Raw genomic sequence first — 72,089 nt, forward strand, 5'->3', positions numbered from 1 at the left:
CAGGAAAACCGGCCTATAATTTCCTGTCTCCTCCTTCCCTCCCTTCTTAGACAGCGGTGTTACATTAGCCACTTTCCAGTCCTCTTGTACCCTCACCTTCCTGAAAGATCGCCACCACTGCCTCCACAGCTATCTCTTTTGGAACTCTGGGATGTAGTCCATCCAGTCCAGGTGACTAATCCACTTTCAGAACTTTGTTTCCCCAGAACCTTCTCCTTAGTGATGGCCATTGCACTCTGCCCCGATTCTCCTGGAACTCTGGCATCTCACTGGTGTCTTCCACCAAGACTGATGCAAAGTAACTATTCAGTTCCTCTGCCACTTTTGTTTCCTATTACTTTTCCAGTGGTCCAATGTCTATTTTTGCCTCTCTTACCTTTTATATGTTGAAAAAAAAACCTCTTCCTCTTTTATATTACTAGCTAGCACTCATTTCATCTTCTCCCTCCCCCCCACTTCTTGCTTTTTTAAAAAAAGTTGTCCTCTGCTCACTTTTAAAGTCTTCCCACTAATCCTCAACACTTTGTCTGCATTTTCTTTTGCTTTTATGCCATCTTAGACTTCCCTAGCCAACCTCCTCCCCTTAGCAGGTTTCCTCTTCCTTGGGATGAATTTGTTGTGCCTCCCGAATAACCCCCCAAAACATCTGCCATTGCTGTTCCACCGTCTTCCCTGCTAGAGTCCCTTTCCAATTAACTCTGGCCAGCTCCACCCTCATGCCTTTGCACCGTTACATCTGACTGCAGCTTCTCCCTCTCAAACTGCAGGGTAAATTCTATCATATTGTAGTCACTGCTCCCCAAGGGTTCCTTCACCTTAAGTTCCCTAATAAAGTCTGCTTCATTACAATCACCAAATCCAGAGTTGCCTGTTCCCTAGTCGGCTGTCACAAGCTGCTCCCCCAAAAAAGCATCTCAGCCATTCCACAAATTCCTTTCCTTGGGATCCACTACCAATCTGATTTTCCCAGTCCACTTTCATATTGTAGTTCATGATTGCGATATTGCCTTTGTTACCTGCCTTTTATATCTCCCAATTTATTTTCTGCCCCACCTCCTTACTACTGCCTGTACATAACTTCCATCAGGGTCTTTCTACCTTTGGGATTCCTCACTTCTACCCACAGAGACTCTATGCCTTCTGATTGTATAATCGCTCCTTGCAATGGATTTAACTTCATTCCTTACTAAGAATGCAACCCCACCCCCTTTGCCCATCTGTTGGTCCTTTCGATAGGACACACATCCTTGTATGTTTAGCTCCCAGCCCTGATCCCCCTGCAGCCATGTCTCTGCGATGCCCACAACACCCAATTTCAATGTGCGCAACTAGCTCATTTACCTTGTTCCATATACTGCACGCATTTAGGTACAACAGCCTCAGTCCTGCATTGACCACCTCTGTTCTCACACTTGGCCTTTGCCCCCCTAATAACCAGTCGATAGATTGTTATGCTGGTGGTACTCAGAGCCCTCGAAGGCAGGGATATGGGTGAGCAACCTGACAGAAATCCTGCGGTTAGAGATCAAGTTCGCTCTGCGGGGGGTTGTAAAAAGGGTCCACTTGGAGGTGGAAACCATTCATTGATTTCTTAGAGGATTGAGGGATCAGCGAGGGGGGGGGTTTAAAAAAAAAAAAAGGGAAGGCGAGTCACAGTCAGAAGGGTTGTGATGCTCTTTAACATTGTATATTTATATTTGAATTATATATGTGATATAAAAAACTTTGAACAATTACAAGAAATCAGTGTTAATGCATTAAGACTGGTCGAAGTCAAACAGACTGCAAGTGCTGCACCAATGACCACTAGTTACAACTTTGTCAGAACATTGAGGGACGATGAGCATGCCAAGACACAAAGCCAATAGTAGTGGTTCAAAGCTATTTTGCCTATGGCAAGCTAGTCAAATGCAGCAGAGACCATGCCAGAATGTTGCTCTGCAGCCATACCAGGTAACATTTGGAGTTGATCACTGCAATGCAAACAATTGTTTAAAGAAGAGTGTCTCAAAACATTTACGAGATAGAAATTTCTTGAGCAGCCCATGCTCACGGAATGCCATAAAAAGCAAGATGTTGCGATGACCAAATGAGGCTTACTTCAGTCAAGGTTTTTTTGTTTCCTGTTGTGCACAACACAAGAATAATCATCCAGTCAAGAATCACTTACACCTCAAATTAAAAGGCAATCAGATAACTTTTGAAGACATTTATGCAACCTCACATCCTGCATGTTCCTGATCTTCCCCACCAATATTTTGTGCATTAATCAACCTTTGATTCTCAATGTGCAATCTACAAAAAAAATTTATTCAAGTTATCGAGCATCTCAAATTATAGAACAAGAATACACAAGGTGCTTTTCTCACTGTTCACAGGGTCCATTTCCAAGTGACTGCTTTCTGAATGCCACTACATATGTCAGTTTAACTATACTCCTTAACAAAATTGTACATCCTATTTCGATTGATGCTACTGAACATCAGTGCTGCATTTGTGGCAACACAGCCATGCTAACAAGCCATACTACGATTATGTTCTAACCATCTGGTAAATGGGGAAAACAGCAATACTCAATTTGCACATTCGCGCAACCTGAAATTTTCCAGTTCAACATAATGGGATGAACATGCCCACTGAGAACAGTGTAAAATTAAGAGGAAGTGCTGAAATAGTGTATTGGAAGAGAAAAACAGGTATAGTTATTTGGCCCATCTGGAGTGTGTGCACAACTCCTTACTGAGAAAATGGGAGACAAAACAAAATACAAGTGCAAAATGAAGCTATTCTGTACATATTTATTTACATCCAATTTCGCATAAATGCGGACTAGCATGATTATATGCATTACATAAATATAAATACTTCTGTACAAATCACATACCCAAGATTAAAAATTAAAAAGGCATACTGTAGTTTAACAAAAAATAAGCTCCTGTGTACTGTCGTTAAATATGCAAGAATGAGTTATTGCAAGAATGAACAGTAATCAAAATCACAGCTTAGATAAAATTGTAAGATTCTGATCACACTACATGTCTAAATTGTACTGGATTAAAAATGCAACTATTTCGTACATCACAAATCTTCCAATAACAGATTTAAAAAGTACAATAGCTTCAGTTAAGTATATTGTCATTGCTACAGTTCAACATTTTACACTGCTGGGGGTGTGCAGTCCATGCAATAAGCCAATGCTACACTCCTATCACTGTAGAATATATAGCCCAGTTATAATGCACTGTGGTAGAGGTGGGACTGGTGAAGACGATGGGAGACAGAAATATACCACCTACTCAAAATCCATGTAAGAGCAAGGTGGCACATGTTTGAGCCACCTCAGCTGCTTGAACACAGAGGACACGCCAGTTTAGTAGACCAATAAGTTCAAGGAAAATGACTGGGCATCACATGCAGTCATACGAGCCATGCAAGGCCATCTCTTCCAGGTTCTCCTTTGTTATTTTGGACATTTGGCGTTTTGTTACACATATGTGGCAAGTACCAACATGCAGTATAACTGGGACATTAAATTAGTTGCCTGGACACAGTTGAGTGATTTAATTTATTAACATTTTCTAACATCCTGTTAAAAAGCATGTGCAACTTTTGTAAACATAGCCTGCATTTATCATAGAGCTCCACAAAGTTAATGTACATAGGCTTTGATAAATGAAGGCAGACTTACTGTTCTATGAAATGTAAAAGAGGCTCAGATTCATTGGCCTCTACAACATTCTGCATTATTCAGACTGCCACAGTTAAATACTTTCTGAACACATTACAGGCTGACTGTGTTCCAGTAGAGGCAAGGAAAATTGCTTTCTAATGAAATATTGAACAGAGGTTAAACGACTACTTTGGAAGCCGTCCCTATTTGCACAAGTTTTCCCTGAATAACCCCGGCATTAAAGTCATTAACCTACAAAACTTGGTCGAAGTATGCCTAAGTGAAGGCAGCTCCCAAAATCTTCATGGAATCAGCTACCTACCTCGAAATCCTGCTTATTCAAAGATATGCTCGATTGTATCACAACATCCTTAGAATTCTATAGACTATGAGAAGTAGTCCAAGTCTGCTTAGGCACTAAAAACATATTCAGGTTGCCAAATAAGTTTTTGGTTGGTCATTTTACTCACTCAATTAAAAGCACTACAACATGTTGTCTCAAGCTAGCTTGGCAGATCACCCACCACTAGCAATCACCATTTAACCAGCTCATTCCATTCATTTTGTAGGTCAATGGTTTCACTTGTCGTGATTAATACTGTGTGCTTAATTGCATCTAGTAATGTCCAGCCACCTTACAATTAGAAGAAACTAGGGTTAAAGCACAATTGGAGAACAGACAAGGATTAAAAACAGCCCATGCATCTGCTCTATGAAGGATCCCAAAATAGATCAGGGAATAAAGAAATAAATGCAGTCTTTGATAGTTACGGTCCTCTTCAATTGCCTGTTTAAATCCTCTGAATTTTCTCAGCCACAATAATAGGGTTCTCTTTCCGGATCTTCATTGCTGCTTCTGCCTTGTAATCATAAGGGCAATTGTGTTTATCCGAGTAACGATGAAGTCCGCAAAACAAGTTCCCACATCGACAGTCAAAACCTGCTATAGAAAAGAAAATCCTTATTCGGCATGCAAAGTAGTACGATTGGAGTTAACAAAATATCATTAGTGCAGTTGCATCAAGCTCAACTTCATCCATTGTAGCCATGTCTAACTGAAGGCCAAAAGACTGGCCCATAGAATGACAAATTTAGCATTCCACTTGGAGCTTTCCCTTTCAAGTTATCTTTACATCTAAAAAGTCACATGAAAGGCAAGCTTAGTTCAGCTTGACCCAGTATCTATAAGGATAAATTATTAGAATTATAGCCAAATCCATTCCCACAGCCATAAGGAAGTGAAGATCTCCAGCCAGGCAATAGTAGGGGACCAAAATAGGACCCTCCCTAGTCTGAGAAAAATAACTCTTATAGCTATAAAAAGATATTCTAACACATTTAGCAGGGCTTTCTTGGGGGGGGGGGGGGGGGAAAGAGATAGTCCTGTTGGGGAGAAAGGGGGGCTTGATCAGGTGGTGACGAGAGCAGCAGTAGGTACGATGATTAAAGATTATGGGTATTCCTGCTGGCATAAAGTGATTGGAGGATCAGCAAATGAATCGTGCAGTTTTGCTGGTTTGAGACGCAAGAGAGCAAATACACAAAGGTGTTATGGGTCAGGGTTTTGAAAACACCGAAGTATATTATGGAGTTCACCTGACCTGCAACTGTTTATTGATTTTGGCTAGGAGGAGCAGAAAAACCTGCCTTTCAGGTGTTATTGAACAGACTTCTTAAGCTTGTTTTTTTTAATGAAAAGAGCCTATGAACCATTTTTATAAACACACAGTAAGAAGTATCAACTGCAAACATTAAGACCCCACACAGCTACAATATTCTATATATAACCCTTAAATGAATTCCCCCTCAACTGTTCCAATTCAATAACAAAATCCCATAAACCAAAAACCCCTTTTTACCAAAACAGTAGGTAACTATAATCATTGTGTTTCTTCCTTGGAATAACTAGAGACACACACTAAAATATTTCTGTCTGAGTTTACAGCAGCCAAAAGTGAAAACAAAAACTCAAAACCACAAACCAGCTCCACCCACACAATGAGATCACTGAAGCCACGTGATAAGACAAAAACATTTCTTAAAGGGACACTCCTATGACAAAGGCTACAAAAGAGTGGAAGGTGATGGTGTCAAAAACAGTTCAAGCAGCACAGGAAAATTGAGCTTTCAAGAACATGAAAGCTGAGAAGGGTCATATATGGTAAAGGAAAAGTTGAGGAAGCAGTCAGAATGTCAATAATGATCAAAAGTGTTGTGAAAAGATAATGCACGATTGGAACCTGATCATGGGTGCGAGGTGAAGGTGATAGAACATGCAATGGGCAGAGAAATAGGAAGAGACCTAGCAGAGTTAAATTTTAATTTGATAGTTAAAAAAAAGTTGCTGCAGAATGCTGACATCAAGGGAATAAATGTCTTTTGAACTCCCTACCAATTACCAAAGGACAAAGCCCCACAAAAACTGTAATTAAGTTTGACCAAATGAAAAGAGATTGCCCTCGGGTTTCAGATTACAATGGGAACAAAAATTAAAACCTTTATCTTTCTATAACCAATAAAAATTTAAGTAAAGAAAGTAATCAAGCAGAACACTTAGTTTGTTGGCAAATCTAAAAGCAACTAGCTGGAAAGAACATACCAACTGGTTTGCTGGAACTATTAAATTGAACCTCAAATTTAAGGCCAGTCCCCAATTTGGCCCTTTCAAGCACCAAATTTCCTACCTAACAAAGGATTACATTCTGTTCTTTTTATACTCATCAGTCTCACCTGTAAGACCAACTTTTTTCCGGCATTGAAAACATCTGTTCTTCTTTGGTCGGGGTACTTCGGGAGACTTCTCTTCACTCTCTGATGTACTTGCTGGTGTAGCTAATGCAGATGGTTGCGCTATAACTATCAACACAATTAGTAATTTAAGTTACATGAATTCTGCAGTGAGACATCTACAGCAAATAATTGCAATTCATGCTACGTTATTTGGATTCACAATTTTGCAAACACTTGATAAATATTCAGAAATTAATAACTTGTCTATCGTGCCGTATTCAGTACAGAATGCAATGAAGCACTGTAAAGATCAGAACGGTTGTGAGTCCCTCATGGTATTTATACTGCAGTCATGTTGGTTATGGAGCATTTCCCATTTCATAGTAATACTAGGTGCAGAATGTCAGCTATATAGCCCAACCAATAAAAAGTGCCATGAACAACTCCCTAGAGCAGACGGTTCTAAGCAGCTTGGGTTTGTTTTGTTGAATGCTACCCAACCTTAATCTACCACCACTACAGACTGCAGTGTTTTGCCACCTTCAAAAGCAATTAAGGATGGGCAATAAATGCTCGCCTTGCATCAAAAATAGACCAAATTGCATTTAAACAGCACCCCAAACAGAAAAAAAAAGAAAAAACACTTGCACGAGAAATAAGACCGAGTTGAGTCAAAGCAGGCGAGCAAAAACCCATTTGTGACCAGGTTTGTTAATGAAGGTATTAAGAGGAGAAAATGGTAGAATTCCATGACATGGGTGTTGGGGAGGCTGGGCAAGATCATGGAAGAATTTAACAAAATTAAATTTCAGATGTTAAGGATCCAGGAATCAAATTCAAGCCAGTAAAGACAGGACATAGGAGGAGGAGGAGGAGGAGATCAGTGAGCCTGATTCCTATTCAACATGGTCATGGATGATAGTTATCCTGAGCTCCACTTTCCCAGCTGCACAGTAGTCTATGGCCTCACCAAAGCCCTACACAATTGTAGCAAGAGACTTATTTGTGAACTCTCACATCCCGGAAATGAATTTAAACGTGTTCCTTGTACAAAAACAATATCTCACTTCTCCAAAAATTTGTAACTTTAAGAAAATTCTATTTTCCCAATCTGGTTACAAAAATGAATAACCTCATTCCCCACCTTTCAGCTTGTTGTCCACATATTTAACATGCCATCTCCACAGAATACATTCCTATTTAACTTTACATCGGCAGCAAACCTGGATACATGAAGAAGAGGTCAAAAATAGTTCCCAGTGCCGATTCGTGCAGCATTCCACCAGCCACGGCTGGTCATCTTGGAAATTTCCCATATATCCCTGCTACTTCCTGTTAACCAACCATCTTACCATCTCACTCCATGAGCACTTATCTTGCATGGTAACTAATAACCTGCACGGACACATGGGGTGGACTAGATTGTTTTCCCCGGTGGCTTGAGGAGTGTGAACCATGTTGCGCAAAAGGTCAGCCAGACAGAAACCAACTGATGGAGGGGGCCCGGTGAGGTTCAACTGGACCCCTTGCAAATAGTACGTCCTATTTTACTCGTCCGACCCTCCCTCCTCTCCTTTATTAAACTGGCGGGAAGGATAAACGAACTGTCAATGTACAACTCTGCCAACCATGCCACCTCTGTGACTTTGCTTCTCCCATGGACAAGAGTACGGAGTTTGTATTTCATTATGCCTCGTTTGGTCGATTGGGGATGCTTTATGACCCTATTGTTGAATACTGGAATGCCCAAGATGTTGTATTACCGAAACCGAGCACCAGACATTGATGGCCTGCAGAGCACACATCTTCAGCAGCACAGAATACGATAGCATTTCACTAGCTCATTGCATTGGTGGAAATAATTTCAACTCATTGATGAATGTGTGCAAAGGTACAGATTCAATTCGGTGGAAAGGGAGTCAGTTGCTGGGCATGTTTCTGAAAAATTTCAATATTATGATGAATATGGCACTCGCCGATTATGACAGCTGGTTTGCAGTATTAATAATCCCAACAACTCAAGGTGAAAGCTCCCCATGTGCAAAGGTACAGAATCAATGCGGTGGAAAGAAAGAGTCAGTTGCTGGGTATGTTTCCAAAAAATTTCAATATTATGAATATGGCACTTGGGCAATATGACAGCTGGTTTGCGGTATTAATAATCCCGACAATCCGAGGAGAAAGCATCCCAACATTCCGCAGGTGTTGCAAATTCCCCCCCCCCCCCCCACAGGAGTACGCTGCTAGCGGCATGCAGGAACTCCAGGGAATGGAGGTGAATGTTGTCTGGCACCACCTCTCCAGAGACTATAATGGACCGCTGAGATGTTGTAGGGGCTGGAGGCCCTGGACTGCAGTATATGCCCTCTCCAGATTCAGGAGAGGCAGACATCACCCCCGGCGAGGTGTGGATGGAGTAGCCGAGGCCGCCAGCAGCGTGATGGACATTGGCCTGACTGCCCAGGACACGATTATTGCCGAGAGTCCATTCAGAACTAGAGATCAACCAATCAAGATGGAGATAGAATTTCTTAGTTCTTAGTCCCAAAGAGTTTGCTCAGTTGTTGAGTATAGTCACGGTTCAGAGACTTTTGGATGCTAAGTGAATCAAACAATATGGGAGTACGACTGTATGTGTAGTTGTTGAGCACAATAGATCAGCCACAATGTTAGTTAAATGGCTGAGTTGCCCCAAGGTCTACTCCTATTGCCAAGTGACTTTTCTAGAGGCATCTTGGAAGTTTTTGTACATATATTCCCAATTTCAGATACAGCATGTTGAGATTATTTCTCCTATTGAGTTGCACAGGAGTATTTGAGCAGCACAGGAGTATTTGAGCAAAGTCCCAAGATTGTAGCACAAATAAACTTCCATGTCTGAAGGGCATACTACAATTCACCATCTATGCTTAAGAGGAATAGAGTTAGTTTTAGGCAACTATGTGGTCAAAGAATAAACAATTTGCTTCAACGGAAACAACTTGAAGTGGCCCCAAACCTGGCAGTGAACAAACTTCTGTTTAACCCATGCAAGTTAGTGTAACTGTTGAATGCAGATTGTTTAAATATTTAAGCATACCTGACTCTGCTCCCTCAGCTTCTGTCTCTTTTTCCTCTCGGGAAATACTCATTTCCGTCATCTGCTGCGTCACAGGCAAGGTTGATCCAGACATACATCTGCCAAGCACAAAAGTACATCTTCGATCAGAAAAATTAATTTAGTTCTCATTAAGGAAACAAGGAACAAATTCTCAAATCCTTAATTTTACACCAATACTTTCTTAAATTTTTAAAATGAGCATGAAGGAACTCCACATCAAAGACTTAGGAAAACTCAATTGCCCTCAAGCCAGCTCCAAATTATAAATAAGTTCAATAACAGGCAAATTAAAAAAATACATTAGTCTTTTGCACAAGTCTGAATGACATCAGAGCATCCAAAAAATGTTAACTCAACGTGGATTAGAGCCTCTGTAGGTGGTTCAAGGAAAAAGGCCAATAAAGTCTCAAGTCAATGGCAATGAATGTGGTTTTGACAACGAAACATTGTTTTGTTTTTGTATTGTTTTTGTAGAGTCCAAATTGACATATGCATCATGGACATTGCCAGATGGACTGTTTTAGGTTCATCCAAATGCAGTAGTATGTCTAAGCATTGCATCAAATGTATTTTAACTCAATAGACAAACAAACATTCAGAATTCAGTACCAAATTAATTACTGTAGGGTCGGTTGCTGGTCAGATCTGCTCCAGAAAGGACAGTTGCACCAAAGATTTTTTCAAAATTACTTCACATGGTCACTTGCACAACCATTAATTGAAATGCATCTTATATCCAATTCACCCAGGACAATTCATTCCTTTATAAGTCGAGAACAAATGTAACAAAAGATCTGCAATGCAGGGCAGCATGGTAACAGTGGTTAGCACTGTGGCTTCACAGCGGCAGGGTTACAGGTTTGATTCCCGGCTTGGGTCACTGTGCGGAGTCTGCATGTTCTCCTTGTGGCTGCGTGGGTTTCCTCCGTGCTCCGGTTTCCTCCCACAAGTCCCAAAAGACATGATGTTGGGTAATTTAGACATTCTGAATTCTCCCTCAAGTGTACCTGAACAAGCACCGGAATGTGGCGGAGGGGCTTTTCACAGTAACTTCATCGCAGTGTTAATGTAAGCCTACTTTTGACAAAAAAAGATTATATTTCTGATATCTAATATTTTGCAATATTAGTGAACATTTTTATTCATATGGCCACCCTCAAAGCACCTAGTTATCCAACGTGGGTGTCTAACAATCTCAAGTGTCCAAAACAAAATTGTAATTTGTCGAACTACAATCTCATCCCCATGAAGGCCCGCCTTCTCAACCTTGCCATGCTACTTGCCTGAGGTGGTGAGATCCTCAGGTTAAACCACCACCAGTCATCTCCCTCTCAAAGGGGAAAGTAGCCCATGGTCATCTGGGACTTCTTTTTTATAATAAATTTAGAGTAGCCAATTCATTTTTTCCAATTAAGGCGCAATTTAGTGTGGCCAATCCACATACCCTGCACATCTTTGGGTTGTGGGGGTGAAACCCACGCAAACACAGAGAATGTGCAAACTCCACACGGACAGTGACCCAGAGCCCGGATCGAACCTGGGATCTCGGCGCTGTGAGACAGTAGTGCCAACGGTCATCTGGGACTATGGTGACTTTACCTTACCGTACATATTTTCACCAATTTGTTTTCCAGACCACCCTACAGAATGCAATTTATAAGTCAACTAAAATGCTTTAAAAATCCTTGAGGGTCAATTTATATTCCAAGCATAAAATGCAAACTGCCAGTGTTGGTGCAGGAGGACCCATTTCAGTCAGTCAGTAGCCATGCCTCGTTTGCACTAGTTTGGTAAACAAAGGTAGTTTTACAGACTTTGTATTAGTAAGCATTATAAACAGATTTAAGTGTATTTATTATTCTGTCTGGAAGGGTAAAACTATGCTGGTCAAAGGTGTTTGTACGTGTGGGGGTTGGTCAAGTTGTAACTACTTCTATTGTGTTTAGAGGGGGCTTTGACTTAAGAATAAATAGTAGCAGGGGTGTTGCTCAGCAACTGGAGGCCACCTTCCTTGGTTCTTAATTTTAACTGGAAGCCAGAGTAGTTGGTTTAGAAGGTAGAGGGAACATCCCTCAGCTTTGCCAGAAGAAAAGCTGTACCATGGAGTAATGGTTAAGAAAATGTCCATGGAGTAATGGTTAAAAAAATGTCCAGAGATCTGAAGAGCATTTAATTAAGGAAATTAGAGAAATGAAGAGAAGCTTCCAAGAAACTGGACGTTGAAAGATTACTAGAACGGAGCACTGTTCAATAGAGAGACTGAGTGAGGAAAAGGTTGAGACGCCAGAAAAGTATATGTGAAGTTATTTGCAGGTTTGAGAGATTTTACTGCAGCCTGCGGAACAGGAATTAAAGAACTATGGAAAATTGGTGGCTGGATCGCAAGAGTTTGTAAAAACAATTAAGACAAAGGAAATCCTGATGGAGTTGGTGCAAAACAATAGACAGGATTGAGTGGAAGCTTTGTTTAGAAGTGTTATTTGTAAAAAACTGGATGCAAACTGCCAAGGGAAAGCATTGGTATGAATAATTTAAAGTGTGTTTTTGGGAGTGGAGTCCCATGTAACAATCATCTGGGGACTGAGCAGAACAAACAACTTGGGGTTCAGACGGAGTGTGTATTTGACGAGTCACCTTGTGCGCTTAAATGGGACTCGTTAACGAGACCCTTGTTGCTCAAGATGTATTGTGTGTCCAGGGGAGCAAAGTATTGTATAATAATCCAACTTTCATGTTTAATAAATGTTTTCTCTGGTTGATAAAACTAATTAGCAACCCCATGACTTTGTTCCTCCAAGTAGTTACGGCCTTTTGAACCAGGGTTTCATGGAGTCTTCCCGTCCATTTATATCAATTGGGGTAGTAACAACTCTTGCAAATCTGCTTGGCAATATGGCTAGTACTACATGATCTCAAGCAACAGCTTATAAAGAGAGTGTAACTCTTAACACATGTGCCCTATTTTTCAGCTCCCTCTAAAATGAGAGTAAAACCTTAAACATGAATTTATTTGTTGAAAAACATTTGGGGTGCGATGTTGTCTTGTATATTGCTATTTAGATCTAAAAATGTAGTCATCTTAGACACCATGACCTATGGTATCCATACAATCCCGACAGTGCAGAAGGAGGCCATTCGGCCCATAAAGTCTGCACCAAACCTGTGAAAAAGAGCAATAACATCACACATTGATCATGGCAAAACCTAACCTGCAAATCCTTGGGATGGTGGGGGAAACCAGAGCACTTGGAGGAAACCCATGCAGACACAGGGAGAATGTGCAAATTTCTGTCACCCAAGGCAGGAATTGGACCCGGGTCTCTGGCTGTGAGGAAGCAGTGGTAACCACTGTGCCACCATGCTGCTCAGATTCACACAAATTATACCCAAGTGCACACAGATAGACAATGTATCAATAAATATATACATATACTTACTTTGTTTTGACAGTTATGTTGATAGAAGCACCTTCAGATTTAAAGCTCTCTGTTCGTTGAATATGAGCAAAGTCTGAGCTGGAGCTGTTAGCTGCACCTAAAATTTGAAAATAAATATCAGTAACTGTTTGCATATTTTCACTGACACGAGGAAGGGTTATCCACAAATTGGTGGGGGTCATGTATGAATACATCTTGCATGTGTAGACATGACAGCTCACAGAATGAATCACAGCCATTAGTGGTAGAAACACATCCTTTTGGGTCACAGATACAGCTACCTGTGCAAAGATCATGTTTCACAACAAATGTGGAAGCCAATGCTCTCAGGCAGCAGAACAATAGGAATAAAGACAGTAATCAGGTCCAGGACATACTAAATTCTAAAACCAATTTATACCTCCTCTAGACGGCTGGTTTCTTCACTTGCCCCATTAACATTCCCTTTTTCCACCTTGCACCATTTCTAATCATTTAAATCACCCATAGCAAACTTTTCCCCAGTTCAAGTCATCAGCCGGAAATATTCCTTCCACAATCCAGAGTATTGCTGCCAGCATTTTTAAGTTATTATGCATTCTTTTCATTTTTCTTTTCATGTACTTAATGATCTGTCGAGCTGCTCGCAGAAAAATACTTTTCACTGTAACTCGGTACAGGTGACAATAAACAAAATCCAAGTCAAAGTTTATTTCAGATCTCCAATCTTTTATTTTTGTGGAACAGATGATTTTCACAAGGCAAAATTAAGTTTGAACAAAGAAAATTTGGAATATTAAGATTGATTTTTGCGGCCTTTGACAAAAGCACCAAAACTGCACTAACAAAATTCATAAGTGATATCCCACAGGTCAAGGGCTCGGAGAAAAAAAAAAAACGGTCTAGCCTGATTTTGTCGATGGCTGCTTTTCTCATTCAGGGGTTGTGCTATTAGACGATAGTCATATTGACAGGGCCTCAAGTATCAGTTTCAGGATGAACAAACAAGAAATTTGCTTCAGGTGTGCATCAATTAAAATTTGGAATTTAAGTATCAATTGCCAAAAGATATTGGTCATAGGTCATTTAAATTGCAATAACACTACAGAAGCAACTGAAATGTATATTTAAATTTCTTTTGGTAGATTTGTCTATTATCGATCAGGCAAGATTCAAATGTTCATTGGAAAAACAGTTTAACCCACAACCCACAAGGAAAATAATTACTGATAAAGGACAAGCAAATTAAATTCTCTTAATTTGAAGCTAAATTTGGTTATTAAAGCAGAATTCTATGGGTCATGTACAAGTAGTCACAAGTGTTGAAAAATGAGCTTTTAGGACTTCGGTAGCGTTCGTGAGCGGAGCGGTCGCAGCAAAAAGGCTCCCGCAGGTCTACGAAGTCGGGGCTTTTTCAGGGGGCCTCCGGATAAAAAAAACAAAATTAAAGTCCCGCGAAATCGGGAGCAGGGGAACTTGCAGCAGCAGAGCGCAGGGCAGGACAAGCAGTGACCAGGACCGAAGCGGCGGTGCAGACCAAAGCGGGGGCCAAACCTGCAGGGAAGGAAGGAACAGAGGAGCCCCCCCCCCCCACCCAGCAGGAGAGCGCCGGGTGTGACGAGCGGCAGGCCCGGACTGAGCAGCGGGGACCAACTGACCGGGGAGGCGACCTCCACGAGGCAAGAACAAAGAGGGACCACTGACCAGAAGCCACTCTCTCTCGACCTGGATGAGTGAGGGAAAAAAAAGAGAACTTTTGCAAAAACAAAACTGAAAAGGAGAAAAAAAAAAAACTTTAAAAGATTTTTAAAATGCTTTTTGCACTTCTCACCCAAAACAAATTCACCCGAGAAGAATTTTATAAATGAGGAAAAATAAAGTGGTAAAGGAGAGAAGAAAAAGGGAAGGGGGGTGGGGAGAAGAAAAAAGAAAATTAATAAATGGGGGGGGGGGGGGGGGGGGGGGGGGGGGAGAATGCCAGAAGGAAGCCAAAGCAGAGGGAGAAGGGGCACCAATCTAGCAGGCAGCCACCAGAGAAATTGCACAAATCAGGGATACCAGAGGCACGTTAGAAACAGAACCAGAAAAGAACAAAACCTTCAAGGCCTTCTACCAAGGGCTGTACACCCCAGAGCCCCCAATGGGGGAAGTCTGGGATGAAACGGTTCCTTGATGGACTGGACATTCCAGTCGTGGGGAGAGGGCAGAAAACGGGGCTTGGAAGCACCACTAGCACTGGGAGAGATCATGGACAGCATTAGCTCCATGCAGGCGGGGAAGGCACCGCGACCCGACGGGTTCCCGGCGGACTTCTACAAAAACCTTGCGACAGCACTGGCCCCGCACCTGCAGGAGATGTTCACAGATTCGCTCGCTAGGGGCATACTGCCGCCCAAGCCTCAATCTCGCTGATACCCAAGAAAGACAAAGACCCAATGGAATGTGGGTCATACAGACCCATCTCACTGCTGAATGCAGACTCCAAAATACTGACCAAAATCCTAGCCAAAAGGTTAGAAGACTGTGTACCCGAGGTGGTCGCAGAGCACCAGACGGGATGTGTCAAAGGTAGACAGCTTACCGCGAACATCAGACGCCTGCTGAATGTGATAACGACCCCCTCCGGGGAGAGAACACCAGAAGTGATAGTCTCTCTAGACGCAGAAAAGGCCTTCGACAGTCAAATGGAAATCTCTCATAGGAGGTACTAGAGCGGTTTGGGCTTGGAACAGGGTTCACCTCCCGGGTAAAGCTCCTATACAACACTCCCATGGAGAGCATACGGACTAACAATACCAACTCCCAATACTTCCAGCTGCACAGGGGCACCAGACAAGGATGCCCACTGTGCCCACTGCTGTTCGCTCTAGCAATCAAACCACTAGCAATCGCACTCTAGAGCAGCAAAAAGCTGGAGGGGATCTAAAGGGAGGCAGAGAGCAGAGTCTCACTCTATGCAGATGACCTGCTCCTCTACATTTCGGATCCAGAGCAGCATGGACGGAATCATCGCGCTCCTGAAAGAGTTTGGCACACTCGGGCTACAAACCCAACATGAGCAAAAGCGAGATCTTCCCGGTACACCCACAAGTAGGTGGGGCAACTCTAACAGGACTGCCGCTTAAACAAGCCCGACACAAATTCCGCTATCTGGGGATCCAAATAGCCAATGACTAGAAAGGGATCCACAAATGGAACCTCACCAGTCTGACAGAGGAAGTAAAAAAACACCTGCAAAGATGGAACACACACCCACTCTCCCTCGCGGGGAGAGTCCAGACGATCAAAATGAACATACTGCCCAGGTACCTCTTCCTATTCAGATCCATCCCGATCTACATCCTCAAGGCCTTTTTCAAAGCACTAGCGCTTCCATCCCCACCTAAAAAACACCCAGCAGCCCAGTGGTAATAGCCACCCTCAGTCCTGGAACCAACTATGGCAACAATTTGGCCTGACCAGAATGTCGGGTAAAGCTCCCATCTGCAACAACCATTAGATTCACGCCAGCAGACTGACTGATGCCACCTTCAAAAAGGTGGGGACAGGACAGAAGGACACTGACAATCAGTGACCTATACACGGAGGGCAGGATCGCAACACTGGGCGAACGGGCAGAGAAATTCCAGCTAGCCAGGGGGAACGAGCCAAGGCACCTGCAACTAAAAAGCTTCCTGTGAAAGGAGACAGGGACATACCCACAACCACCACGACAGACACTACTGGAAGAGTTACTGGACACAAGCATACTAGATAAAAGGAAACCGTAGTGACATGTATGACTGAGTGGTAGAAGGGGCCGACACCGTACTGGACGCAACAAGAATGAAGTGGGAGGAGAACCTGGGGATCGAAATAGGGTGGGGACTCTGGAGCGAAGCACTGCATAGGGTCAACTCCACCTCCACGAGCACAAGGCTCAGCCTGACGCAACTAAAAGTGGTACATAGAGCCCACTTAACAAGAACTCATACGAGTAGGTTCTTCCCGGAGGTGGAGGACAGATGTGAGCAGTGCCAAGTAGGCCCAGCCAACCACACCCACATGTCCTGGTCCTGCCCCAGACTTATGGAGTACTGGACAGCCTTCTTCGAGGCAATGTCCAAGGTGGTGGGGGTGAGGGAGGAGCCAAGCCCAAAAGTGGCTGTCTTCGGGGTTTCAGATCAGTCAGATCTATTCCTGGGGAGGAGGGCAGACATCCTTGCCTTTGCCTCCCTGATCGCTCGCCGTAGATTCCTGTTCGGCTGGTGGTCAGCAGCACCACCCAAAACTGCAGACTGGCTGTCCGAACTCCTGAATCTCTTCAAATGGAGAAAATCAAATTCACCATCAGAGGGGAAACAGTAACAAACTTGACATCCACAGGAACAGAGAAAACAGGGAAGACGGGCAGAAGCGGAAGTGCGCACGAGACGACAACGGCAGCAAACTCCGACTGGGAGAAGGGACGACAACACCGCGAACAGATGCCTAGTTGTGTGTGTAAATAATTTTGCCAAGTGTACAGAGCTGCTGCTGTTGAGCGGGGGCATACTGTCCGATGACCTCAGGGAAAATTAAAACTTCAGCAGCGGCAGTGACCCATAGGGTAGTGGGGGTGAGTGCTCCGTTGGGAGGGTGTGGGAAGACTGAGGTGCGTGGGGTTACGTCTAGTCAATTGCTATTGTATATTCTCTTTTGGCACTATGTTATTTTCACTCTATTTTGCTGTGTTAGGATGATTACTATTTATTATGAAAAACTTTAATTAAAAACATATTTCTAAAAAAAGCTTTTAGGAGCCATGAATTTGAAAGCATATGGTACGGAGCCCAACCAACACTAAATTCCCCAAGCAACCAACACTTTGAAGACATAATTTGTATAGTGTATAGTGTAGTACTATCACATGTACACGTTCAATAAACATACATCTTTACTGAAATGTTCATGAACCTTACTGAAATAATTACACTTGCAATAGCATTTGTATTTTAAAAGCAATGGTTATTCAAGTTCCACCTTAACGGTCACTTTTTAAAGCCCCCACCTTCCTGAAGTTTGATAAACGTGGGGTTTAGTTTAATTTCCTCATGGATGCCAGACTCTACCAATCCAGTTGACAACCTGCTTCTGTGGATATATTATATTGATGCTCCAATTTCAACCCACTTGAGATGGTTCTTCCCTCCACAAATCACCATAAGACCATAAGAGCAGAATTAGGCCACTCGGCCCAGCGAGTCTGCTCCACCATTCAATCATGGCTGATATTTTCTCATCCCCATTCTCCTAGCTTCACCCCATAACCCCCGATCCCCTTATTAATCAAGAACCTATCTAGCTTGGTCTTAAAGACACTGATTTGGCCTCCACAGCCTTCTGTGGTATAAAGAGTTCCACAGATTCACCACCGTGTCTGAAGAAATTCCGCCTAATCTCAAGTTTTAAAGGATCGTCCCTTCAGTCGGAGATAGTGTCCTCTGGTTCTAGTTTTTCCTACAAGTGTAAACATCCTCTCCATGCTATCCAGGTTCAATAAGACCCCCCCATCATTCTTCAACTCCGCTACAGACCCAGAGTCCTCAACCATTCCTTATACAACACATTCTTCATTCCAGGGTTCATTCTTGCGAATCTCCTCTGGACCCAGCACATCCTTCCTTAGATAAGGGACCCAAAACTGTTCACAATACTCCAAATGGGGTCTGACCAGAGCCTTATACAGCCTCAGATGTACACCACTGGTCTTGTATTCTAGCCCTCTCTACATGGAATGCCAACATTGCATTTGCCTTCTTAACTGCCAACTGAACCTGCACATTAACCTTGAGAATCGTGAACAAGGACTCCCAAGTCCTTTGTGCTTCCAATTTCCTAAGCATTTCCCCATTTAGGAAATAGTTGGTGCCTAAATTCCTCCTTCCAAAGTGCATAACCTCACACTTTTCCACATTGTATTTCATTTGCCACTTCTTTGCCCACTCTCCTAGCTTGCCCAAATCCTTCTGCAGCCCGCCTGCTTCTTCAATACTACCTGCCCCTCTACAGATCTTTGCATCATCTGTAAACTTAGCAACAGTGCCTTCAGTGCCTTCTTCCAGATCATTAATGTATATTGTGAAAAGTTGTGGTCCCAGCACAGACTGCTGAGGCACACCACTAGTCACCAGCTGCCATCCTGAAAAAAAAGACACCTTTATCCCCACTCTGCCTTCTGCCAGTCAGCCAATCCTCTATCCATGCCAGGATCTTATCCTGAACACCATGGGCTTTTATTTAACAGTCTCCAATGCAGCACCTGGTCACAGGCCTTCTGGAATCTAAATAAATCACATCCACTGGTTCTCCTTTGACTAACTTCCTTGTTACCTCCTCAAAAGAACTCTACAGATTGGTCAGACACTACCTCCCTTTGACAAAACCAAAACTCCTTTACTTTCTTCTTTCCATGTCATTGTCACTTCAGGTTTATTCTGCTGCTACCACCACTGCTCCCGGAGGATCTTCCTTATTCTTAAATCACAGGTTCCCTCTAGCCCTGCTACTCCTCCAATTAGGATCTGGTGGAATACAAGTGGAAGGACTGGAGCAGGAAGCATTGGAGAGATAGAACCCGTGATTGGAGGAGTAGCTTCGAGATTCAATCTCTCCCACGCTTGCTTCTCATCTAATCAAAGTTTAAATTATTTTCCTGCCTCCAGATGCCTTTCCTTTCAATTGTTTTGACTATGTGGGAACCATAACGTAATCCAATATGTATGGGCTTGACTTTCTTGAACTTAAATCATCCACCACCACTTTTTCACATGCTATTTATGAGGATGAATATCACTCCCTCCCGTGTTGTACTATAGCTTCTTAAGATTGCTTTTCAGCCTTTGATATGGTGGTGCAAACCACCGACCTCAACACCCAGCTCACTGCCCCTCCTTGCTTAATTCTTACCTATTCAACAGTAGCCAGAAAACCCCAGCAACTATTCTTCCTACCTCTGCATTGTTTACTCTCCGGAGAGATTTATTCGTAGTCACATCTGTATCCTGGTGTTGCCCTCAACATCTTCTTGCAAATTTTAAAATCCCGGACTCAAAATGGTCATGCTGTTGGCTATTCAGCCTCGAAGCAGTCATGTTCCTATATCCCTCCTAGTTGCTGTCATATCATCTAACCAGTATCATAGAGTGTATCTGTCTATATCACTGCTGTTTGTGGGATAATAATAATAATCTTTGTCACAAGTAGGCTTACATTAACACTGCAATGAAGTTACTGTGAAAAGCCCCCAATCGCCACATTCCAGTGCCTGTTCGGGTACACAGAGGGAGAATTCAATATGTCCAAATGACCTAATAGCACATCTTTTTAAACTTGTGGGAGGAAACCAGACCACCCAGAGAAAACTCAGACACAGGGAGAACGTGCAGACTCCACAGTGACCCAAGCCGGGAAACGGACCTGGGACCCTGGCACTGAAGCCTTAGTGCTAACCCCATGCTAGCATGCTGCCCGTCATGGATCTTGCCATGTGCAAATGAACTACCACGTTTCCTACATTTCAACAATCCCTACAATTCAAAAATACTTAAATTGTTTTAATAATTTGAACTGTCCCACAATTGAGAAAGACACCAGAAAGTCTCTACTGTGGGGTATCAGGCTGGATTACGCACGAGTGACCCGAATATACTTGATGCTCAGACCAAAATTATAGAATGGTTCCCTAGCACAGGAGGCAGCTATTTGGCCCACTTGAGTCTATACTGTCGTTCTGAAAACAGTAGCTCAGTATCACACCCCCATCTTGAAAACTTGTTTTGAGATAATCATCCAATTGCTTTGAAAGCCACAACTGAATCTACTTCCATCACACTTTCAGGAACTGCTTTTTATTTGATTAAACATATCAAAACAGGTTACAACAAATAAACACCCTGGGAAACAGACTTCCCAGCAATCAGCTATACAGTCAGTACAAATTTTCCCCACTTTAACCCCCCCCGCCCAACAGCTCAAATACAGTCACAAACATGCCCCACCTTTTTTCAAACCCTTCTGCAAAGCCCCTTGACATACTGCATCTTCTCCAACTGCAGGAAGTCGTACAGGTCACCCAAACAAGTCACTACCCCCAGTGGCGCTGCAGACCGCCATGCCAGCAAAATCCACCACCGTGCAATCAAGAGAGCCGAAGGCCACAACATTGGCCTTCCTCTTCACCATGAGCCTCAACTTCTCTGAAACCGCAAATATCGACCAAAGGGTCTGGGTCCACCTCCTCCACTATCCTGGCTAAAACGGTGAACACTCCCACCAGAATCTTCCCAATTTTTTACAACCCTAAATGTGCAAGTGATTCGCTGGGCCCCGCGAATCATCTCTCATCTGCTACGTCCTGAAAGAACAGACTCATTCTTGTCAAGAGTCATGTGCACCGTGAATCACCTTAAACTGTATCAGACTCATCCTTGCACAGGAGTAAGTCCCGTTTACCCTTCGCAGTGCCTCACTCCATATTCCCCAATTGATCCCCTCCCAACTTTCCTTCCCATTTCTCTTTGATCTTAACCACCCACTAAACCTCCCTGCTCCCCCAGCCACTTGTATATATCCCCAATTCTTCCTTCCCCTTCCACATCCGGAAGCAGCAGTCGCTCCAGCAGGGGGTATCCCCTCCAGACCTTTCTTGCAAAGTCCTTAACCTGCAGATACCCAAACTCACTCCCCCTTCGGCAGCTCGACCCTCTCCCCTTAGCTCCTCCAGACTGGTGAACCCTTCCTCCAAATTACAGATCCCACACCTTGACCCGCCCCACTTCCCTGTACATTATCCATTCCCCCTCTCCCCAGCTCAAACCCACGATTCCCTCACAGCGGCATGAACATCCCTTCCACCCTAAAATGCCTCCTCAACTGATTCCACATCTGCACCGTAGATTGCACCACTGGGCTCCCCGAATACCTACTCAGCCATTGGCAACACTGCCGTCATCATAGCCCTCAAACTGGACCCCTTACAAGGTTCCTCCTCCATTCCAGTTATGGAGCACCACCCTTGCTACCCGAATCCCCAAATACCTAAACCTATCCCTCGCTACTGAAAATGGCACCCCCCCCCCCCCCCCCTAAATTAGCCCAGCTCATTCATCAGGAAAACCTCGCTTTTCCCCAAATTCAGTTTGTACCCAGAGAAGCCTCCAAACCTCCCCAGCAGGTCCATAATCCTTCCCATACTCTCCAGCGGATTTGAAACGTACAGCAACAGATCATTGGCATAGAGCGACATAACAATGCTCGCTCTGTCCCCTCAATCCCGCCACTCTGCCGACCCCCCAAGAGCCATTGCTAACGGCTCCAATGGCCAGCACAAACAGCAGACACCCCTGCCTCGTACCATTGTGTAACTCAAAAGCTTTGCAAACTCATTATTCATCCTCCCACTCGCCTTGGTGTCACAAACAGCAACAGCACCCATGCCACAAATCTCAGCCCAAACTCAACCTTCCCAAAACCTCGCACAAGTACCGCTATTCCACCCAAAGAATGCTTTCTCTACGTCCATGGGCACCACTGCCTCCGGTGCCAGAGCCCCCGACGGACTCCTCACTTCATTATATTACTCACGAGCTGGCGGCCGTTCATGAAGCCCGTTTGATCTTCTGCAACCACCCCCAGTGCCCAATTTTCCATCCACCCTGCCAACAATTTGGAGGAGCCAATACTTTCACATCGGTGTTCAAGTGATATTGGCCTATACGACCCACATTCCACTGGGTCCATCCCCTTTTGCAGGATTAATGAGATTACAGTCTGCGTCACCTTCTCCGTCAACACCCCCCCCCCCCCCCCCCCTTCTCCAGTGCTTCACCAAACACCCCCAATAGATGTGGTGCCAAGTCCGTCGCAAATTCCTTATAAAATTCCACCAGCATCCGGACTTCGGCCTTACCAGACTTCATACCCTTGATAATATCCAGCAACTCCCTCAGCTCTAGAGGCTCCTCCACACCTGCCAGCTGTTCCAGAAACCGCCCCCTCGCCAATCCCTCCGCAGTGGGCACCCTCGAATACTCCCTGACCACCTCTACTATCTCGCTCACTAGACGGTCATATTCCTCCCTATCTGCACGTTAAACAAAATAATTTCCCCCCCCCCTCCTCCCTGGACCACCACCTTCAGTGCTTCACCAAAAATAACCAGCGACACCGCCCCATTCTGATTCAACTCCATGTATTCCTTAAATCGCCGCTCGCACCTCAACCAAACCTCCATCCGGCAACAACCCCGAATCAAACCTCCACCCCAGCCTCTGCTCTCGTCCCAATCCAAACTGAATTTCCAGCCAGTGGGGCGCATGGTCCGAGATAACTACCCCTGCTTACACTGCCCCTTTCACCCCAAACAAAATCTCCCGACTCACTACAAATTAATCAATCCGATTACAATTTATAGAAGGAATACTCCCTTCACCCTGGGTTCTGAAAGCACCATGGATCCACCATATCCATCCTCTTCATAAACCCACCCAGCTCCCTTGCCATTTGTACCCTACCCATCAACCTGGGCTCGACCTATCCACCCTCGGTTCTAAGACATAATTAAAATCTCCACCGATCAACTGGTGCATGGCCAAATCTGGGACCGTTGCCAGCAACTCCCTCATAAAACTCACATCATCCCAATTTGGGGCATACACATTTACCAACACCACTGGCACCCCTTCCTTCCAATACCCTACTCACAATCACATATCTCCCACCTGGATCCCTCATTCCGTTCGCACTCAAATCCCATTGTTTTGCTTATTAAATATTGCCACGCCTCTCCATTGCGAATCAATCCCCCCCACCAGATAAACTCTTCACCCCTACCACCCTTTATAATCCCAATAGTAAACCGCAAACCCAGAAAAAAAGGACCCCCTTCAAACCAAAGGGGACAAACATCCCCCAATCCCTAACTCAGTGTCAAACATGTTACCAACCAAGTTCCAGTACCCCGGTTCCCAAGCATTGTCCACTCAGTTCATGCTCTTTAATGAAGTCTTTGGCCACTTCTGGAGTCTCAAAACAATACTCCCGGCCTTCGAACGTCACCCATAATTTTGCGGGATAAAGTACCCGAACCGCCGCCGGTACAACACCTCCTTGACCTTGTTGAACCCTTCCCGCTGTTTCGCCAATTCGGGTCCGATGTCCTGATAAATTCAGACCTTGTCCGTCCCATTCGCAGTTACGCTTCTCCCTGGCCCAACGCAAAATCGATCTCTTTCTCTGCAAATTTGTGGAGTCTCACGATCACCGCCCGTGGCGTCTCCCCAGCTCTAGGCTTCTGCCTCAGGGACCTGTGGGCTCAGTCCACTTCAGGGACTTTATCCAGCACCACATCCGCCACCAACATCTTAGAGATGCAACTCATGGCACTGACATTCCACTCCTTCAGGCATGCCCACTATTCCCAGGTTTTGCCTTAGAGGTATTCTCCTGCACCTCCACCTTTGCCCTCAAGGTTTTACAAATGTCTCCTAGGAGTCCCACCTGCCTCCAGAGCCACCACACGGTCACTGTGGTCCGAGATCACTCCTACGATCTTCCAAATCTGCAATCCCTGTACCTCCAAATACTTCTCCACCCGTTCCATTGAACTCTTTCAGGGATGCCACAGCTTCAAAGATGGCCTTAGAGCGATCATCCCGCATTTTCTTCTTCTGTTGGTGCAATTCCTCCTTAAATGAAAGCCAGCAACTGCTTTATCTGGGGCTTTCCACCTTGCCCACCAGCCCTTCTCCCTCAGCCATCCTTATACTGGCTGCTGCGCCACAGGTTTCCTCCAACTCTTTGGCCAGGTCTCAGTCTTCTGCCAGGTTTAGTAACCAGCGGACATGCCACTCTCAGGGGAAACAACTCCTCAGACCTTCACGTACACAGTTTCATCAAAATTCCACCCAATATCAGGGGAGAGAAAAAAAAAGCTCTTTCCTTTGCCTTCAAGCAAGAGCTGCCCTGTGTGCGACCACTTACACTATGGCCGGCTCCAGAAGTCTGGTACTGCTTTTTAGATCCCCACCACTGCCTGCATAAGACGTTTACCACAGTTCCTTCTTTTGTCAGTTTCTCTCCAACTTACTTGACCCCTCATAATTGAACACCTATATTAAATTTGCGACAATAAGCGATTTTCATTTCATTTTCTCGACTTCTCTTCTCCAAGGAGAGCAACCCCAGCTTTGCCAATCTATTTACTGTTGTCGCATCCCGGAAACTACCTTTTCTGCACCCTGTCCAATGCTTTCATAGCCTTTCTAAAGTGTAACTACCAAAGTTGGGTACAATAATCCAGCTGAGGGAGAAGCAATACTTTTATAAAGGTTAATTGTAACTTCTTGACTTCTGTACTCTATGCTTCTTTTTAATTTAAGCCCAGATTCAGCATGCCTGGTTAACAGCTTCTTCAACCTGCTCGGTCACTTTCAACTATTTGTGCATGAACATCCCAATCCCACTACTCCTGCACGTTCTCTCGAACCTGCACTGACAAACACTCAGACCAACAAGAGTGTGGCCTTCCAGTATGGTAGGAAAGGACAGGCAGTGGCTGGAATGTGGCACAAAACAGATTCAGCAGAGAATACAAAAAGGGGGCAACAACATCAAGATGATGCAAAGGACTGCATTGGGGGAGGTGCGGGTACAAGGTATAAACTGGAGATTTCATAATCAGGGCAATAGATATGCAGTTCTGCTACTGCCAAAGAAAGACCCATAAGCCCATAAAGTGCATTTGTGTGGCATTCCTGGTTAAGGGACTGCTAAATATTCGGAGGAGAAATCATGGTCAACACTAATTGATGCTCTGCAGTGAATTTAAGGAATGAGTAAAAAGCAGTGCTTCAAAGGGATTATGCTCAGTGCCAGAGTCATAGAATTAACAGTGCAGAAGGAGACCATTCAGCCCATAGAGTCTACACCGGCCCTTGAAAGAGCATCCTTGAAGGCCGATGCCTTCACCCTATCCCCGTAACCCAGTCTAACTATTTGGACACTAAGGGGCAATTTAATGTGGCCAATCCACCTAACCTGTACATCTTTGGACTGTAGGAAAAACCCAGAAGAAACCCACGCAGACACAGGGAGAAAGTGTTAACTCCACACAGTAACCAGAGGCCAGAATTGAACCCAGGGTCCCTGGAGCTGTGAGGCAGCAGTGCTAACCACTGTGCCACCCCAGGATAGCGAGAGCACAAATAAAGACTGATAGATAAACGCATGGCTGGAGACAAGGTGCAAAATTGAGCGCTTCGATTGTTTGGACATCCTGGGACCGGTTTTATGGCAGGAGGGATCTGAAAGATCGACAAGTTCCACCTTAAAAAAAAAAAAAGCGGAATATCCTTGTGTAACCCAAAATATTGTGGATGCTGAAATCTGAAATGTTAGAAATATTCAACAGGTCTGGCAGCATCCTTGGAGAAAATAGTTACCGCTTCAGGTAGTGATCTTTGTGTTTAGCTTAAGTAGTGCTGTCGTGGAGCATTTTGAAGACGCAAGGTGGTGAATGGAAGTATTGCTTTGATGTGTAGTTTAGACTTTCCAAAATTGTCTGATTAAGTATCACTTACTAGGCTTGTTTGCAGATTTTTGGGCAAGCAAAAAAATAGGACAAAGCCACTCAGGTTCAAAATTGACTAAGACATAGAAAACAGTTGCGGTGAATGATGGTTCCTTTGGAACTGGAAGATATGTATTGGAGTTCCCCCAGGTTCAGTAGTAGGACCACTGATGTTTTCTGAAATACATTAAAGTGATTTGGACTGAGAAATACAGGTTACAATTTGTGGATGACACAAACTTCGAAGTGCAACTTCAAGAAGACACAGACAGGCTGGTGCAAAACACATGGCAAATAAATGTGAGTGAAAACATTTTAGCAGAAAGAATAAGGTACACAACAAAATATGCTAAAATTCATGGGGAGGGGGCGGGTGGCAAGATGGATACAAGACTCTGCGGAGTATACCCAAGAGAAGTACTTCAAAAGTGAGGGATTAGATTTATGCGGATAGATTATAGCAGCTGGGGTTGTTGTTCTTGTAGCACAGAAGGCCAAAGGAGATTTGATGGGTGTTTCAAATCATGAAGGATTCAGCTAGAGTATTAAAAGATTCTCTGGCTGAAGGGTCACTAACCAAAAGGCAGAGTGACTGGTAAAAGAACCAAAGATGAGTAAAAAAACAAGACAATGAAATAAGTGGTTAGGATTGGGAATGCACTGTACTGTCTGATAAGATGGTGTATATACGGATTCAATTGCAGCCTTCAAAAGGGAATTGGATAAATATTTGAGGGAGGAAAATTGCAGGGATAACAGCAGGGGAGTGGGACAGATTTTTAGGGCCAATTGCTTCCAGCTGCATTGTATTAGGATTCACAACAGGGACACCTTTTGAAAAGCAACTGAAAGTAAACCTTTTGAAAAGTAACTGAAAGTACAAACTCCTCTACACATGCATTTAGAAAATTATAAAAATATTACAATTAAAGACCCCCCCCCCCCCTGTCAAAGTTTACCACTTTTTTGGATTCTATGTAGTGCTGTCTGCAAGAAAAAGTCAGCACCGCATGTGTAAAGTCTTACATATAAAAACAGAGGGTTCTGGTCGTTCCCCACCATGTTACTTTTGTGCATTATTTGAAACTTTTAATTACCAGCAATCTCAGAACTCAAGCCATGACCTTGCACCGCATTTTTCTACATTTTCCCAACCTGTCCAATTTTAACAGCTGGTAACGGTATTCAGGTTAACTTGAAACATCATTCCCAATCATTAAATCTGCAATATTAAAGTTATTCTTCACAGGGGAGAATGATGTTTGGAAGGAGAAGGAAACAATCACGAGTTATCTTACCCATCGGACTCATCCGGCCACCATTTTGCTGTCTTTGTAGGTGTTCCTTGTAGCACACAGAACACATTCCATTGGTCCTAGGATTTCCATAAAACCCACAACCAGTTGCACACATAATAGGCACTTGTGTTTGATTGGTTTCTTGAGCCATACTTGTATACTGTGGACAAACGGAAAGCATATTATGGAAGTGATTGGCCATAGCAGTTTTAAGAATGACCTTTAGACAAAGTATGAATATGGCAAGCAGAGTTCAAAACATCTTGCACAAAACATTTGCACTTTACAGCAACAGAATTTAATCACCATATAATAAAATGCAATATCTGAATCTTCATATTAACATGTGCTGTACAATTCAGAGGCCACAGTAGAAACCAGTTATATGCAGCTACATGAAATCCTATATACAGTTAGGTATCACTTCTCTAATGTTTCCCTGAATGACAGACTTGCTGACCCTTTACTTTGATCCAATAAAATCAGAACTAAGGTTGGAAATATTAAAATCATTGAAAGCTACCAGCAAACAGCCAGTGGAAAAAACTAGAAAAACACACCAATTAAGAGAAGCTACCAATAATACACAGAATAAATTGAACTAAATTCTAATTACCTGCTCCCTCCCAAAAAAATATGTTGCCCAAAGCGACATTTTAAATGATGAAATTCAGAATTAAAATTTGCCTACCGACTTAACAACCTTGTTAAACCTCAGAAACCCATGTCTGGACTTCATATTTTTGACCAGAACCTTGATTGTTGAAGGCTGCTGAGCATGAAGAATGTATCCCAAGATGCATCAGAAGCATTTAATCAGCCAAACTGTTGAAATGTTTTACTTTAGCTTACAACAGTATCATAAACAATACAAAATTAAGGAAAAGTCAGAACAAATATTAAGTTGAGCTTATTTAAAAAAGGCCTCAAATACTAAACCAGCGCAAATCTGTTGTATCCTTGTTCAAATTGTGCTCATTTGTTCAAAGTGCTCATTTATACCACAACCTGCTTTTGCAAATAATTTAAACAGATGCTCAACTAAACTTTTAGATATTCAAGCTTTACTTCAGAAAGTCATTTAAGTCACATGAATTATTTTCCAAAATAAGTGTTATCCAAATATAAACACTATAATGAGGTACAGCATCTACCCTAGCTAGCTGTGAATTAACACCTTTCGAGCTGCTCTCCAATTAGTCCAAAAGGCTCACCATTTGATTACAGATTAAATTACTGATGACCCAGCACCACCTTACCCACAAAACTAGCTGTTGTCACCAGCTCCCCAAAAAGACCGGTCTCTTCCTTCATTCCTTGTAAACTACAGTTCAATTGTCAACCTCCTGCTCTTCAAATTGCTTCTAGATGTGAAAAATGAAAGGTGGCAACACAAGTCCATGTTTGAACATTTAGAATTCTGCCACAGCACTGCACTACATGCTGAACCGATGCAAAGCTCAAGTTATACTCCAATGAGAGTATTGCATCAAGTTCCAATCATCATACTAAGGCCATTGAGAGGGCAGAGAAGATTGACCAGAATGGTTCCAAGGGTTAAGTGGGCACTTGAACAAAATCAATTGTCAGAGCTACAGGGAGCCTGAATGACTGGATGACTCCGTGGAGAGCTGGCATGGTTCAATGAGCTCCAAGACACCCACATGACCCATGCACTAATCTTGCCATTTCTTTCAGTTGTTACAGTTTCTGACATGGTTAAGCACACCATTTTCCTCCAATGCACCTCTTTGCCCAACTGAGTGGCTCTTACACACACTCTTGCTCAACTAGTCCAGCATCCTGAAATGGCTTCTCCTCTTTGGGCCTTGCTTTTAATCCACTTGCTACCCATCAGCCAAAGTTCCACATGTATACTTGCAACGCCCAAATATACTCCACGCCTGTTGGCACCACAACGGCCTCATCAACCTATTCCGACATCCACTCCTGGATGAGTTTCTCCAAGACTGAAGAAATAGTACTAGGTTCAGAGATGTGGGACTGACTTAATTGCTCTGCAAGGCACCAAATAGCTTTCTTCCATGCATTACGTGACTATGACAAATCATTTCATTGCTACTGCTTCCATCCCCTTCCCAGCTACTGTCTCAAGCACAATAGTATCCATGACTTTAATGACACATTTCACTCTGCATAAATTTCCAATTTTGCTTCCTTAAAACACCACCAACATCAATGCACCATAGTAGCATCATACCTCTCCACCCCATTAGTCTACCTACTGCTAAAACCCTCCATACGATGGACTCAACTATTCTGATGCTGCACTCACCGGCTTCCCCCCTCCATAAACTGGATCTCACCCCAAACCTCTGCAGTTAATATCCTGATCGGCACTAAGCCCTGTTCACTCATCATCCCATACTCGATTGACCCAGTGGTTCCTGGACGATCATAAATTTAAAATGCTAATTTATTCAAATCCTTCAATGACCTTATTCGTACAAGTCTTCAAACTCCTCCAGCACTCCAGAAACTCCTTATCCCTCCAACTTTTACATATCCCCCACCCAATTTATCCTACAACTAGCAATTTTGCCATTAGGCTCCAAGCTCTGGAATTCATTCTCTAGACATCTATTTTTTTTTTCCTCAGAATCTCAAAATATACTGCTGAACTAAGCTGTTCACCCAACACCAGCAGCACTCTCTCTCCCCCAATACAGTACCTCTTTGGTTAGGTACCAATAGTTTGCCCCATTACCCTCACATGGAAGACCTTGATAAAAGGAAAATTGTGCTGCTGAGACTCGTATACCACCAGGAACAATCAATGCATCATTTGTAGATGTAGTAAATCAATGCTACTACAGTCAAGATTTTCTTCCTAACAGACTTCCCAATTCTGCCAAACCCTTGGTTCTTTTTGGTGCAAAAAAAATCTTATACCCAGCTCCATTCTAGTGTCACCAATAATTAGGGCCGCTTCTTGACAGATAATATTATTTTATTAGTACACCAAGTCTCCAAATTACAAGTAGAAATCCTAAACTACCATGCAACACAGGATTTGACCAGTTCCCTTATTGTTAGAGCAAAATCATCAAATCTCTCATTCAAGGAAATAAATTCTAGTTCTGTTACCATGTGTCAGGAATCATTGAAACCGAGACTGATTAGATCACATGATAAACAAAAAAATTGAGGGGAAAATGGTCTGGAAAGGCTATGACCAGGGGGCACCATATTGCTATGGTTGATTCACTCAAAGTATTTTTCTGTTGCACAAGGCACAGTTTAAATACAGAATCAAAATGTAGATTTGCATTGCATCCTTTTTGGAATTTAGTTTCAGTATGTAAATACTTTTGACTCAGTCCAATGAGAACTGATTGTGAAATGGTCTTGCTTGTGACATGGTGTCAGATCAGACAAGTTTATGACCTAATAGAAAAACAAAATGTTTCAGCACTCAGCTTTCTTGTCCACCTCTCCCACAGAGTTCACTCTCCCAACAGGTCATGTTGACTTAGGCTGTTCATACACAACCAACATTAGTCACAAACATTTTTTTCTGGAGGACAGAAACATTTTCTAAAAGAATCAGTTTGACAAGGTAATTAGCTTCATTTTGAAAACGATGAGTCATAGGATTTGCTACTATGACAACTTGTTAATTATGAATTTTAATTAGTTAAATGCTCAAAGTACAAAAAGTTTGTTTCACTGTACTATATCCAATGTACATTTAATAATCAGAATGCTGAAAACAATGGTTCAATTGCTATGGAGATTTTACTGTATGTGTTCCACTTCTCCCTACATCATTCAAAAGTGGCAATTACAATCATTGACTAAAGGACAACTTTGTTTTAGTTTACTGTATTCAGCTCTTAACTTGATTGGGCATCGGAACACCAATGTTGCCATCTGAAGCTTATTCATATAAAACAGTCAAGAAAATCGAACAACACCTCAAAAACATGTTGTGTCACTGGTCTTAATGGCTGACAACTGAATACTTGGCATAATGTTAATGCCGATGCACTGTGGTGACAGCGTCATTTTCAATCAGATCCATGGTACAATTCTTTATCAAGTTCTGACTCAGTGAACAAAACCAAGCCCAAAAATATTTGGTGAGACACAAGTCTGTATTACCAAGAAGTAGGTCACCCGATGAACGAGCAAAACAAGTTTTGCAGTCTACTGCTTAAGGTGAGACACACCCATTTCTCACCAGTAAATAGTCACTGTTGAGTCAATAACTTGTATTTAAAAAAATTACTTCACAGGCTAGGGCAGCATTAATTGCTCATCCCTTGTAGCCCTCGAGATGGTGGTGGAGAGTTGCACCTGCAGTCCCAGAGTGTAGGTACACCCACAGTGCTGTTAGGGAGGGAGTTGCAGGATTTTGGTCCCACATCAGTGAAGGAAAGGTGACATATATCCAAGTCAGGATGGCAAGTGACTTGTTGGGGAACATCCAATCGTGTTCCAATAACATCCCGCACAGGACTGGTGGGGTGGGAATGATCATTTTCCCAGTGTTTCACGCTGAGTACGAGCTCCCTAACTGACGGAACTCAATTTAGCATTGTATAAAAGGGCAGCCAGCCAGGCCATGGAGAGACTATAAACATTTTGGGCTTATACTCGCTGGCGTTTTAAAACAATGGGGGAGGGGAGGGTCGGGATCTGATTGTGGTGTGTAAAATACTGAAAGGGATTGATAAAGTAAACGTCAACTAACCAAATGTTTCCCTTTGTGGGGCAATCTAGAACGAGAGGTCAGATACAGGCGGAGAGGCAGTAGATTTAGAATAGAGATGGAGGAACTACGGAGTTGAGGAGGTGGGGCACAAAGTTTAGAGACTACGTGCAATGCAGTTTTTCTTACAGAGGGTGGGGAGTGCCTGGAACGCACTTCCCACATCAGGAGAGGTTGTGGAAGATACATAGCATTCAAAGGACATCTCGATAAATACATGGATAGGGTGGTTTAGAGGGATACGGCACAAGGAAGTGCTGAGGGTTTTGGCCAAGGATGGTACAGGCTTGGAGGGCCGAAGGGCCTGTTCCTGTGCTGTATTGTTCTTTGAACTATCTCTCGCAGAGGGTGGTGAATTTGTGGAATTTTCTGCCCCAGTGCTGTGGAATCGGAATTGTTAAATGGTTTAAAGGAGAAAGGTATATTTCGGATTTTTTAAAAACCGATTAAAGGGGCAGCACGGTGGCACAGTGGTTAGCATTGTTGCCTAGGCGCTGAGGACCCTGGTTCGAATCCCGGCCCTGGGTCACTGTCAGTGAGAAGTTTGCACATTCTCCCCATGTCTGCGTGGGTTTCGCCCCCACAACCCAAAAGATATGCAGGATAGGTGGATTGGCCACACTAAATTGTCCCTTAATTGGAAAAAAATAATTGGGTACTCTAAATTTATAAAATAAAAAACAACATGGGTTAAGGGGATATGGGCAATAGGCATAGGTGGATGTGAGACCTGGAAGAGACCTAACTCAGCTCCTAATTCCCATGTTCCTTTGGCACCGACCAGAAAGAGACCTGGTAGGAATCTACTGGTAAGTGTATATACGGTTTTGTAAATAAATCTTATTTTAATTCGGTGTGGACGCCCTGCGTTCACAAAGTTGTGTGTCTGCTGCCCTTATCTTCTAGATGGTATTGGTTGTGGGTTTGGAAGGTGCTGTCTAAGGAGCCTTTGGGGAGTTCCTGTAGTGCAACTTGTAGATGGTACATGCTGTTGCTACTGTTCAGTAGTGGAGGAAAGAGAATGTTTGTGTAAGAGACACCAATTAAGTAGTCTTTGTCCTGGATGATGTTAAGCTCCTCAAGTGTTGTTGGAACTGCACTCATCCAGGCAAGTGGAGAGTATTCCATCACACTCCTGCCTTGTAGATGGTGGACAGGCTTTGGGGAATCAAGTGTTACTCTCCACAGGATTGATTCCTTACTTCAGACACTCCTGTAGACATAGTATTTATATGGCTATTCAAGTTCAGTATATACAGAGCATCAAGAAAATCATATCCACAAGAATATCAACCTCTTGTGGAACTAGCTTTCAAATATTTTGTCTGCTACACCATGACAGAAGTACACAAGTAACCAGAATTTAAACTGAAGCCTTAACTGGAAGCACAGTTTAAAATGACAATACACAAATCTGGATTTCAAAAACTAAATTTCTTTAAGGAAAATAAAGAATCAAAGATCATAGAATTTAACAGGAGGCCACTCAGCCCATCGAATCTGCACGAGCCCTTGGAAAGGGCACGCTTTTTGGACACTAAGGGCAATTTGTCATGGCCAATCCACCTAACCTGCACATCTTTGGACTGTGGGAGGAAGCCAGAGCACCTGGAGGAAACCCACACTGACACAGAGAATGTGCAGATCCCACACAGACAGTGATTCAAGCCAGGAATCGAACCTGGGACTCTGGAGCTGTGAAGCAATATTGCTAACCACTGTGCAACTATGCCACCCCCACTGTGCTATTGTGCCACCAGATATTAGAGTATATCCACCATCTCACACCATTATCACTAAAATTATTCAGTCAAACAATTAAAATCACATTAATTTTGTCTCTCCCAGAATGTAGCAATAAAGAGAAGTGTGTGTAATTAAATAACTGCATGATGGCACAGCTCCCTAGCCTAGCAAAAGGACATATCCTGAAATAGATCCCCACTGATAACATTCTTAGGAAGATCACAAGGACCAAAGCATTCAATTCTAACCATCACAAGGCTGCAATGTGACTGCACTGATCCACACAAACAGCCATGGAAAACAGCTGCTTTTTGCAGAGTACAAAAAAAAAGCAATCACCAGGTGAGTTTGTGCACATTAAGAGCTTTTAAAAACAATTACTGACAGGAGACTTCCCTATCATCTAGTCATGATGGAGATGGCAATTGTAAAATTGTATGGTTTAAAATTACAGTTTTTCCTGGTATCGGTTAGGAGCAAAGCAACTTTATTGCCCAACACATCGGATGACGAATGTTATTTAGAATAGAAACATGTAGAAAACAACCTGGCCAGTCCAACACAACAGAGTTCCCCTTCCCCCTCCCCAACAAATTCAAGATTTAATATCCCAGAGGGAAACCAGCTCCGCTTTTACTGTTTGAACAAAGATTCAAGGCATGCCAAAATAAAATATCATTTTCGATATAAAAGTTTTCCACCGTTTCTTAAAAGCAGCAACTGGCCACCGGCTCGAGCCATTCCCGAGTCCAGGCCCCTGAGCGCGGGGGGCCGGGCCTGGTCCCAAAGAGCCTCAGCACCCGGCCCCAACGCACAATGAGTGAGCAAACGGCGACTCTAGCCCCAGCTGGGCCCTCATCCGACATGCACAACTGCCCGGCCAGGAGGCCCGCCGGAGAAGCTGCAACATCGCCCTCCTTTCTCGGCCCGCCGCTATCGCTGGGCCTCACCGACTCGGCCTCCGCCGCCGTGAATCCCGGCTCTCACTCACTCCGGCCCCGTGTATCCCGGAGCCCGACTCTCTCACTCACTCCGTCCCCGTGTATCCCGGAGCCCGACTCTCTCACTCAGTCCGTCCGCCGTGTATCCCGGAGCCCGACTCTCTCACTCAGTCCGTCCGCCGTGTATCCCGGAGCCCGACTCGGTCCGTCCGCCGTGTAGCCCGGAGCCCGACTCTCTCACTCAGTCCGTCCGCCGTGTATCCCGGAGCCCGACTCTCTCACTCTCAGTCCGTCCGCCGTGTATCCCGGAGCCCGACTCTCTCACTCTCAGTCCGTCCGCCGTGTATCCCGGAGCCCGACACTCTCACTCACTCGGTCCGCCGTGTATCCCGGAGCCTCTGCAGGAAGAAGTGCTCTCATTCTTTCCTTCTTCAGCGGCAGGAGACTGACGTCACAAAGAGGATCCGCTGAGCTCTGATTGGTCGCCGAGCGCGAGCCTGTCATCACCGCCCCTTTTCCCGGAAGAGCAGGTGTCATTTGGAGGCACGTGTGTCCCCGGGCCGCATGGAATGGTTGTGTTTGTATAGGTTTGTTATTTCGATGTTTGGCTTCAGTTTAAAATTAGCAGTCTTCAAACTACAGTTGTCACCAGCTACAGTTGCCACTCTGCAAAGCTGTACCCTTGTGCTAATCACCTAGAACTTTTCTGAGATCTGTTTTCTGGCTACTCATCAATCCACCCTAAAGATGCCCAACATAGTCACAACACATGCCCCTAGGGTAGCACAGTGGTTAGCACAGTTGCTTCACAGATCCAGGATCCCAGGTTCGATACCCGGCTTGGGTCATTGTGCGGAGTCTGCACGTTCTCCCCGTGTCTGAGTGTGTTTCCTCTGGGTGCTCCGTTCCCCCCCACAGCCCAAAGATGTGTAGGTTAGGTGGATTGGCCACGCTAAATTGCCCTTAGTGTCCAAAAAATAGGATAGGTGGGGTTACTAGGTTACGGGGATAGGTTGGAAGTGTGGGCGTAAATGAGGTTCTCTTTCCAAGAGCCGGTGCAGACTTGATGGACCGAATGGCTTGCTTCTGCACTGTTAATTCTAAGATTCTATCATCAGATAGGGATTTCACTGCCCTTGTCCACCTGAATTAATACCTCATCCCCAGCCTTGCAATGTATAAGGTTTTGAAATGCACATCCACCTCTCAACAATCCTTGTTCAAGAGTGCTTCCAATCTACTTTTCATCCTCTCCTCAAGCCATTCAATTACATAATGGCTGATGTGTACCTTAATATCATTTTGGTTTTATGACATGAAATATCCTTGCCGAACAAAAGAAAATCACTCAATTTTAGTACAGAGCTCAAGAATACCATACACTCCTGTCAACCCTCATGCACTCACAGTAAGTTTCGAGGATTTTGCCTTTTCTAAAGCTTGCCTCAGATTTATTGTCAGCACAGGGCCGCATTAATTATTTTTATTAGAGCTATGGAAGAATCCACCATAACTATTGCCACGTCTGGTTGAAATTAATTTCTTCCACCATCTCTCCCTAGCACCAAAGCCCACAAAATATTTTTCAATAGCACAGGTTTCAAAAAGTTTCATTATATAAGTTTCAGCCTTAAAAGATAGCTTACAATTTTCAAATTAAGCCTAATTGTACAATGTATTTGTCTTTTTAGCAAACCAGCACAATAGTTTCAACCTACTGACAGCGCCAATAATCTTATCTTTCAAAATCAGAATGCTAGAGAAACATAGCAGGTCTGGCAGCACCTGTGGATAAAGAAACATTTTGTTTACTCTTTTTAAAAAAAATTTAGATTACCCAATTTTTTTTTTCAATTAAGGGGCAAATTAGCATGGCCCATCCATCTATCCTGCACAGCTTTGGGTTGTGGGGGTGAAACCCATGCAGACACAGGGAGAACAGTAACACAGTGGTTAGCACAGTTGCTTCACAGCTCCAGGGTCCCAGGTTCGACTCCCAGTTTGGGTCACTGTGCGGAGTCTGCACGTTCTTCCTGTGTCTGCGTGGGTTTCCTCTGGGTGCTTCGGTTTCCTCCCACAGTCCAAAGATGTGCAGGTTAGGTGGATTGGCCATGATAAATTGCCCTTAGTGTCCAAAAAGGTTAGGTGGGCTTACTGGGTTACGGGGTTACGGGGTGTGGGCTTGAGTGGGATGCTCTTTCCAAGATTCGGTGCAGTCCCGATGGGCCGAATGGCCTCCTGCACTGTAAATTCTATGAATTATGAACTTCTATGAATGTGCAAACTCCATACAGACAGTGACCTGGGCTGGGATCGAACCCGGGTCCTCAGCACTGTAGGCAGCAGTGCTAACCACTGCTCCACCGTGCCACCCTGGAGAGAGAAAGCGTTAACGTTTCGAGTCCATATGCCTTCTCCCGAGCTCCAGACAGACCCGGAACATTAACTGTTTCTCTCTCCACAGACTTGCCTCAGGAGGCAACACCAACGACAGGCAAACTGGCCTCACCAGCCCTGACAGATGCATCTGGTTGAACAGAAACAGGAGCCCCTGGCTCCCCTTGGCTGGACAGAGTTACAGGAGTAGTCACGGTGGGACATCATGGTGGCACAATGGTTAGCACTGCTGCCTCACAGTGCCAGGGACCCAGGTTCAATTCCGACCTTGGGTGACTGTGTGGAGTTTGCACATTCTCCTTGTCTCTGCATGGGTTTCCTCCGGGTGCTCTGATGTCCTCCCACAGTCCAAAGATGTGCAGGTTAGGCGGATTGGCCATGCAAAATTGTCCCTTGGTGTCCAAGCATGTGTAGGTTAGGTGGGGTTACAAGGATAAGGCGGGGGAGTGGGGCATGGATGGAGTGCTCTTTCAGAGGGTCAGTGCAGATTCGATGGACCGAATGGCCATCTTCTGCCCTGTCAGAATTCTATCATTTTATGATGCTGGCTTGTCGACTCCAAGCTGGAGGTCGGCAACTATCAACTCCTCAAATGGCTGACGTCTTTTCTGACGGGCCTCCCATTCACATTGACCACATAAAACACCAGCCCTGACTGGGCCACATCCGGTCCATCCAACCAATGCAAACCTGAGGAGAAATTACAGACCAAAACTGGATCTCCCACCTGGAACAACGTGTCACTTCTCTGCTCAGACCGCTGATTCTTCTGGGAGGCCTGATCTGCCTCCACCCTCCCCACCAAATTTAGAAACACTAGATCCAATCGGGTTCTCAACTGACGTCCCATGACCTGCTCAGCTGGTGTGACCCCCATGGTCGAAAGAGGGGTTGAGTTTTACAACAACAAAAAAATAGCCAACTGCTTGTGAAGGGGTTTATCAGTTGCTTTTTCATGGCATTCTTGGAAGATTGGATGGCCCTTTCGTTTAATGCTGAATAATAGGGGGCTACCCTCGTATGCCATATAATATTGGCTCACACAAAAACAAGGAAAGCATTGCCCGTGAAGGGGCTGCCGTTGTCTGAAACAATTGACTCGGGAAGCTCATGAATGGCAAACAATCGGCACAAGGCAACTACCGTGGCCGCCGCGTTAGTGGCCCCCATCTCTTGAACCGATAATCACTTCGAGTGGGCATCCACCAACACCAAAAACATCTTCCCATGAATGGGCCCACATAATCAATGTGGATCCTGATCCACGGATGACCTGCCCATTCGCAAGGGTGAAGGGTGATGGAAGGCCGCAAAGGTCGCTGCATTTGGCAAGGGTAGCATTGATGTACTAGTTCTTCAGTGGTTTATCTATGCCTGGCCACCAGATGTAACTCCACGCCAATATCTTCATCTTTGTCAGCCCTGGGAAGGCGCTATGTAGCTCTTGAAGGAGGGATCCCCTGACCTGAGACAGGACAACCACCCGTGACCCCCACAGAATCATGCCATCTTCACACGTCAACTCATCCTAATGAGTGAAGTCGGGTCTTAGCTGTTTGGACTTCTCGTAACGCCAGCCAGACTGAAGAATTCGATTAATCTTTGAAAGTATAGGAGGGTCATTGGGTCCAGTTGCGGATGTGCCCTGCGGATACTGGCAGAGTGTCTAGGAAGTTTAAAGCTGGAATGATGTCCTGGGTACAGGTGGTGGCGGAAGAGGGGCAGGAAACCTAATGCATTTGCATTAGCAATTTGCATCACAGGCTGATGCTGAAAAGCACAGTTGTAAGCCGCCAACAACAAGGCCCAACGCAGCAGCCTCGCTGAGGCTATGAGCAGTATGAGCTTATCTTCCCTGAAAAAGCCCAGTAATGGCTTGTGGTCAGTCACAATGTCGAACCGTCGACCTTATACATACTGGTGGAATTTCTTCACACCGAATGTAACCACTAAGCCCTCCTTTGCAATCTGGGTATAGTTTTGTTCTGCATCAGAAAGGGTCCTTGAGGAAATGGCAATCAGGGGCGAAATTCTCCCCCAACGGCGGGATGCCCGCCGACTGGCGCCAAAGCCGGCGCAAATCAGACGGGCATCGCGCCGGCAAAAAGGTGCGGAAGTCTCCGCATCTTTGGCGGCCTAGCCCCAACATTGAGGGGCTAGGCCGACGCCGGAGGGATTTCCGCCCCGCCAGCTGGCGGAAATGGCGTTTGTTGCCCCGCCAGCTGGCGCGGAAATGCGGCGCATGCGCGGGAGCGTCAGCGGCCGCCGAAAGTTTCCCGCGCATGCGCAGTGGGGAGAGTCTCTTCCGCCTCCGCCATGGTGGAGGCCGTAGCGGAGGCGGAAGGGAAAGAGTGCCCCCACGGCACAGGCCCGCCCGCGGATCGGTGGGCCCCGATCGCGGGCCAGGCCACCGTGGGGGCACCCCCCGGGGTCAGATCGCCCCGCGCCCCCCCCCAGGACCCCGGAGCCCGCCCACGCTGCCTGGTCCCGCCGGTAAATACCAGGTTTGATTTACGTCGGCGGGACAGGCAGTTTCTGGGCGGGACTTCGGCCCATCCGGGCCGGAGAATCCAGCGGGGGGTCCCGCCAACCGGCGCGGCTGGATTCCCGCCCCCGCCCAATCTCCGGGAGCGGAGACTTCGGCGGGGGCGGGGGCGGGATTCACGGCGGCCAACGGCCATTCTCCGACCCGGCGGGGGGTCGGAGAATGACGCCCCTGGTGTTCCGAACCATCGCCAATTCTGTGGGATAAAACTGAACCTATGCCATAAGGGGATACATCACATGTCAGCACAATTGGTTTCCCAGGGTCAAAATGCGCCAAGATGTTTGAAGACTGTAATGCTTACTTCACGACTCAGTAGGCTTCCTCTCTCCATTTCCAATGTAATTGTGGTTTCCGCTAGGAGCTACGCCTGGATATTAAGGTTATGGATCACACAAACCAGCCGATCATGTAACATGTCGCCAAGCGTGGTCCAGAACTCAGTGTTCAACAAGTTGGCAAAGCCTGGCTACGAAGGCTGAGACATACTCTTCGTGGTCTTTTACTGCAGAGTTAAACTTTTAATGTTGGAGGATAATCGAGGACCTTGGGTTGAAATGTTCTTCAACCAAATTCAAAGGTATTTGAGTCGCGTGCCTCTGGTTTCTAATCAAATTATATTTTTGGGGCCTACAAACTGACAGAAATATCACCTTTTGCTGTGATCTCATTCATGGTTTAAAAAAATGAAGCCGATTAATGTACTGATGCCAATCCTAACATCTACTAAAAAAAATTCAACTAGATTGGTTAGATGTGTTTTACCCTTTACAAATCCATGTGGGTTCTCTTTGATCCGTATATATTTGTCATAATGCTTAGCCACTCTACCTCTAAAAACAGATTATAGTAACTTTTGGACAAGAGACATTAGGCTAATAGACTTATAATTTCTTAGTTTATCTCTCTTACCTTTCTGAATTACTGGCAATAGAATGACATTGGGTATCTTCAGATCTGAGGGGTCAGTTCCTGAATCAAGACATTTTTGGAGGATCATGAGAATAGCTTCTAGAATTTCTTCACCTACTTCTTTCAAATCATTTTACTCCTGGAATAGAAAACATTAGGTCCTGGAGATCTGCATCTGCTTTGAATACCTCCTATTGTTCATTTCTGTATATAATTTAATAATTCTGCCCAGGCCACTGTGATCAATCTCTACCTCATTCTTCTAACGTCTGCCTCAGATAAATCTCAAACTTTGAATTGTGACCCTCTAAAATCTAATATCAAATTCCATCAGATTATGTATGTGCTCCCTTAACATTAAATTGTTCACTATTTCAGGAAAATTACTCACCGCTAAATCTATACAAGAAAAAGACAGACTATGATGCTAACCCAGCTACTTTTTAGCCATCTGGTGTCACCGTCTCTTTCCACGTTCTGTAATTGTTGGGACCCAAAGACTTTGTCTTTTTTACAAAAGTACTCTTCTCCTGACTTTACATCAGAATAAATGAAAGAAAACAAAGATACCTTAATAAATAAATGCAAATTGAGTTGATTTTCATGATGCTATATAGAGATAAACAAATATTTCTTGTGAAATCGGATTTGCTTAAATTTTTCTCTGCTTTTTCATAAAACAAATAATGGCTTTGTTTTGCTGTGCAAAATATGGATAAAATATATTGGTAGAAATTAACTGAGCCCCGACCTCCTTAACTGCATGAGTCTCTGCACTGCAAGCAGACCAAAGTGATGTCACACAAAAGGGACTTTCTGATGTATCAACTGAGCACGAGAGGCTCACTCACTAAACACTGTGTGCCTTTGGTTATTTCAAATTGTCCCGGAGTTGTAGCCACAGTAAGACCAAGATGAAAAAAAATAGTGATTTAAGTTAAAAAGAACTAAGTGGACCTGTACCCAAGATTTTCCTAATGACACGTTGTCACCGTAGCTGATTATTTGGGAATGTGCAATGCAGCCATGAGATTCTATCCGCACGATAAGAAAGGAAAATTGGAGGCTATAACTCTAGCCTTCCCAACATCCCACCACACCGATGATTCAGTGACAATAGAGCGAAAGACTTACGAATGGAGAACTCAAGTGCATGATTAGGGAGATAAGTTTTTACAAACACAGAAAAGATTTAGTGCCAAGTCACATCTTTCAAATATTCTAAGCATATCATATACAATTAATCACTTTGTTATGTAGGCAAACTTGTTATGTAGGCAAACATGATAACTGTTTGGGAACAGCAAGATCTCATAAAGAGCAATGAGATGAATGGCTGATCTATTTATGGTGGTGTTGGTCAAGACAAGACATTTAGTTCGGATATTGGAGAACGCCCCCCCCCCCCCCCCCCCCCCAACACACACACACACACCACCTCTTGTCAACAGAGGCATGGATTTATTAATATCCACCTGACCCAATGTACAGGGAGATAGGGCCACAATATAATTTTATTGAAGGTTAAGACCTCAAATAATAAGATACTCCCTCAGGGCTATATTAGTGTTAGCCTAGAGATTGTGTGTTGGATATTGGAGTGAGGCTTGTCACTTGAACTGCTTTTTAATCAGTGAGTACTTTATGTGGGAACAATTATTTACAGAAGTGGTGATGAAATTTCTTCTGGTTATCAAATACAAGGGACATCTCTGCTGATAAATAGAACAACAAATCAATATTTTTGTGCTCATTTTTGTTGCACCCCATGGGGGTGGGATTTTCAGCCATCTGTGGGGTTGGGTTCAGAGGCGGCTGGGCCTATAATCTCACACCGTTGGCTATCGTGACAGTTTGGCATCACGATCTTGACCTAGCGTAATTTTTAGGGAAACTTGGTTAAGGCCAGAATAGTGACTACTTGCCCATAAGCAGCAGGTGGCCAACTGATGGCAGTTGGAGGGCATTTTAAGGCCCCTTTCCTGTTTTGACTGGGTTTCCAGCTATCATGGGGGCCTTGCATATTGGGAGGAACCAGGGCCAGTGGTCCTCACTGACCTCACAGCAGGAAAGTTTGGGGGGTGATCTGCAATTATTCCTGAAAGAGGATCCTCCACTCCTAACCCGACCCACACCTGTCATGGCCGCCAGGCCACAACTGCAATTGCTGGTTACGTGGAGGGGTTTTAATTTCTACGGTCATAGTCGAACAGCTGTGGCTTTTAAATTTTTTTAATAAAGGAACTCTTTCTTTGCATGGTGGCTCCATGTTGTGGCGCCCCTCTCTATCATGAATAGGCAATTCACTACTTGGTGGTGGGACTGCTCAAGTGTCTTTCTGGAGGGTCTTAATTGACCTTCCAGTCTTGGGAGCCCACTTGCTGTCCTTGGATGGCAAGCGCACTACCTGGTAATTGATTGGCTGAAACATTAGAAATTAAGATGGGCATGCAAGGAATACACTGTGCAAGGTTGAGATCCGGGACTGAAACTGGTTTCCCAATCTGTGAATGGAAATCCTACCCTGTATGCTGAGTGCAGTTTTGTAATGTGCTGATAGTGTCCATTTATGCTCCAGGCTGGAGTTTGTAAACATGTAAATATGATATGAAAGCAGCATCTCCCAAGTAACTTGATTTAAACAGTTGTGTGAACCTTGTGGCGCGATTCTCCTTAAGAGGTTACCCAATACCAGCAGAATATGATGTGTTGTGCAAATTGATTGTTGCATTTTCCAGAGAGTCTGTGGCTGGCATAAGGATGAGAGATTTCCTCATTCAAAATTACATCCGGTCATCAAATATTACTCGTGTTTATTGTTTACAATAACAATGGTTATATTCCCGCTTGTTGGAGATGGCACTTGTGTGGCGTGAATATTATTTAACACTTATCAGCCCAAGCCTGGATATTGTCCAGGTCTGCTGCATTTGGACATGGACTCCTATAGGACTGCTGCACTGTTGGGGATTATGGGCGCAATTCTCCTCAAAAACTTGTAAGTGTAGTCTCCAGTGGCGAACGCAGTGCGATTCCCGTCGGGTGGCTTGGCCCGAACCAGATCGCAATCCACCCAAAGTTAGAAATTTCTTTGGAGAGAGGTGAGTTTTGCACTGGCACTGAGAAGGGCAGGGCCTAAACATGCCGGCAAGCCCGGCTTCCGAGAGACCGGGGCACCCTTTCTCATTGGGATCAGCCCATCCTCTCCCCAGTTGAGTAACATCCCACCATGAGGTGGCCAGGTGCCTCCATTTCATGACCCCCCCCCCCCCCCCCCATTCATGCCCACCTCATGACATCCTTGCATTCCCTCTTTCAGGCCTCACCCTTTGGGGCTCTTTCTTCCTCTTTTTCTCTGCAGAAAGCACTTAACTGCCGATGATGTGGTCCAAGAGCTGTCAATCGTAGCTTGATATTTATAAACATTGTGGTTCATTTCACATTGGCTCCTTGAAATCTACTACTCAAGTGTGAAGGGCGATTAGATTAAACAATCCAGACATCTGGCTCTGTGTGCAAGCTGTCAACCACAGCCTAGTGAAATCAATTTCACATTGATATGAATAAAAGCTTTGCAGTTCAAAGATCTGAGGGGGTCTAAATCCAACTGATGTGGTTTTCCCCTTCTAGGAACGTACTCGTGCTGCTTCCTCTGCCTGAGCCAGCAGGTGTACTCCACAGATGAGTTTTAAAGCAGTGATTTTTTTCACTGTCTCTGTCTGTACTACTCTCTAGCTTCCAGGCAAGGGTCTCTGTTATGGGGGTGGGGAGGGAGGGAGAAGAGGAGAGGTCCGTCAAGGCAAGGGTTTCTGTAATGGGGGCTTCCAGGCAGGGTATCTGTAATGGGGGGCTTCCAGGCAAGGGTATCTGTAATGGGGAGGTTTATGGTGGGTGTCTCTCTCATGGGGGGTCTCTGGTGGGAGTCTTTTATGGGAGATCTCCAGTGGGAGTCTCTCCTATGGGGGGTCTCTCATGGGGAGGCAGTTGGAGGGCTTGGTGGGTGTGGAGTGGGCAGAATTTACATTGTCGGGGGGAGGTTGGCCCTCCGATGTACTTTGGGTGTAACTCCCTAAAGGAGTTCCCCCCTTGGCCCACCACGTGGTCCACCGCGCCAGGGCCATGCTTGGAAATACGTGCATCAATTCTTGCCCACGTTATTCTCGGCCAGGCTTAGAGAATCCGGTGTCCAGCCCATTAGTAGGTCAATTTAATCTATTTGCATCTTCCCGCTGGTGTGGGTGTGAACCTTAATGCCGCCGCCAGTGGGGGACCAGAGCATCGAGGCGATGATCCCGTTTTTTGGCTGACGCTGGATTCTCTGCCACATCGGGAACTCCGCTGCCGGCGGCAGGTAGCAGAGAATCCAGTCCACTACATGCATAGAAGTACAAATAAAAAGGGGGCAGGGTATCTATTTTGAAGGTTGATAATAGTGCATGGTAATAGAGAAAGAGAGAAAGCAATATCCTTAAATACCAAAACGTCATGTTGACTGAGTAACTTGACACTCAAAACATAGCAACATGTAATAGACTGACTCATTAGTAATATATTTAACTAACGAGAGAGATAACTTCAGGACACTGCTGGCAGGGTGTGTATTTGGTCTGAATCACACACAAAATATCTTTGTTTTGCAGCAGTGCAATGTTTGTAATCAAACAGAAGTAAGACCATGGGCGGGATTCTCCGACTCCCCACCGGGTCGGAGAATCGGCGGAGGGTGGGGGGGGGGGGGGGGGCGGCGTGAATCCTGCCCCTGCCGGCCGCCGAATTCTCCGGCACCGAAAAGTTGGCGGGGGCGGGAATCACGCCGCGCCGGTCGGCGGGCCCCCCTCAGCGATTCTCCGGCCCGCAATGGGCCGCAGTCCCGCTGCTGTCATGCCAGTCCCGCCGACGTGAATCAAACCACCTACCTTATCAGTGGGACTGGCGGCGCGTGCGGGTCCTGGGGGCGGGCGCGGGGCGATCTGGCCCTGGGGAGTGCCCCCACGGTGGCCTGGCCCATGATCGGGGCCCACCGACCCGCGGGCAGGCCAGTGCAGTGGGGGCACTATTTTCCCTCCGCCTCGGCCACAGCCTCCGCGATGGCCGACGCGTAAGAGACCCCCCCCCCCCTGCGCATGCGCAGGGATGACGTCAGCGGCCGCTGACGCACCCATGCATGCGCGGACTTCTGCTGCCCGGCAAAGTCCTTTTGGCCCCGGCTGGCGTGGCACAAAAGGCCTTCCATGCCAGCCGGTGGAGTGGAAACCACTCTGCCGCGGGCCTAGCCCCTCACGGTGAGTGCTTGGCCCCTAAAGGTGCGGAGAAATTCGCACCTTTGGGGCGGCCCGACGCTGGAGTGGTTCACGCCACTCGCCCCGCCGGGTAGGGGAGAATCCCGGCCCTGATGTAGTCTGGGGCATGATAAAAAACTCTACCAATGTGGCAGATTTTCCTTCTAATAATAATAATCTTTATTATTATCACAAGTAGGCTTACATTAACACTACAAAGAAGTTACTGGGAACATCCCCTAGTCACCACACTCCAGTGCCTGTTCGGGTACACTGTGGGAGAATTCAGAATGTCCAAATTACGTAACAGCACAACTTTCGGGACTTGTGGGAGGAAACCGGAACACCCGGAGGAAACCCATGCATTCACGGGGAGAACGTGCAGACTCCGCACAGACAGTGACCCAAGCTGGGAATTGAACCTGGGGACCCTGGCGCTGTGAAGCAATAGTGCTAACCACTGTGCTGGCGTGCCATCTTCTATTTCTGAATCAATAATTCCACCAGTGCTAAAAGTGTTCATTCAAAGACAGACAAATATATTTAATGCAGTGGCAAGAAACAGGTGATAACCCCTGTCCTATATTCTGTCAATACTGCCTCGTTTGAAGTACAGTGCTTCTAGAGTCTCAAGGATAGCAAAGGTGTAAAACCTGTTGCATAATTTAGCTTTTTAAAGAGACCACATTGTGGGCCCTGGATATAAAGGAAACACTTCGGGGCGATTCTCTGCGGCGTGGACCAAGTGACCGCGACGGCGTTCACGACAGCGTGAATAGGGCCTGGGCACGACCTATTCTGGCCCCCACAGGGGTCCAGCACAGCGCTGGAGCGGCTCCAGCATCCTTACACGGTGCCAAATGGGCGCCGCGCCAACCCGCGCATGCGCAGTTGGGGCAGTCCAGTCCTGCGCATGCGCAGTTGGGCCGCGCCATCCTGCGCATGTGCGGGGAACTTCTTACGCATGCCGGCCCCCCACCAACATGGCGCTGGTGTTCTGGGGCTGCGCGTGGAAGGAGGTAGGCCCGGGGGGGGGGAGAGGCTGGCCCGTCGATCGGTGGGCCCCGATCGCGGGCCAGATCCCAACGGAGGCCCCCCCGGTGAAGGAGCCCCCCTCCATCCCCACAGGCCGCCCCCCCCAGCATTCCCGCAGACTTCCCGCCAGTAGCGACCAGGGGTGGACGGCGCAGGCGGGAACCTGTCGTGTCGTAGCGGCTGCTCGGCCCGTCCGGGCCGGAGAATTGCCGCTCACCGTTTGCGGCGATTCTCCGAGCGGCCCGGCACGAATCTCGCGCGCTAGTTTCGGCGGGGGGGGGAGGGGGGGATCGTGTGCGGGAGTCGGGGCAGTGTGGCATGATTCGCGTGGCGCCCCGGCGATTCTCCCGCCCGGCGTGGGGTTGGAGAATCGCGCCCTTCTTCCTCTTCGGCAATCCTTCAGGATCAAGGATTACTTGCTTGCATTCCAGTTCTGTGCATTTTGATATGATTAACGAGTGCTATGCACAATTCACAGACTCCACCTCACGGAGCGTTAGAAGAAGGTCGATCAGCAGCAGCAGCAACCCTGGGGGCGGGGGGGGGGGGGGGGGGAGGGGGGAATGAGAGACTGCCTGAGGGGATGGACGAGCGGGAGATAGCATGGAGGGTGGGGGGGGAAACGGTACGCGCGGCCAAGAGCCAGTGTATAAAGCTATATAAATATACCATCTTGCCTTGTATATATCTTGCTCAGGGAGAATTTGCGTTATTTTGTTACGCGGGGGGGGGGGGGGGGGGGGCGGGGGGGGGGTTATTGTTTGTAAGGGGAAAAAATTGTGTTTTTAAAAAACCTTAATAAAAATATTTAAAAAATATATATATATTTATGGGAATGTTGTCTTGGGAGAGGAGGCTGATATTAGACTGCCTATCCTGCCAATAAATTTGAAGAATTTTGTGGAGAAACTGTTGGTGGTATTTGTCCAAAGCCTTGATGTAGATTGTCCAAATCACAGAAGCATATAGAAGCGCAGAGATCACTGCTGTCTGGTAAACCATAACCTTAGTCCCAGTTGGTCCACAAACACACTTTTTCTCAGGAAGGCCAAGCTCGTACATTGAAAACTGTCATGGATTTGATCATCTATGTCAGCATTCATTGCGAGGCGACTCCCAAAATATAGAAAATGGGCCGCAATTTCCAGGGTAGCACTCCAGATCTTGATCAACAGGTCAACAGGTTATAATGTTATGTAGTTTGTTATGATCTGGCAGGTGATTAGTATCTTGCAAACCAAATACCAAAGGGAATCTTGGCAAACTAACACAATTATTTTCTATTTGTATTTACTACGAGGAAATATGTGTCCTGCATTCAAGAACCACAAATTCCAGTAATACTTTTGGAGATTTTAAATATTAAAATAAAATGTTTATTAACAAAAGAAAAGAAAACTTAAGCACACAAGATTACATTTACACATTTAAGTATAGTCGTACAAAACATTCCCCCAAAAGTTTCCTATACGGCTCGACTCACAAATAAACACCCTTTTAGGGAACAGTCCTTATGGATATTTAATCTATAAAAATTAATCTATAGCAATATTACCATTAGGCACCCATTTTTGCCAGAGGAAAGAGATTTCCTCAAGCTTCTCTTTCTCCCACTCTGCTGTGAAAAATTCCATAAACCTAAAAACCCTGCTTTCTGGAAAAAGCAGACACTTTTCTGGGTTGGTTGAAAACTGCTTCACTTTGCTTCTTTTCACAGTCTCTCCCAGTACAGAGCACATTCCAGGAGGTCTTAACTGGCCATTCCCCAATCTCAGATTCTCCACTTTTGGTTAACATAAAACATAATAATTAGTTATTTAGCTATGACATTTCGCATCTATAAACCCCTTTTTACTTCCCTTTGAAATTTAACAACTGACCACAACAAACCTTATTTATCTCCTAATGCAAATTTGTACCCATGTTTTATTTATCAGTAGAACATTCAACTTGGCCCTATTCACTTCAAATACCTTCACTCCCAGACCTTTCGGTGTTCTAAACCTCGCAGCCCAACTGTCATCAGTTTAATTAAATTAGTCACGTATAGGCAGACACATAGAACCCCCACAATTCTGATTCACAGAATAGCACAATAAACCCCATATATATTAAAATAACATTTGATTCACGAATGAGAGCGGGTTGGAAGAGGAATGTCGTTTTCTGGGGGTTCAAAGTAAGTCCGGTCCTTTAATGGGATTTGCTGAAGGAGCAAACAATGTCTAGGAGTTGACCTGTATAAGATGGACGGGTTGCATCTAAACCGGAGAGGCATAAATATCCTGGCCGCGAGGTTTGCTAGTGTCACACGGGAGGGTTTAAACTAGTATGGCAGGGGGGTGGGCACGGGAGCAATAGGTCAGAAGGTGAGAGCATTGAGGGAGAACTAGGGAATAGGGACAGTGTGGCTCTGAGGCAGAGCAGACGGGGAGAAGTTGCTGAACACAGCGGGTCTGGTGGCCTGAAGTGCATATGTTTTAATGCAAGGAGCATTACGGGTAAGGCAGATGAACTTAGAGCTTGGATTACTACTTGGAACTATGATGTTGTTGCCATTACAGAGACCTGGTTGAGGGAAGGGCAGGATTGGCAGCTAAACGTTCCAGGATTTAGATGTTTCAGGCGGGATAGAGGGGGATGTAAAAGGGGAGGCGGAGTTGCGCTACTTGTTCGGGAGAATATCACAGCTATACTGCGAGAGGACACCTCAGAGGGCAGTGAGGCTATATGGGTAGAGATCAGGAATATGAAGGGTGCAGTCACAATGTTGGGGGTATGCTACAGGCCTCCCAACAGCCAGCGGGAGATAGAGGAGCAGATAGGTAGACAGATTTTGGAAAAGAGTAAAAACAACAGGGTTGTGGTGATGGGAGACTTCAACTTCCCCAATATTGACTGGGACTCACTTAGTGCCAGGGGCTTAGACGGGGCGGAGTTTGTAAGGAGCATCCAGGAGGGCTTCTTAAAACAATATGTAAACAGTCCAACTAGGGAAGGGGCGGTACTGGACCTGGTATTGGGGAATACCAGGCCAGGTGGTAGATGTTTCAGTAGGGGAGCATTTCGGTAACAGTGACCACAATTCAGCAAGTTTTAAAGTACTGGTGGACAAGGATAAGAGTGGTCCGAGGATGAATGTGCTAAATTGGGGGAAGGCTAATTATAACAATATTAGGCGGGAACTGAAGAACATAGATTGGGGGCGGATGTTTGAGGGCAAATCAACATCTGACATGTGGGAGGCTTTCAAGTGTCAGTTGAAAGGAATACAGGACAGGCATGTTCCTGTGAGGAAGAAAGATAAATACGGCAATTTTCGGGAACCTTGGATGACGAGTGATATTGTAGGCCTCGTCAAAAAGAAAAAGGAGGCATTTGTCAGGGCTAAAAGGCTGGGAACAGACGAAGCCTGTGTGGCATATAAGGAAAGTAGGAAGGAACTTAAGCAAGGAGTCAGGAGGGCTAGAAGGGGTCATGAAAAGTCATTGGCAAATAGGGTTAAGGAAAATCCCAAGGCTTTTTACACGTACATAAAAAGCAAGAGGGTAGCCAGGGAAAGGGTTGGCCCACTTGAAGGATAGGCAAGGGAATCTATGTGTGGAGCCAGAGGAAATGGGCGAGGTACTAAATGAATACTTTGCATCAGTATTCACCAAAGTAAAGAGAAGGAATTGGTAGATGTTGAGTCTGGAGAAGGGGGTGTAGATAGCCTGGGTCACATTGTGATCCAAAAGGACGAGGTGTTGGGTGTCTTAAAAAATATTAAGGTAGATAAGTCCCCAGGGCCTGATGGGATCTACCCCAGAATACTGAAGGAGGCTGGAGAGGAAATTGCTGAGGCCTTGACAGAAATCTTTGGATCCTCGCTGTCTTCAGGGGATGTCCCGGAGGACTGGAGAATAGCCAATGTTGTTCCTCTGTTTAAGAAGGGTAGCAAGGATAATCCCGGGAACTACAGGCCGGTGAGCCTTACTTCAGTGGTAGGGAAATTACTGGAGAGAATTCTTCGAGACAGGATCTACTCCCATTTGGAAGCAAATGGACGTATTAATGAGAGGCAGCACGGTTTTGTGAAGGGGAGGTCGTGTCTCACTAACTTGATAGAGTTTTTCGAGGAGGTCACTAAGATGATTGATGCAGGTAGGGCAGTAGATGTTGTCTATATGGACTTCAGTAAGGCCTTTGACAAGGTCCCTCATGGTAGACTAGTACAAAAGGTGAAGTCACACGGGATCAGGGGTGAACTGGCAAGGTGGATACAGAACTGGCTAGGCCATAGAAGGCAGAGGGTAGCAATGGAGGGATGCTTTTCTAATTGGAGGGCTGTGACCAGTGGTGTTCCACAGGGATCAGTGCTGGGACCTTTGCTCTTTGTAGTATATATAAATGATTTGGAGGAAAATGTAACTGGTCTGATTAGTAAGTTTGCAGACGCCACAAAGGTTGGTGGAATTGCGGATAGCGATGAGGACTGTCTGAGGATACAGCAGGATTTAGATTGTCTGGAGACTTGGGCGGAGAGATGGCAGATGGAGTTTAATCCGGACAAATGTGAGGTAATGCATTTTGGAAGGGCTAATGCAGGTAGGGAATATACAGTGAATGGTAGAACCCTCAAGAGTATTGAAAGTCAAAGAGATCTAGGAGTACAGGTCCACAGGTCATTGAAAGGGGCAACACAGGTGGAGAAGGTAGTCAAGAAGGCATACGGCATGCTTGCCTTCATTGGCCGGGGCATTGAGTATAAGAATTGGCAAGTCATGTTGCAGCTGTATAGAACCTTAGTTAGGCCACACTTGGAGTATAGTGTTCAATTCTGGTCGCCACACTACCAGAAGGATGTGGAGGCTTTAGAGAGGGTGCAGAAGAGATTTACCAGAATGTTGCCTGGTATGGAGGGCATAAGCTATGAGGAGCGATTGAATAAACTCGGTTTGTTCTCACTGGAACGAAGGAGGTTGAGGGGCGACCTGATTGAGGTATACAAAATTATGAGGGGCATAGACAGAGTGGATAGTCAGAGGCTTTTCCCCAGGGTAGAGGGGTCAATTACTAGGAGGCATAGGTTTAAGGTGAGAGGGGCAAGGTTTAGAGTAGATGTACGAGGCAAGTTTTTTACGCAGAGGGTAGTGGGTGCCTGGAACTCACTACCGGAGGAGGTAGTGGAAGCAGGGACGATAGGGACATTCAAGGGGCATCTTGACAAATATATGAATAGGATGGGAATAGAAGGATACGGACCCAGGAAGTGTAGAAGATTGTAGTTTAGTCGGGCAGTATGGTCGGCACGGGCTTGGAGGGCCGAAGGGCCTGTTCCTGTGCTGTACATTTCTTTGTTCTTTGTTTGTTCTTTGAGTTCAATCTTTGTCTGAGCACAAGCGCAAAGGTGGTCAATGTGCTGATGCTCAATAATTGACCTTGGTTTTGGAGTGGGAGCAACAAAGGCTGAATGATTTTCTGTCCATCCTGAAAATGATCTCCACTCCCCTGAGGAGCTTGATGGGCATGAGGTGCAGAATTGTGGGAAGAAAAATGGGTAAGAGTGTTTGTGTGACCACACAGCCTTGTTTGACTCCACTTTTCAATGAAATAAGGTCTGTGGTGTTCCAATTAGAATCACAGCTTCCATACCATCATGCAGTAGGTTACGTTTTGAAGAAATATCTGTGACAAGCAGGAAAGTGATTAAATTGCTGAAATACTGACATTTTCTTTTCATGTTTTAGAGTTCCATTTGCTCTTGCAATTTCAAGCACCTCTTCATTGGTATTTTGGTCTGGATATGGAATCTTTAGCTTCCACCTTTGCTTCCACATTTCAAAGTCGTCTATTTTCTTCCACAAACCTTTATTTATTGTCCAGGTTTTTGAGACATGCAGGAAAGTGGATAGAATGAGGTTTTTTTTTCTGGTTACAAGCTTGAGTTTTCTTATTGTTACCACATCCTTCATATTCACAAACTTACTTCTGGTTTTCTCGATCCTTCTTCTTACTTTGGCCTCACATCTGCCACCTTCATAGAATCATAGAATTTGCAGTGCAGAAGCAGGCCATTCGGCCCATCGAGTCTGCACTGGCCCTTGGAAAGAGCACCCTACTTAAGCCCTCACCTCCACCATATCCCCATAAACCAGTGCCCCCACTTAACCTTTTGGACACTAAGGGGCAATTTATCATGGCCAATCCACCTAACGTGCACATTCTTGGACCGTGGGAGGAAACCAGAGCACCCGAAGCAAGCCCATCCAGACATGGGGAGGCAGTGCAAACTCCGCACAGGCAGTCACCCGAAGCTGGAATTGAACTCGGGTCCCTGGAACTGTGAGGCAGCAGTGCTAACCACTGTACCACCATGCTGCCCATTGTCTGTCATCATTCGTCTTACACAGACAAAGTTAGCTACTTGTTCCATTGTGAGACCATCCATTCAATCTTTACTCTAGTTTCTTACAATGTATTCCTTTTTTTATTTTCTTTGCTGTTCATACTCAATCTACATTCTGTTTTATTTAGAGACATTAGAGACACATTTGTGTGAAAGACATGAATATCACATTTAGATCACAAGTGGATTGTATTTTACATCCCTAAGTAATTTTAAATATTTGTTCATGGGAAATGAGTGTTGTTAGCAAACGTGGCATTTGTTGCCTATCCCTAATTTTCCTTGAGAGGGTTCCTTCTTGGACTGCTGCAGGCCATGGGGTATATTTAAATATGGGGCAGTGGGCATTAACTCCCATATCATAAGAAACACAGCCCACTAATTGGTGTATAAAGCCACTACACCTGAGAAATCTCACATGCATGTTAAAAAAAATTGTGTTAATTTTCAACTGCATCTACTCACGTGGATGCCAGGAATCAGTCTGATGCTTATTCTCAGAAGTTCTATAACCACAGTAAACAGAAGAATCGTCTACATTTTGGCCCTTGATGTAGTGGGAATGTAGAGGAGTTTAAGTCATTGGTGCACAATGCAGATGCAAAGTATGAATACAGGATTACATTGAACCTCCTTATATATGCTACCAATGCTCATCTCTTGAGTGTCACAAGGAAAAAAAACTGATTGACTGGGTCAAATGCTTTTTCCGCATCCAGGAAATGGAGCAGGGCAGGTATGCTGGCGTGACTGTAACAACACATCACATTGAACAGAGAGCTGCTGGTGTCCTTTGTGAAGTGGTCCATTATAAAGACTTCTTGTTCTGTGGTATCCAGCCCAGGGATGACTGTATTTAGTTTGGAGGCCAAAATCTTACCCAATGTTTTATAATGTGGAGATAATTTTATAATCAGCATTGAAGAGTTACATGAGTTTTGATGATGAACACGCTTGCAAGTTCTTACAGTTCTTGTATATTGATGTGGTTGTGACTCCACTGACAGCAGAGCCTTTCTCTCCACCACATAAGATAAGAGTTTCAGTAGAAGAGGAATTATTAACCCCAGTAATTAGACATGTAGAACTCAGACCCTGAGGCTTTGGAAGATAGAGTAATTGTGTTTTTCTGAGAGTGTTGGGATGTGGGAGGTTGGATCATTATTATGTGGTTTCATTCTGCTTCCAACATGAGGGGGAGTTTTAATTCATGTGCTGGAAGCTGGCAGTAAGCATGGATGCCCATGTGGGAGTTGTTATGGGAAGACTGGCCGATATTAGAAGGTGAGCCTTATTTACATCCTGTTGGCCAGTTGACCACCAAAAATAGGTGGAATGATACAGCAATACCTCTGGCATTAGGTAAGCCAGTAGTATTGCTATTACACATGTTTTTGCACGAGCAGCTGGTGTTAATTTTGTAATTACATTTCATAAACTTAGTAGTTTATTATATATGGAATGGAAGTAATTTTAATTGTTCCTTTTAGATTTTAAAATTTTTTATTCCAAACATATTGACAAATATAACAACACAAATCAATAACGTTCTCAACACCCCCACAGTTCACAGTTCATACAATTTTCCCCCCTTTTCACCCCCTCTCCTCCCTCTTCCCCTCCCCTGCAACAAACAATTCCTCAAACGTTGTCATGAACAGCCCCCAATGTGTCTCAAAGCCCTCCGCTGATCCCCTCAACTCAAACTTGATCTTTTCCAGCTGAAGGAATTCATACAGGTCCCACAGCCAGGCCGCCATTCCCGACGGCATTACTGATCGCCAATTCAACAATATCCTTCACTGGGCAATTAGAGAGCGAAGGCCACAACATCGGCCCTCCGCCCCTCCATCAGCTCCGGCATTTCCGACACCCCAAAGATCGCAACCATTGGGTCCAGCCTGGCCTCTACCCCCACAATCTTCGATAGCATCCCGAACACCACTTAACAGTATCTCTCCAACTTATCACAGCCCCAGAACATGTACGCATGGTTCACTGGCCCTTGCCCACACCTCTTACATTTGGCAGCCACCCCTGGAAAAATCCACTCATCATCGCCTGGGTCATATGCACCCTGTGCACCACCTTGAACTGAATCAAGCTCGCCCTCGCGAGGAGGTCGAGTTTAGCTACGCAACGCCTCACTCCACACTCCCCATCCTATCTCGCCCCCTAACTCCTCCCATTTATTCTTGATCCTCACCACTTGCGCTTTCCCTTGCGCCCCCAGCGAACCATATATATCACAAATCCTGCCCTCTCCCTCCACATCCGGGAGCGACAGCCACTCCAACAGGGTGTACTTCGGCATCTTGGAAAACCCACTCCATTCCTTCCGTGTGAAATCCCTCACTTGCATATACCGTAATTCACTTCCCTTCGGCAACTCAAACCTCTCCAGCAGCACTTCCAGACCTGCAATCTTCTCTTCTAGATACAAGTCCCTTGCCTTCATCAGACCCACCTCCCTCCATGCACCATACATGCTATCCATCTCCCCTGGCTTAAACCTATGATTTCCACACAATGATGTCAGCACAGACATCCCCTCCATCCTAAAGTGTCTCCTCAGATGATTCCACACCCTGATTGTAGACTGTACCACCGGGCTCACCGTATACCTCCCGGAGTTAGCGAAAGCGATGTCGTCACCATGGCCCTCAAGCTGGACCCCCTCCAGGACACCTCCTCCATCCTAAACCATTCTGACCCCTTCCCCTCCCACCACCGTCTCACCTTCTCCACGTTCGCCGCCCAGTAGTAATACAGCAGGTTCGGGAGCACCAGCTCTGCTTTCTGTCTCTGCTTCTGTAACAGGGCCCTCTTTACCCTTGATATCTTCCCCTCCGATACAAACTCCAAGATCACTGCCTCCAATTTCAGGAAAAAACCCTTCGGGATAAAGATCGGGAGGGTCTGGAATACAAACAGGCATCTCGGCAGCACATTCATCTTACCAACCTGGACCCTCACCATCCTTATTCTCACAAGTAGGCTTACATTAACATTGCAATGAAGTTACTGTGAAAAGCCCCTAGTCGCCACATTCTGGCTCCTGTTCGGGTACACAGAGGGAGAATTCAGAATTTCCAAATTACCTAACACCACGTCTTTCGGGATTTGTGTGAGGAAACCGGAGCACCCGGAGGAAAACCACACAGACACGAGGAGAACATGCAGACGTCGCACAGACAGTGACCGAAGCTGAGAAGCGACATTGCTACCCAATGTGATACCGTGCCGCCCTGCTGAAGGTTGGTTCTCTGACCGGCCGCATTCACTGGGAACACCTCACTCTTCGTGTTGTTTAACTTATGTCCTAAGAAGTTCCCAAACCTTCCCAGTATGTCCATAATCCTCCCCATACTCTCCAGCGAATCCGACACAAAAAGCAGCAGGTCAGTGAAGTCCGGTGTTTCTTACTCCCCCTTGTCATAATATCCACGCATGTATATAATGAAGTGCAGATAGGCAGTGAGTGACACACAGGATGACCAGTAAGCGCACAGCGCAGTGCAGCCAATCACCAGACAGGACACCACCACTATAAAGCCAGAGGGCACTAGGTTTCCCGCTCTCTCTGGACCCAGCCACTGAGACAGTCAGAGTCCACGAGCTAGCACAGTGCAAACACCATGTGGTAGCTAGTAAGTCTGGTCAGGCTAGTACAAGGTCTCCAGTCAGTTCAGTATAGTGTCGACTCACAGTTAAATATATATGTTAGTTCTATCGTTCAATAAAACCATGTTGGATCTTGTACAGTGTTGGAGGTCTGTTTCTCGCATCGCTGCATCAAGTGCAGTCCACACCGAACCGACCTGCCTAACACATCATAGTACCACGGAGTGATACTGAAAATTGACGGACCTACCTCGAGTGAATCAGCATTGACCAGCAAGCAGCCATCTGGTGACATGGAAAACATCCAGCCTCCTCCGCAGCTCCGCATCTCCGGCAACCTCGGCGCAAATTGGAAGCTCTTCAAGCAAAAGTTCCTCTGGTACATCGAGGCCTCCGACCTCGAGACAGCGTTGGATGCCAGGAAGATCACGCTATTTCTCTCCACCGCGGGGGACAACGCCATCCACACCTACAACTCCCCCACGTTCGCTGATGGCGAAGACAAAACAAAATTAAAAACAGTCCTGCTGAGGTTTGACAGCCACTGCGACATTGAGATGAATGAGAGCTTTGACCGGTACGTTTTCCAGCAGAGGCTTCAGGGTAAGGATGAACCTTTTCAGTCCTTCGTCACCCATCTCCGCATCGTAGCTCAGTCATGTAACGATGAATCGATGGCTGATTCCATGATCCGGGATCAGATCGTTTTCGGGGTCCACTCCGACTCCCTTCGGCAGCAGCTCCTGAAAGTCAAACAGTTGACCCTCTCTTTCGCTATCGAGACGTGCGTTGTCCATGAGTATGCTAAGAATCGTTACTCCCACATCAGGGTGGCAGAAACTGCGAAGCTGGCCTCCCACGAGGCGGAACGGGTGCAGGCCATTGCACAAATGCAGGGCCTGAGCATCGAGGAGAGTGGCCGTTTAGCGCGCTTTTCCCGGGTCCCTGCGCATGCGCGCCACGATCGAGTGGACGACGAGCCCGACAACTCGAGGTGTGCAGGTGCGTACGTTGACCGACCGCACTGCGCATGCGCGATGGCGCACGGAATGCGCTAATGTCACGTCATGAATTGTGGCTCCCCCCATTTAAAGCGGCAATGTCCGGCAAAAGGACGCCGGTGTCTACAGTATGGCAAGCTTGGCCACTATGCAGCCCTTTGCAGATCTGCTCCACCGCTCAGCAGCCAGCGATCCCAGCTGCGGCGCAGAAGTGTCCGCTCAATACAACAGGGCATGCCAGATTACGATCCCGACAACCCAACGGACCCTGATGCTGAGTGCCTCAAGTCCCCATACCTGGTGAGCATCATAACTACACATGCTCTGCCTTCCACCACACCTACGCAACGCCTCTCGATCCTCAGTGTGGACCCCGACGACGAGTGGTCTGCTGTCCTCACAGTGAACAAGGCTCGCATCCGGTTCAAACTGGACACCGGCGCATCGGCGAACCTCAACTCGAAATCCGACCTCGACACCATCCGCGCCAAACCACGCATTCTTCCACCGGCCCGCCAGCTCCTTGACTACAATGGCAAAGCCATAGCTGCCAGTGGCTCGTGTCAACTGGGGGCATCCAATAAGGCGATCAAGGCGACGCTGCGGTTTGAAATCGTTGGGCCTGACAGAGCATCTCTGCTCGGTGCTCGTGCCTGCAAGCTCCTGAACCTTGTTCAACGTGTCCACACCATGTCATCATCATCGGCGATGGCCTCGCCCGATGGAAACTTGCAAGCCGACATAGATGACATCATCACGCAGTACCACAGCGTATTCGATGGAATGGGCACGCTCCCATACCAATACAAAATCCTGCTCAAGCCGAACGCCACCCCTGTAATTCATGCACCTCGCCGGGTGCCAGCGCCCCTCAAGGATCATCTGAAGAAGCAATTACAGGACCTCTAAGACCAGGGCATCATATCAAAGGTTACAGAAACCACAGACTGGGTCAGCTCCATGGTCTGTGTCAAGAAGCCGTCAGGGGAGATTCGCATTTGCATTGACCCTAAGGATCTAAACCGCAGCATCATGAGGGAGCATTACCCAATACCAAAACGAGAAGAGTTGACCAGTGAGACGGCTCATGCCAAATTCTTTACTAAACATGACGCCTCCAAGGTTTTTTGGCAAATACGACTGGACTCGTCCAGTCGCAAGTTGTGCACGTTCAACACTCCATTTGGTCGTTACTGCTACAACCGGATGCCTTTTGGCATCATATCTGCCTCCAAAGTATTTCATCGCATCATGGAACAGATGATGGAGGGCATCGAGGGGGTGCGAGTGTACGTTGACAATGTCATTATCTGGTCCACAACGCCCCAGGAACACATCGCTCGCCTCAAAAAGGTATTCCAAAGAATCCATGAACATGGTCTTCAGCTCAACAGGGCCAAGTGCTCATTTGGTCAATTGGAGATCAAATTCCTAGGTGACCACATCTCGCTGCAGGGTGTACGGCCAGACGCCGACAAGGTCTCGGCGAGCAACGCCATGAAGACCCTGGAGGACAAAAAGGCGGTCCTCCGCTTTCTCGGAATGGTCAACTTCCTCGGGAAATTCATTCCCAATATGGCATCCCACACCACGGCCCTCCGCCATCTCATCAAAAAGTCGACAGAATTCCAGTGGCTGCCCACGCATGAAGAGGAATGGCACGAGCTAAAAGCAAAACTCACGACAGCCCCGGTCCTAGCGTTCTTCGACCCAACCAAGGAAACCAAGATATCAACTGATGCAAGCCAGGACGGCATTTGGGCGGTGCTCCTTCACCAGGCTGCCTCCGATCCTGGGCTCCAGTGGCGTATGCCTCCAGGGCCATGACGCCCACTGAGCAACGGTACGCCCAGATTGAGAAGGAGTGTCTGGGCTTCCTAACAGGGATAGTCAAGTTCCACGACTATGTTTATGGCCTGCCAAAATTCACGGTAGAGACGGACCACTGGCCTCTAGTCCACATAATCCAGAAGGATTTAAACGACATGACACTTCGGTTACAGCGTATTCTTCTAAAGCTACGCCGCTACGACTTCGAACTGGTCTACACGCCAGGTAAAGAGCTGACCGTTGCAGATGCCCTGTCCAGGTTCATTACCACACCGCATGAACAAAGTGACTTCATCTGTCACATAGAAGCCCAAGTGCAGTTGTGTGCCTCGAACCTTCCGGCCTCCCGACGGGTGGTCCAAATTCGTGAGGAGACAGCCAAGGGTCTTCTGCTGCAGCGCGTGATGCAGAACCTCAGCAATGGCTGGCAGAAGGGACAATGTCCCCAGTTCCATAACGTAAAAGACGACCTGACGGTGGTGGAGGGAATCCTTCTGAAACATGACAGAATTGTAATTCCTCAAAGTATGCGTGCTATGGTGCTGGGCCAACTCCATGAGGGTCACCCTGGGGTCGAGAAATGCCAATGCAGAGCTCGGGAGGCAATCTATTGGCCCGGCATCAGCCAGGACCTTGCCGACACAGTTCTCAATTGCCCTACCCGTCAGAAGTTTCAGCCAGCACTTCCGGTTGCGGCTATGCGGAGCTCCCGCTAAAAACGGACGTTTAGGCTCTTTTCAGGGCCCCCAACGGAATTGTTTTGACGTTTCCCGGTGTGGGAAGGAGATTGCAATACTTCCCCGACAGTGTATGGCTTGGACCAGGAGCGGGGCAACTAAAAAAGTGGTGGTGAACCCAAAGAAGGTGCAAGGAAAGAAGAGCAAAATGGCAGCGGGCGGGGACCAGGCAGCGTGGATGCAGTGGGCGGAGGAGCAGCAGGAGGCTATCCAGCGCTGCTTCAGGGAGATTAAAGCAGACCTGCTGGAGCCGATGAAGGCATCTATCGACAAGCTGCTGGAGACCCAGACGGCCCAGGGGGTGGCGATCCGCGAGGTCCGACAAAAGATCTCCGACAACGAGGACGAGATCTTAGGCCTTGCGGTAAAGGTGGAGGCGCACGAGGCGCTCCACAAGAAATGGCAGGAACGGTTCGAGGAGATGGAGAACCAGTCGAGGCGGAAGAATTTGCGGATTCTGGGCCTCCCGGCAGGGCTGGAGGGGATGGACGTGGGGGCCTATGTAGTCACCATGCTAAACACGTTGATGGGAGCAGGGTCCTTCCAGGGGCCCCTAGAGCTGGAAGGGTCCCATAGGGTGCTGGCGAGGATGCCCAAGGCTAACGAGCCGCCGCGGGCGGTGCTGGTGCGGTTTCATCGGTTCGCTGATCGGGAGTGCGTGCTCAGGTGGGCCAAGAAAGAGAGGAGCAGCAGGTGGGAGAACGCGGAGTTTTGAATATACCAGGACTGGAGTGCGGAGGTGGCGAAGAAGAGGGCCGGGTACAATCGGGCGAAGGCGGTGCTGCATAGGAAGGGGGTAAAGTTTGGCATGCTGCAGCCGGCGCGACTGCGGGTCACCTACAAGGACCGGCACCTTTATTTTGAGTCTCCGGAGGAGGCGTGGGCCTTTGTCCAGGCCGAGAAGCTGGTCACAAACTGAGGGTCGGGGTGGGTGGTCGGGGATTGCTGTTTTGGTGTTACACTTTGAGGGGGGGTTCTTTGCTTTTATTTCTTTTTGGTTCCGTGAGGGTGGTTAGGGTGGGTTGGGCACTGTTTTGGTTGGGTCTGTCGGGTGGGCAAGTAAATAGAGTAGGGGTGGATGGCCGGTAGTGGGGATGGGGCCCCGCGGGGGAGGAGGAGGCCCGAGTCGGGGGTGAGGGGACTGGGGCTGTAAAAGGAACTGCGTCAGAGGTGGCAGGGCTGGGCACGTGGAAAGCGCGGGCTTTTTCCCACGCTGAAGGCTGGAGGGGGCGGAGCCGGGGCGGGGAAGCGAGGGTTGTTTCCCGTGCTTGGAATGGAAGGGGGAGGCGGAGAGCCTGTGGATGGGTAATGGAGGAGGAGGGTATGTCCTATAATGGGAGGAGTCGAAGGAGAGGCGGGAGTAGCCAGCGTCAGCAGGAGTCCGCTGACTTGCGGTAGTGCAATGGGGGAGTAAAGCAGCTAGGAGGGATCCTAGCTGGGTGGGGGGGGGAACCGGGTTGCTGCTGCTATGGTCAAGGGGGAGCTGGAGCGAGTAGGGGGGTTGGGACGGGAGTCTGCCGCCGTGGGGAACGGGCCGGGCGTGGGGTGCGGGCACGTGGCTGGCCAAGGAGGGGTTATGGCTAGTCAGCGGGGGAGGGGGGGGGGGGCGGGTAGCCCCCTGATCCGGCTGATAACCTGGAATGTAAGGGGACAGAACCGGCCGGTCAAGCGGGCCCGGGTGTTCGCGCACCTGAAGGGGCTGAAGGCGGATGTGGCCATGCTCCAGGAGACACACCTGAAGGTGGCAGACCAGGTAAGATTGAGGAAGGGGTGGGTAGGTCAGGTGTTTCACTTGGGGCTGGATGCCAAAAACCGGGGGGTGGCGATCTTGGTGGGAAAGAAGGTGTCGTTCGAGGCGTCGAGCATTGTGACAGACAATGGCGGCAGGTACGTAATGGTAAGTGGTAAGCTGCAAGGGGAGAGGGTGGTGCTGGTCAATGTGTATGCCCCGAACTGGGACGATGCGGGTTTTATGCGGCGCATGTTGGGTCGGATACCGGACTTGGAAGTGGGGGGCCTGATAATGGGGGGGGACTTTAACATGGTGTTGGATCCGGCACTGGAGTGCTCCAGGTCTAGGACAGGTAGGAAGCCGGCGGTGGCTAAGGTGCTGAGGGGGTTTATGGACCAGATGTGAGGGGTGGACCCTTGGAGATTTGCAAGGCCGGGGGCTAGGGAATTTTCATTCTTCTCGCATGTTCATAAGGCTTATTCCCGGATCGACTTCTTTATTATGAGTAGGGCGCTGATGGCGAGAGTAGAGGATACCGAGTACTCGGCGAGAGCCATTTCGGATCACGCCCCGCATTGAGTAGACCTAGAGCTGGGGGAGGAGAGGGACCAGCGCCCATTGTGGCCCTTGGAGGTGGGGCTATTGGCGGATGAGGAGGTGAGGGAGCGGGCCTGAGGAAGCATAGAGAGATACCTGGAGGCCAACGACAACGGGGAGGTCCGAGTGGGGATGGTATGGGAGGCGCTGAAGGCGGTGGTTAGGGGAGAGCTGATCTCCATTAGGACCCACAAGGTGAGGAGAGAGCAGAGGGAGAGGGAGAGGCTGGTGGGGAAATGGTGAGGGTAGACAGGAGGTATGCGGAGGTGCCGGAGGAGCGACTGTTGAGGAAGCGGCGTAGCCTCCAGGCCGAATTCAACCTGTTGACCACCAGGAAGGCGGAGGTGCAGTGGAGGAAGGCCCAGGGGGCGATTTATAAGTATGGGGAAAAGGCAAGTCGGATGCTGGTGCATCAGCTTCGGAAGCGGGATGCATAAGAACATAAGAACTAGGAACAGGAGTAGGCCACCTGGCCCCTCGAGCCTGCTCCGCCATTTAATGAGATCATGGCTGATCTTTGTGGACTCAGCTCCACTCTCCGGCCCATACACCATATCCCCAAATCCCTTTATTCTTTAGAAAGGTATCTATATTTTTCTTAAAAATGTTTAAAGAAGGAGCCTCAGCTGCTTCACTGGGCAAGGAATTCCAGAGATTTACAACCCTTTGGGTGAAGAAGTTCCTCCTACACTCCGTCCTAAATCTACCTCCCCTTATTTTGAGGCTATGCCCCCTAGTTCTGCTTTCCCCGACCAGTGGAAACAACCTGCCCGCATCTATCCTATCTACTCCCTTCATAATTTTATATGTCTCAATAAGATCCCCCCCGCATCCTTCTAAACTCCAATGAGTACAGTCCCAGTCTACTCAACCTCTCGTCATAATCTAATCCCCTCAACTCTGGGATCAACCTAGTGAATCTCCTCTGCACTCCCTCCAGTGCCAATATGTCCTTTCTCAGGTAAGGAGACCAAAACTGAACACAATACTCCATATGTGGCCTCACCAACACCTTATACAATTGCAGCATAACCTCGCTAGTCTTGAACTCCATCCCTCTAGCAATGAAAGACAAAACTCGATTAGCCTTCTTAATCACCTGTTGCACCTGCACACCAACTTTTTGCGACTCGTGCACCAGCACACCCAGGTCCCTCTGCACAGCAGCATGTTTTAACATCTTACCGTTTAAATAATAATCCATTCTGCTGTTATTCCTCCCAAAATGGATAGCCTCACACTTGGCAACATTGAATTCCATCTGCCAGACCCTAGCCCATTCACCTAACCTATCCAAATCCTTCTGCAGACTTCCGGTATCCTCTGCCCTTTTTGCTTTACCACTCATCTTAGTGTCGTCTGCAAACTTTGACACATTGCACTTGGTCCCCAACTCCAAATCGTCTATGTAAATTGTGAACAACTGCGGGCCCAACACTGATCCTTGAGGGACCCCACTAGTTACAGGTTGCCAACCAGAGAAACACCCATTTATCCCCACTCTCTGCTTTCTGTTAGTTAACCAATCCTCTACCCATGCTACCACTTTACCCTCAATACCATGCATCTTTAGTTTATGCAGCAACCTTTTGTGTGGCACCTTGTCAAAAGCTTTCTGGAAATCCAGATATACCACATCCATTGGCTCCCTGTTATCTACTGCACTGGTAACATCCTCAGAAAATTCTACCAAATTAGTCAGACACGACCTACCCTTTGTGAACCCATGCTGCGTCTGCCCAATGGGACAATTTCCCTCCAGGTGCCCCGCTATTTCCTCCTTAATGATAGATTCCAGCATTTTCCCTACAACCGAAGTTAAGCTTACCGGCCTATAATTACCCGCTTTCTGCCGACCTCCTTTTTTAAACAGTGGTGTCACGTTTGCTACTTTCCAATCCTCTGGGACCACCCCAGAGTCTAGTGAATTTTGATAAATTATCACTAGTGCGTTTACAATTTCCCTAGCCATCTCTTTTAACACTCTGGGATGCATCCCATCAGGGCCAGGAGACCTGTCTACCTTTAGCCCCATTAGCTTGCCCAATACTGCCTCCTTAGTGATTACAAACACCTCAAGGTCCTCACCTATCATATCCTTATTTCCATCAGTCACTGGCATGTTATTTGTGTCCTCCACTGTGAAGACTGACCCAAAAAACCTGTTCAGCTCCTCAGCCATTTCCCCGTCTCCTATTATTAAATCTCCCTTCTCATCTTCCAAAGGACCAATATTTACCTTAGCCACTCTTTTTTGTCTTATATATTTGTAGAAGCTTTTACTGTCTGCTTTTATGTTTTGAGCCAGTTTACTTTCATAGTATACCTTACTCTTCTTTATGGCTTTTTTAGTAGCTTTCTGTTGTCCCCTAAAGACTTCCCAGTCCTCCAGTCTCCCACTAATGTTTGCCACTTTGTATGTTTTTTCCTTCAATTTGATACTCTCCCTCACCTCCTTAGATATCCACGGTCGATTTTTCCCCTTTCTACCGTCTTTCTTTTTTGTCGGTATAAACCTTTTCTGAACACTGTGAAAGATCGCTCGGAAGGTTCTCCACTGTTCCTCAACTGCTTCACCATGAAGTCTTTGCTCCCAATCTACCTTAGCTAGTTCTTCTCTCATCCCATTGTAATCGCCTTTGGTTAAGCACAAAACACTAGTGTTTGATTTTACCTTGTCATCCTCCAACTGTATTTTAAATTCCACCATATTGTGGTCGCTCCTTCCAAGAGGATCCCGAACTATGAGATCATTAATCTGTGGCGCACAAAGACTCCGTGAGACAAATAGAGTGATGTCGATGAGGCTTTATTAAGCGTGTCTGTTCCCCAGCAGCCCGATAGTAAACTGGCCTGCGGGGGAAGGCACCGGCTTCTTATACTTCGCCTTCAGGGCGGAGTATGAGGTCAACGGCCAACCAGGACCCGGGATCTGTCAGCCAATGACATTAGGGCTTCCAGTCCCACATGACCCCCAATACATACTACCACATTCACCCCTTGTCAAAAATGAACCCGGCGGGGTGATGCTTCGTATGGTGGTAAGGGTTTACAGTACTGGTCCTGGGAGGATAGAACAGTTACATGGTAGTACCGTATTGGACAGTATCGTCCTGTTACAACTATTTACAGAGGATATAGGAAAAACAAAATGTTCATTGGACAGTCCATCTTTGTTTTACATCGACGCCACGAGTCGGTCGGGCGGTCTGGTCGTCTGTGTCGAGCGCCTCGGCCCCGGCGGTGGTGGTGGTGCTTGTACCAGCGTTGTCGCCTCCGGGAGCCGCACGGTTTCAGCTGTCGGTGCAAAGGGGAGGGGGACTGATCCTCCTGGGAAGGGGGCGGTCGCGGGGTGCGGCGGTGGCAGGAAGAGGGGCGGTTGGGTTGATGGTGCCGGGGGGGTGTGCGTGGTGCCGGCGGGCGCCAGATCCCGCAGGGAGACCGTGTCCTGTCGGCCGTCGGGGTACTCCGCGTAGGCGTACTGGGGGTTTGCGTGGAGGAGGTGAACCCTTTCGACCAATGGGTCCGCCTTATGTGCCCGCACGTGCTTTCGGAGCAGGATGGGTCCTGGGGCCGCCAGCCAGGTCGGCAGCGACGTTCCAGAGGAGGACCTCCTAGGGAAGACAAGGAGACTCTCGTGAGGCGTTTGATTAGTGCTCGTACATAATAACGACCGGATGGAATGGAGAGCGTCCGGGAGGACCTCCTGCCACCGTGAAACTGGGAGATCCCTGGACCGTAGGGCCAGTAGGACGGCCTTCCAGACCGTGCCGTTCTCCCTTTCTACTTGCCCGTTCCCCCGGGGGTTGTAGCTGGTCGTCCTGATTGAAGCTATACCCTTGCTGAGCAGGAACTGGCGCAGCTCGTCACTCATGAAAGAGGACCCCCTGTCGCTGTGGACGTATGCGGGGTAACCGAACAGTGTGAATATGCTGTTCAGGGCTTTAATGACTGTGGCCGCGGTCATGTCGGAGCAGGGAATGGCAAAAGGGAAGCGGGAGTATTCGTCCACTACATTAAGGAAATACGCGTTGCGGTCGGTGGAGGGGAGGGGCCCTTTGAAATCGAGACTGAGGCGTTCAAAGGGACGGGAAGCCTTAATCAGGTGCGCTCCATCTGGCCTGAAAAAATGCGGTTTGCATTCTGCGCAGATGTGGCAGTCTCTTGTGACTGTACGGACCTCCTCTAAGGAGTATGGGAGATTGCGGGACTTGATGAAGTGGTAAAACCGAGTGACCCCCGGGTGGCAGAGGTCCTCGTGGAGGGCTTGGAGGCGGTCAATTTGTGCGTTGGCACATGTCCCGCGGGATAGGGCATCAGACGGCTCGTTCAGCTTTCCGGGCTGGTACAAGATCTCATAGTTGAAGGTGGAGAGTTCGATCCTCCACCGCAAGATCTTGTCGTTCTTGATCTTGCCCCGCTGTGCATTATCGAACATGAAGGCTACCGACCGTTGGTCAGTGAGGAGAGTGAATCTCCTGCCGGCCAGGTAATGCCTCCAATGTCGCACAGCTTCCACTATGGCTTGGGCTTCCTTTTCCACTGAGGAGTGGCGGATTTCTGAGGCGTGGAGGGTTCGGGAGAAGAAGGCCACGGGTCTGCCCACTTGGTTAAGGGTAGCCGCTAGAGCTACGTTAGAGGCGTCGCTCTCGACCTGGAAGGGGAGGGACTCGTCAATGGCGCGCATCGTGGCCTTTGCGATGTCCGCTTTGATGCGGCTGAAAGCCTGGCAAGCCTCTGTCGACAGCGGGAAAGTCGTGGTCTGTATTAGGGGACGGGCCTTGTCTGCGTACTGGGGGACCCACTGGGCGTAGTATGAAAAGAACCCCAGGCAGCGTTTCAGGGCTTTTGGGCAGTGCGGGAGGGGAAATTCCATGAGTGCGCGCATACGTTCGGGGTCGGGGCCTATTATCCCATTGCGCACTATGTAGCCCAGAATGGCTAGCCGATCGGTGCTAAAAACGCACTTGTCCTCGTTGTACGTGAGGTTCAAGGCTTTGGCAGTCTGGAGGAATTTTTGGAGGTTGGCGTCGTGGTCCTGCTGATCGTGGCCGCAGATGGTTACATTGTCGAGGTACGGGAACGTGGCCCGTAACCCATGTTGATCAACCATTCGGTCCATTTCCCGTTGGAAGACCGAGACGCCGTTTGTGACGCCAAAAGGGACCCTTAGGAAGTGGTATAATCGCCCGTCTGCCTCGAAGGTGTGTACGGGTCCTGGTTGGCCGTTGACCTCATACTCCGCCCTGAAGGCGAAGTATAAGAAGCCGGTGCCTTCCCCCGCAGGCCAGTTTACTATCGGGCTGCTGGGGAACAGACACGCTTAATAAATTGTGGCGCACAAAGACTCCGTGAGACAAATAGAGTGAAGTCGATGAGGCTTTATTAAGCGTGTCTGTTCCCCAGCAGCCCGATAGTAAACTGGCCTGCGGGGGAAGGCACCGGCTTCTTATACTTCGCCTTCAGGGCGGAGTATGAGGTCAACGGCCAACCAGGACCCGGGATCTGTCAGCCAATGACATTAGGGCTTCCAGTCCCACATGACCCCCAATACATACTACCACATAATCAATCCTGCCTCATTACACAGGACCAGATCTAGGACCGCTTGTTCCCTTGTAGGTTCCATTACATACTGTTCCAGGAAATTATCCCGGGCACATTCTATAAACTCCTCCTCAAGGCTGCCTTTACCAACCTGGTTAAATCAATCGACATGCAGATTAAAATCTCCCATGATAACCGCTGTACCATTTCTACATGCATCCGTTATTTCTTTGCTTATTGCCTGCCCTACCATCCTGTTACTATTTGGCGGCCTATAGACTACTCATATCAGTGACCTTTTCGCCTTACTATTCCTGATTTCCACCCAAATTGATTCAACCTTGTCCTCCATAGCACCAATATCATCCCTTACTATTGCCTGGATGCCTTCCTTAAACAACAAAGCTACACCACCGCCCTTACCGTCCATTCTATCCTTTCGTATAGTCTGATACTCTTGGATATTTAACTCCCAGTCGTGATCATCTTTTAACCATGTTTCAGTAATGGCCACTAAATCATAGTCATTCACGATGATTTGCGCCATCAACTCATTTACCTTATTTTGTATACTACGAGCATTCAGGTAAAGTACACTTATGCTGCTTTTTATGTCTTTGTTATGAATCCTAACACCTTGATCAGTAACTTTTCGCAATTTATTTTTCCTCTTACCCTTTCTCCTAATTTTCCTTGTCTTTGAACCCATATCTCTACATAATAACCTGTCACGTAACCTGCTGCCTTGATCTCCATTAACCATTATACTGTCCATCGCTTTACACTTCCCTTCCCCCCAACTTGCTAGTTTAAAGTCCTTGTGACCAACCTATTTATCCTATTCGCTAGAACACTGGTCCCAGAATGGTTCAGGTGAAGACCGTCTCAACGGTACAGGTCCCTCCTGCCCCAGTACTGATGCCAATGCCCCATGAAATGGAATCCCTCTTTCCCGCACCACTCCTTTAGCCACGTGTTAACTTCTCTAATTTTCTCAACCCTATGCCAATTGGCACGTGGCTCAGGTAGTAATCCAGAGATTATAACCCTGGAGGACCTGCTCTTTAATTTAGTCCCTAGTGTTTGATAATCCCCAAACAGGTCCTCTTTCCTAGTCTTACCTATGTTGTTAGTCCCAACATGGACCACAACAACTGGATCCTCCCCCTCCCTCTCCAAAATCCTTTCAAGCCGATCAGAGATGTCCCTCACCCTGGCACCGGGCAGGCAACATACCATGCGGGACTCTCAATCTGGCTTACAAAGGATGCCATCAATCCCCCTAATTATAGAATCCCCTACAAATACCACTTGTCTTTTTGCTCCCCCCTCTTGAATGGCTTCCTGTACCACGGTGCAGTGGTCAGTCAACGCATCCTCCCTACAACCCTCTTCCTCATCCACACAGGGAGCAAGTACCTCATACCTGTTGGACAAGGTCAAGGGCTGAGGCTCCTCAACTCCTAAACTCAGGTTCCCCCTACCTGCCTCCCTTGCAGTCACACCACTCTGTCCCTGACCACTGTCCGAATTAACAGAACGTATTCTACCGGTTGTGACTGCCTCCTGAAACAAAGCATCCAGGTATTGTTCCCCCTACCTGATGTGCCGCAGTGTGTGCAGCTCGGTCTCCAGCTCATCAATTCTGAGCCGAAATTCCTCGAGCAGCCAACACTTGCTGCAGATGTGGTCACTGACGGTCTCAATGGGATCCACCAGTTCCATCATCATACAGCAACAGCACATCACCTGTCCAGCCATATTCAACTACTTAATTAATTTAAATATTTTTTAAAAAAAAATTCTTTATAGAACATCAAGGATAAACCCGAACACCAACAAAAACACAGCCCTCTCTCGCCACTCACCCGAACTCAGTCACTCACCTAAACTCAGATGCACTCTGTTCCAATCAGCACTCAGTCACTCACCTAAACTCAGATGCACTCTGTTCCAATCAGCACTCCACGTCTAAAGGCACTCCTGCCACTTCTTTTGTGCACTCACCTCTCCCAGCACTGTCCCGGCTCTCTCCTCCCGCGCTTTTTAAATCTCCAGGCTCTCTCCTCTGGCGCTGTTTTCGCTGTCCCGGCTCTCTCTGCTCCCACGCTGTTTTCGCTGTCCCGGCTCTCTCCTCCCGCGCTTTTTAAATCTCCCGGCTCTCTGCTCCCGCGCTGTTTTCGCTGTCCCGGCTCTCCTCCCGCGCTTTTTAAATCTCCCGGCTCTCTCCTCCTGCGCTGTTTTCGCAGCTAGGGAGATTGGGGGAACTAAGGATAGGGGAGGGAGTGTGGTGCGGAGTGGGGTTGACATCAATGGGGTCTTCAGGGACTTTTATGAGGAATTGTATTGGTCCGAGCCCCCACTGGAGGAGGGAGGGATGGGCCGCTTTCTGGACCAAGTGAGATTTCCGAAGGTGGAGGAGGGACTGGTAGCGGGATTGGGGGCCCCGATTGGGCTGGAGGAGCTGGCCAAAGGGATAGGGAGCATGCAGGCGGGGAAGACACCGGGGCCGGATGGTTTCCCGGTCGGATTCTACAAGAAATATGTGGACCTGTTGGGCCCGTTGCTAGTTAGGACCTTCAATGAGGCAAGGGAGGGGGAGGCTTTGCCCCCGGCGATGTCCCGGGCACTGATCTCCTTGATCCTGAAGCGGGACAAGGATCCCCTGCAGTGTGGGTCTTACAGACCGATCTCCTTGCTAAATGTAGATGCCAAGGTGCTGGCGAAGGTCTTAGCCACGAGAATTGAGGATTGTGTGCCGCAGGTGATCCATGAAGACCAGACGGGGTTCGTGATGGCGACGCAGTTGAACGCGAATGTACGGAGGCTCCTGAACGTTATTATGATGCTGGCGAGGAGGGGGAGGCGGAGATACTGGTGGCGATGGACGCTGAGAAGGCCTTCGATAGGATAGAGTGGGGGTACTTGTGGGAGGTGCTGAAGAGGTTCGGGTTTGGGGAGGGGTTTGTCAGGTGGGTTAGGCTGTTGTTCGAGGTCCCGATGGCGAGTGTGGCCAAGAACAAAAGGAGGCCTGAGTACTTTCAGTTGCATCGAGGGACGAGGCAGGGGTGTCCCCTGTCCCCCCTGCTCTTCGCATTGGCAATTGAACCCCTGGCTATGGCACTGAGGGAGTCGAGGAACTGGAGGGGGTTGGTGCGGGGCGTGGAGGAGCATAGGGTGTCGCTCTATGCGGACGACTTGCTGCTATATGTGGCGGACCCGGTGGGGGGAATGCCGGAGG

At 46.9% G+C, this 72,089-nt stretch overlaps 1 protein-coding gene across 8 annotated transcripts; it reads right to left on the reverse strand.

Moving 5' to 3' along the window:
* Positions 1–2,784: 2,784 nt before the first annotated feature.
* Positions 2,785–41,097, reverse strand: LOC140429502 (AN1-type zinc finger protein 5-like). 8 transcript variants are annotated; one of them, XM_072516582.1, is made up of 7 exons: positions 35,405–35,589; positions 35,315–35,359; positions 27,803–27,962; positions 12,938–13,034; positions 9,480–9,577; positions 6,401–6,526; positions 2,785–4,613 (listed from the first exon to the last, which is right to left on the reverse strand). In XM_072516582.1, exons 3-7 carry the CDS (start codon positions 27,951–27,953, stop codon positions 4,462–4,464), a joined length of 624 nt encoding a protein of 207 aa, XP_072372683.1. In that variant the 5' UTR covers positions 27,954–27,962; positions 35,315–35,359; positions 35,405–35,589; the 3' UTR covers positions 2,785–4,461. The 8 variants fall into 8 exon arrangements, with proteins under 8 accessions (XP_072372683.1, XP_072372685.1, XP_072372679.1 ...); XM_072516584.1 differs by lacking the exons at positions 35,315–35,359; positions 35,405–35,589 and adding an exon at positions 41,079–41,097; XM_072516578.1 differs by lacking the exons at positions 35,315–35,359; positions 35,405–35,589 and adding an exon at positions 35,597–35,688 and having other exon boundaries at positions 2,785–4,610.
* Positions 41,098–72,089: the final 30,992 nt, after the last annotated feature.

This window comes from Scyliorhinus torazame, chromosome 9, assembly GCF_047496885.1.
Source record: "Scyliorhinus torazame isolate Kashiwa2021f chromosome 9, sScyTor2.1, whole genome shotgun sequence".
Classification (NCBI taxonomy): Eukaryota; Metazoa; Chordata; class Chondrichthyes; order Carcharhiniformes; family Scyliorhinidae; genus Scyliorhinus; species Scyliorhinus torazame.

Coding starts and splice junctions, on each gene's coding strand:
- LOC140429502 (XM_072516577.1), bottom strand. CDS start 35,644: ATGAGAGCACTTCTTCCTGCAGAGGCTCCGGGATACACGGCGGACCGA. Junction 27,963..35,596: donor CGGGATACACGGCGGACCGA/GTGAGTGAGAGT, acceptor GTTTGTCCACAG/TATACAAGTATGGCTCAAGA. Junction 9,578..12,937: donor AACATAACTGTCAAAACAAA/GTAAGTATATGT, acceptor TGTGCTTGGCAG/ATGTATGTCTGGATCAACCT.